General features: G+C 40.3%; 1 protein-coding gene across 9 annotated transcripts; it reads right to left on the minus strand.

Moving 5' to 3' along the window:
- Window positions 1–14,066: 14,066 nt before the first annotated feature.
- PKNOX1 (PBX/knotted 1 homeobox 1) lies at window positions 14,067–54,309 on the minus strand. 9 transcript variants are annotated; one of them, XM_089511950.1, is made up of 13 exons: window positions 54,113–54,309; window positions 47,815–48,041; window positions 39,193–39,295; window positions 31,644–31,771; window positions 30,639–30,810; window positions 28,866–29,036; window positions 28,258–28,335; window positions 25,152–25,251; window positions 24,024–24,121; window positions 22,236–22,364; window positions 17,252–17,328; window positions 16,260–16,432; window positions 14,067–15,352 (listed from the first exon to the last, which is right to left on the minus strand). In XM_089511950.1, the coding sequence occupies exons 3-13, from the start codon at window positions 39,241–39,243 to the stop codon at window positions 15,141–15,143; spliced, it is 1,389 nt and encodes a 462-aa protein (XP_089368076.1). In that variant the 5' UTR covers window positions 39,244–39,295; window positions 47,815–48,041; window positions 54,113–54,309; the 3' UTR covers window positions 14,067–15,140. The 9 variants fall into 9 exon arrangements, with proteins under 9 accessions (XP_089368076.1, XP_089368072.1, XP_089368073.1 ...); XM_089511946.1 differs by having other exon boundaries at window positions 31,644–31,774; window positions 54,113–54,308; XM_089511947.1 differs by lacking the exon at window positions 54,113–54,309 and adding an exon at window positions 50,884–52,475 and having other exon boundaries at window positions 31,644–31,774.
- Between the last annotated feature and the right edge of the window lie 17,780 nt (window positions 54,310–72,089).

Here is a 72,089-nt window from a genome sequence, read left to right on the forward strand (position 1 = left end):
AATTATGGAAAGTAAGGTAAGGCTTTGTTGTTGTTGCATGTCTTCAAATCTTTTCCAGCTTATGGCAATCCTATCATGGGGTTCTCTTGATCAAGCAGTGGGGGGGGGGGGGGTGCCTTTGTCTCCCTTCGAGGCTGAATGTGTGTAATTTGCCCAAGATCATCCAGTGGGTTTCCATGACCAAGTGGAGAACTGAACCCTGGTCATAGTTCATTGTTCACCATACAACTCTGGCTCTCAGGCTAGGCTTGCATCACTAAAATATTAGGAATGCAAAGATTAAAGGAAGATTTCATATGGGAAGGCAGAATTATCTTTCAGGGAGTCACAACTTAAGTTTTACAGACAAATTGTGAATCAGGGATAATAAAGTATTAAAACTAAATGCATTATTTGTCTTTCATAGTTGGTTGCAGTTGTGTTTTTTTACAGAATAAAAATTTATCACTGTCAGGGCTATTTTAATCATTTTTAGATCCAGACTGGAAATGGTAACTTGTTTCTAGTTGAGGTACATTGGGCCCTTGGTATTCGCTGGGGTTTGGTTCCTGGACCCCAGTGGATAACAACATCTGTGGATGCTCAAGTCCCATTAAATACAATGGCAGAGTAAAATGTCATCACTTATATAAAAAGGCAAAATCAAGGTTTGCTTTTTGGAATTTCTGTATTTTTAAAATATTTTCAAGCCATGGATGCTTGAATCTGGGACAAAAAATCCATGGATAAGGAGGGCTGACTGTATCTGTAAACACTTGTAGCTCCACCTATCTACTTAGTTTAGCAGTTTTCCTTCCATTGTGCTGGTATAAATAGAGTACTTTCCAGCTTGAACTGGCACCCAGCTACTCAGGGATAAGCACTGCCTGTGGATCAAACCAACTGCAGCATCTGCACCAGAAATCTATCCAGGTAAATGAAAGTATTTTACTTTTCATATGACAGCTGGGGATTTGGCCAAGTGAACTTTCAAGTGCTATCATGAAATAAGACTAAGAAATTACAACTCTGTATATTTATTTATTTATTTATTTATTTACAAAAGAGCAAGTGACAGAGTTGAGCAAAGAACCAGACTAATGTTTCTGTCATCCTTATTTGTACTGTAATCCTACAATCCTACAAATGTAAACTGAAGAATAGTTTAAAAACATTTTATATAATGAAAAAGAAGTAATGGAGATGTGTCTGCACCTAATGGTGAGCCAAAAAGATAGTGACCTACAAGGAAGTTGGTTATAAATGGGGGAAAGAAACTTCCAGTTGTGCATGAATTGTAAATTTATGCAGAGGTGATGGATTGGGGACTACAAATGAACTTCAGGTCAAATACACCTGTTCTTAGGTGACACAGAAACCACAGAAAGTTTGAAATTGATTGATTTACAATCAGTCATCTTTCTTGGATGGTATCTGGTGTACACACTTTAATTACAATGCTACATAGTAGATTTTAGCCAGAACACTCCAATGCTGTTTTAACTTGTTTTAATGCTGTTTTAATTTCTTTTTAACTTTATAGTTCAGTTGTGCTTTAAGGTTTGTATTAAGTTTTTTTTTAATATGTTGTACATTGCCATCAATCTTGTGTTGGGAAAAGGGCAGGTTATAAATTAAATAATAAACAAACAAACAAAGTGACCAGTAAGCAGCTGCTTGGAATCAATGGGGGTCGTTCCCCTGTCTATTGAAAAGTGGGTGCCTGACATTCCCATCCTTTCCCATGAGTGATCTCCAGTGCAATGGGCAGTCAAAGGCCCTCCATGGTAAATCCTCCTTACACTGGAGATCACTTGCACAAGGAAGGTGGGAACATCAGGCAACCACTTCTCAATTGAGAAGGTTAAGAGGTGACCTGATAGCCATATTTAAATATCTGAAGGTGTGTCATATTGAGGCTTGTTTTCTGCTGCTCCAGAGACTAGGACACAGAACAATGGATGGAAGAGAGATTCCAACTCAACATTAGGAAGAACATCCTGATGGTAACAGCTGTTTAACAATGGAATACAGTATGCTGCTTCAGAGAATGATGGACTCACCTTCTTTAGAGGTTTTAAAACAGAGGCCGGATGACCATTTGTCAGGAGTGCTTTGACTGTGTATTCCTGCATGGCAGGGGGGTTGGACTGGATGACCCTTAGGTATATTTCAGCTCTACGATTCTATGGGAATGGATTTCCACTGATCCCAGTAGTTGCTTACCACTAAGTGGGGGTTTGGGGGACTGGCAGCTATGTAGGGATCATGCACACATAGTGATTATGCATTTGTAACTGCCCAATAGGATTCCAACCATTGTTTATAATACTTCAGGTGATCATAGAATCAGAGAGCTGGAAGAGACCTCAAGGGCTATCCAGTCCAACCCCCTGCCATGATAATATCATAAAAGGCCCCCAACACTTATAAACCCCAATTTGGATCATGTAGTAATATGTTTTTTTTCCTGGTAGTCCAATTGCTCAGCTGGGCTGCTGGAAAAGTGAGCAGGGGCAACTGGAATCCACTGGGAAAAAGCAAATGCATCCCCAATCTAACAGAACTGCCCATTTGTTTCCAGGCTGCAATCCTATAGACACATCCCAGGCAGTAGAAAGTCCTGCTGAGCTAGGCTTGACTTACTTTTGCAAAGATTTCACAGTGAGCAAGCAGGCTTACAGTGTGCCATATCAATAAGCATTTCTGCCTGTGAGGAAATGATATGTAAGAAGATGATGTTCCATCAGGAAAGTGGGTTTTTTATTATTATTATTTTAAAAAAAAGTAAAGTAGGAAATGAGTTTAAAAGATTTTGAAGAAAAACTTATCATGCTATTGATGGACCTCTTTACATTGGATACAGAATGATGAAGCCTGAACACGTCCTTTGCTTGCTGCTGAGCTGCTTCTTCCTACACAATAGTGACTGTAGAAGCCACCTGAATCCAGGCTGTCTCTGTTATGCCAACATGAAGTACGCTTGTCCTGAGGATGGGTACCTTCCCCTGGGAGAGTCTGCGTACATTGACTTTGGCACCCAAAAATGTACTTGCATTTCTCATAACAACATTGAATGTAAGTCCATTTGCCCTGATATTCCTGCAACCTGCAAATACATAGGAGGTCCCATGGATGGCTGTGGCATGTGTGGTTGTTCTGTTGATGGCCATTATTTTATAGAAGCTGGTGAATCCATTGAGAAAGAATGTGAGATTTGTAAGTGTCCTCCAGAAGGTGGAGAGCTTCAGTGCACAAAAAGCTGCTAGGCAATTAGTATAACAGGTATTCTAAGTACTGAATCAAAAAAAAAATATTGAGTAGAAGGAATATATAAATCGTAAACTGTCTTGAATCCTCTGCTGGAGAAAGGATATAAATTAAATAAATATGTTGATTATTAAAGAAGTAATTGTGATTGATCAGATCTCTCCTGTTGGCTCCTCTACCTTTTAGACTATGTACAACACTTTTTTGAAGATGAAATGTTCTTAATACTGATTTTTAATCAATTAAGTGGTAAAGATCTTGAGACCTGGTTCAGTCTTTGTGTGTCTGTTTGTATTGATTAGAAAAGAAATGTGCATTGTTTTAATCTAGATGGACAGAAAAAGATTAAGTATAAATGAGGGTTTTGATTTAAATTGTTTTTTTCTGAAGGAAAAAAATGGCATATTGATATTTAAAAAGGATGCATCTTTATATTGGAAAGTTGAATATTCTCTCTTTAATATTTTACTATGAATCTTTAGAAAACTGAGTGTAGCTGGGGGGGAAATAATAATTTAGGAACAGAGAAAACTATCTCTTGGTCAGTTCTCTTTCAAAACATTGGCCCACTGTTTGCTTAGAAATAATAAAACAGATGTAAATAAACTTCCTTTAGAATGCTATGTATTTTGAGGGGAAGGGTTTCCAGACAATGTTTTTCATTTGTAACTGTTATGTTCTTCTGGCTCCATTCCTTCCTTTTTCACAAAACAAACAAACAAACAAACCTGGGGGAGTGGGGAATTGGAATAAATGCAAACTGACTAGTAGCGTGTTTTGACTAGTAGCTCTGGGAGCAATCCACCATTAAGCACCCACAGCATATTCTGCTTTCTGTACATAAGAAAAATACAACTTTAAAATGTTGTCAAATACAACTTTAAAATGTTGTCAAAACCACAACAAGCCATTGCCGAATAGTCCACTGAGTGATCTTGGGCAAGTCACACTCTCTCAGTCTCACAGGAAGGTGATGGCATATCACCTCTGAAAAAATCTTGTCAAGAAAACAGTTGACTTGTAGGTATATAACACACAACTCTAGTCCATCCGAAAATGGCGGCCTGCCGACAGCCTAATTTCCTCCAGAGGGAAGCCACAGCCGCCAAACCATGTGGCTTCCCTACGGAGGAAAAAGAACCCAGAAAAAACGGGTTCTATTTGAACCACAGGGACGGCGTAACAAGTATGCCATTGGTGCACTCATTACATAAGCACCGCATGGCAACATGCAGACGCCGAGCAGCACTTACATAACAATGGCAGTGCTTGTGTACACAGGGCACCGCCATTGTTACACCACCCGCACGTACTAGGATTAGGGACCATGTGGTTGCCATGGTCCCTAATCCTAGAATCGGTGCCGGTACACCACTTGTTGGCGGTAGGTACCGCGCCACAGTTACCACATTTCTATTCTCCCAGAGAGGCAGTGCTATCTGAAAGCTTACACCTACAATAGTAGAAACTGGTCCTATAGGGAGTCAATATGTTGTAGTGGTTGAAGTTTTGGACTAGGCACAGAAACCCACTGAACAAATCACACTCATTTAGTCTAAGAGGAAGACAATGGCAAACCTCCTATGAATAAATCTTACCAAGAAAGCCCTATGATAGGGTTGCCATTCAGATTCAACTTGCAGTCACATGTAAATAAAAGGCATTGTTTCACAATCTATTCTCTCTACAAATATAAAATATCATACAAAGTATTTGATAGGTAATATTTGGGATTTGAGGGAAGGAACCCTGAGACTTTCTGTGTTCTTTTGCATCATCTGGTCATTTTTAAGTTTTACTTTTTAATGCTTTTATTCATTTTAGGTATTTAGAGTATGCTATTTTACTGCAGTAAGTTGACAGGTAACTTGAAAGCACACATACACACACTTCACTGTAAACTGTCTTATGTCTCATCCATCGGGGGGGGGGGGGAGAAGGGATATAAACAGAACAAATGATTAAATCAAGACAAATTGCTAAATTTGAAGAATTATGTGTGACAAGTAATTTTGAATCCAAGAGTGTAGTCCCAAATATCAAGAACTGGATTGTTGATTTTTCTTATCAACAGGATTAAACATTTCTTAGGGATTAGAACTAGATTCCTGATGCCAAATGGGGAAAACATTTTGGAGTCCCCATGCCTTTAAAATAATCTCTACAAAATATCAAGAAAATGTATCATCCAAAATCCACAAAACAGTAAAGCCTCTATTGGGCCAGCCAAAATGCACATTATATATGTTGCAAGCTTTCAAAGCTCCATTGGCTTCTTCATCAGGCATAGAATCATAGAGTTGGAAGAGACCATAAGGGCCATCCAGTCCAACTCCCTGCCATGCAGGAACTCACAATCAAAGCAAACCTGACAGATGGCCATCCAATCTCTGTTTCAAGACCTCCGAAGGCAAAGGTGTTAAAAAGTTTATTTCCTGGACTGAATCTCCCAGTACCCACATAGCCAGAAAGTGGAGGGGCCCACCTGCATGAATACCCTTCCATACTTTCTGAACTGAAGACAACCACAGCATCTTGACCAAATGGAAGGCTATGACTAACACCAATTTTTCTTTGTCTTTCTCCTGTACAACTTTTAACACCTTTGCCTGATGAAGAAGCCAATGTAACTTTGAAAGGTTGCAAAATAATAAAGTGCATTTTGGTTGGCTCAGTAAAGGTATTTTGTGGGTTTTTGTGGATTTGGGGACTTTGCTATATGGCTAACATGGCTCCTTCAGCTATGTTTTCAAGAAAATGTATATAAAGTGTTCATAAATGACACTGGATACCAATAAAGATTAATAATTAGAAGGGAATGCCACAATCACAAAAAGTCAACATGGGTTTCTCAAAAACAGGTTATGCCAGACTAATCTGATCTTTTCTTTTGATAAAATTGCCATCTTGGTTGATGAAGGGAACCGCTGTAGTTATAGCATATCTTGATTTCAGTAAGGCCTTTGACAAGGTCCTCCATGACATTCTTGCAAACAAGCTTGTAAAATGTGGGTTGGACAATGCAACTGTTAAATGGATTAGCAACGGTTGACTGGCCAAAGCCAAAGGGTGCTCAGCAGAGGCTCCTCCTCATCCTGGAAAGAAGTGAGACTTTTTCTTTTTTCCTTTTTTAAAAAAGTTAAATCAAACTATCCAGAAATGTGGAGCATTGTTGTTGCTTTCCATAGTACCATTACCTCTTTACATTGTAAGGAACTGGCTTAAATTTTAGAATAGTTAGACTGGAAACATCCAGCCATAGGAAAGATGCATAAGATTTAACTCTGAGGACTTGAATATTGTCATTAATGGACAAACTGATGTATAAATGAGATTTCCATATGAAAACAATTGTTATGAGAAATGTTTTGACATACAGTACCTTTGCTGGCTTTGCTGGAAAAAAATATCTCCACATCACCTTCTGCCAGAACTTCTGGAAAAGGCTGTTTTAAGGTTATTTATTGATGGCCTTAGCAATTTATCTGTAAAAAGAAAATTGAACACTGTGTTAAAGTGCCCTTCAAGTGTCTCAGTAGATACGTGTTATTTGAAGTGTCATACCTTTTATGTTATTTGAAATACATTATATAAATAAATGTTTCCTGGTCTTTCAAGATATTGTCATAAGGTACCAAGGACTTTAAAGGTACTTTAAAAGTTCATTATCCTCTCCATCTACTTTGCTCAGGTTTGAAGCACTTCATACATGTATACTAATTAAAAATAAAAATGAAAAAAGCACTATAGTGACATCTAGTGACAAAAAAAAAACCCACCACACACTCAGAAAGAAAAGAAAATTCCCAGAGAGAAAACTACTTTATCACTTGAACAGAAAAACAACTTCCCCCCCAAAAGCAGTTAAGAAAGTACAGAAAAACAATTTCAATACTGATTACATAGGCAGGCACATTTTAAGGCTACTGCTTATGCTTCAAGGTTAATGAGTGGGTTCATACCAACAGTAGAGATGCTCTGTTAGAATTATGAGAGAACAGTTATTAGGCAAGAGCATTTCCCCTTTATTCTTGTTTCCAATATGATTGTGAACAACTGAATTCATCAACTTTATTACAGTATTAACTGTGAAAGTCAGCTATGAAAACGTCAACATGCTGAGTTATAGTTAAACCTACAGATGATGGAGAAATAAAATTGAAAGAACCTAGATACTTATGTGAATCTTAGCAGATTGAAAAGGGGTAAGTGGGGGCAGGAGGCACTCGCCCCGCAGTGATTAACCACAATTTTGGTCTCTAATGTAATGTTGAATGGCAGTTAATTTTTAAAAATGGAACGAAAGCTTCCCAGTTTTCCTGCAGATGAGCTGGATGAAAGGTGAGTCCAAGACTCTGTGCAAGCAATTCCAGACCATTGTAGGTATCTGTGCACCACGTAGAATTAGCAAGTACAATTAAATACAGAATTTCCATTTTTCATGAAGAAGTAAGCAGAGATAGATTTCAAAGACTGTATAGTAATGAGTGAAGGAGGCAATACAATTACCATATTAAAACCATGGCCATTCATAGTCCATAATCTGCTTGAACCAAAATTCACAAATTTTGTCCAATCACCATGATAGGCATTATGACTATGTAACCACTCTCTTTTGTGGCAGAAGAAACAGGTACATCTTCTACCCCAGGGCTGTTCATTTAAATTAAAAGACAAGATGCATAAAAATTGTGACAGCCAAGATTAAGCCACGGAGGAGACCAGAAGTTAAATAGAACAATTTAAGGAACCACCAAGTAGGGAAAGTCTTCAGAGGATAAACAGTTGTTTTTGATCATGTAATATGATACGGAAAGGAGCTAAACAACTGCACAGCTTTAAAAATAAAGCAGTTTGACACCACTTTAAGTGCTGAAGTTGCATCCTATGGAATCATGGGAGTTGTAGTATTATAGTCTTTAGCTTTCTCTGCCAAAGAGTGCTAGTGCCGCACAAAACTACAAATCCCAGGATTCTGTAGAACAGAGCCATGGCAGTTAAGTGATATCAAACTTATTTCCACAGTCAGCACACCCAAGAGAGTTTTGAACTCATTTTTGAGGGAGTCCTCAAATAGTAGTTTCCCATGTCTCGATTTTCTGAAAATGAAAGATCTTTCAAAAGCAGTAGTAGAAGGATGAAAAGATGGTGGTAGTAAACCTACATACAGTATGCCCAGAAGTAGTGTTTTGGATCTTGCTGCTAAAAGCCAAATATTTCTCAAAGCTATTGGAGAAAACATTCTGGAGAACAAACATACTGTACCTAACATGGAAGTTTTCTAATATAAAAGAGGTACTAATTTAAAGTCCAGTTTCTAATCAATTACATATTCTTTCATTATTTCCAGGTCAATAAGAATTTAACATTTATTGTTGTTCAAGAAACATACATAATATTTTCCCATTTTAAAACCTTTTAAAACAAAACTTATTCAGGGTAATCAGGTTATTTAAAATGATATTTACCATATAAAGTGATGAAACAAGGTCAGTGTGACCAATACATGTTATCTTAATTGAAGCAGTCTGAATTCTTCAATTTCAAATACAATGAGGAGAAAAACATGCTTGATTTTGAATTCAGTAATCTCTTGTAAAGCAGAATGCTGAATCATACCATTATGACTTCCAAACTCAACCAAGTACATTGGACCTTGGATTCTGAAGATCATCACTTATAAAGATCAAATATTCCCTGGCACAATGAAAGGCATATTAATTATGTCACTACTAAAATATGAGCTGTAAAAACCTGAACAGGAGACAATATTATGTTTGTTTTTTTAAACAGGGCACCATTGCCTCCTTGCATAGACAAAATCAATAATTTACTCCATAACCTAAGGGTGAGCAAAGACCTGCCTCAGGCTGGATATGGCCCTTCAGTGATATTTTAAAAAGTGACTTGCTGCTTCTGAAACCTCCAGGAGCAGCAATTCATTTTTAAATAGCTTGTAGTCCTTCCCATTTCATATTTTAAAAAATACGCTTCTGCAAACCACAAAGTGGGCCATAGTTACTTCAACCTACCTTTTTCCCATCTGTATTGTCTTCAGATTATCCCAAAACAGGAAACTGGTCCCTGGACTCACTGCAGTTGTCCATCCCTACTGCAGCCTCTGGCTCTGAAGACCCAACACATTTTTTCTCATCTCCTTAATGAACAGTTAATGTGTCATTAAAGTGTACACCAATTTAACATGATGTGCTATTGCAGGCACACACAGGTACAGGATCCTCTTGTAGTAGCAGATGTTCTGGACCTAAAACAAGGCCCACAACTCCAGGAAACATATTCTCATTCTCATTCTCATTCTCTCTCTCTCTCTCTCTCTCTCTCACACACACACAAATGATTCCATCATTTGTGTGTGTGTGTGTGACAGAGAGAGAGAGAAAGAGAGAGAGATGTGTGAGGATGATTTGTTCCAATTTTTTAATAAAGCAACTATCTCATGAAAAAGTGTAAATGAATCTGGAAAAAATATAATATGGATTTAGGAAACAAACATGATTTAGTTTACTGTATATACCCAACTACAAGTCAACCTCATGTACAGGTATAAGTTGAGAGCAATTTTGGGGGCCAAAATTATGGATTTTGATGTGACCCGTGGATACGTCAAAGGTAAAACTTAGGGACCTGTAACAAAGGATCTAAAGGATAAAGCAAAGAAAAACAATGCCAAAGAACATACAAAATTCCAGCAAGCTGCTCACCCTAAAGGTTGGATGGATGATAGAGTGGGGAGCGGGGGCGGGGGGGGGGGGTCAGAGCTTTCATGTCAGATTACACTCTTAACTTTCACCAGAGGATGGTTCCTTTTTAAAAAGAAAATGGTTAAAGTACAGTACTTACCTTAACCCGTGGATAGGTAGACTCTGATTTTTAGGTCAATTTTTGACTAAAGTTTCTAGACTTATATGTGAGTATATACAGTAATTTGTACTGCAGTTCCAATTAATATTTCAGAGAAATTTGCAGTAAGTGCTGCTAACAGATGTAACTGAACATAATTTCCTGGTGTTGTCTGCACTTGCTATGAATTCTGTCTTTGGTTTGTGTTTAACTCCTCTTTTAGAGCCAGTGCATCATTAGGTTTTCTCACAAATGGTTTGGATATCCCACAATGTACTTCATTCTGGCACCTTTCAAGATGTTTCAAGATCATACATGGTTGGATTGTAACAGCAGCCCACAACGATATCACCAGAATCCTGACCCCACCGTTGCCATTTCTGTACACATAAGTAGTAGTAGATGAACAACATAATTTTGCATGTCTCCCATAATCAGCCTTAGCTTTTGTGATTTATTCAGTGGGGTTTGTCATTGCCTTCCTGTGAGGTTGAAAGAATATGACTTGCCCAAAGTCACACAGTGCATTTCCTAAGTAGGGATTTGAATCAGAGTCATAATTCTACATTCATGCTAATACATCACTAAGGAATTTTGTGCTTTTAATCCATTCATATGGATAGATCAAAGGAGATTGGAGGAGAGGATCCATAATTTTAGTTCTGATTTTGAGTTTATGGAATTGCATCTAAGACATCAAATTAAACAAAGCCAAACATAACAGGTTGCATATCTAGCATCTCAATTAGGAATATACAAGCTGAAGCTGCTTTTATAACATCCCAAGGACATGTGCTGGTTTTGCTGAATGGGCTCATCTTTATAAGCAACTGGATCATCTCTAGCCCCATATGACCTATTAAATGCATGACATTATAAAACATTAATTAGCCATACTATCAACACCATGCCATGGCTGGAGTAGAGAATTCCGTGCCAAACTGCATACTTTTAAAAATACTATCAAGGAGATACCATTTCAAACTATTTAGCCCATGTGTGGAGAGAGTGTTTTCCTAAAAATAGGGTTGCCATACGTCCAGACCTCCAAACCGGGAAAAATGTAGGACAAAATTTTCAAATGTAGGACATTTTTGTGTGCCCTACATTTGAATAGGAGCCTCGCTGAGGGAGGCTTTCCCTTGCTGCCTGGGCCCCAGGCCTTGCCGCAATCACGGCGGGGAGCAGAGCCCAAGCAGCGAGGGAATCCTCCTCTCAGAGAGGCTTTCCCTTGCCACCTGGGCCCCGGGCCTCGCTGCGATTGCGGCGGGGAGCGGAGCCCAAGCAGCGAGGGAATCCTCCTCTGAGGGAGGCTTTCCCTCGCCACCTGGGCCCTGGGCCTCGCTGCGATCGCGGCGGGGAGCAGAGCCCAAGCAGCGAGGGAAAGCCTCCCTCAGCTTGCCATATCCCACCCAGGGGCGGGGGCAAACTGGGGCGGGACCGTGCGGACCCACCCCAAACCAGAAAAGTCCCGTCCCCAGGCGGGATATGGTAAGCCTGCCTAAAAACACTGCTGAACTCTAGCCCCATCATCCCCAAACATGTTCAGGGATGACAGATGCTACAGTCTAACAATGAAGGGGGAGCACAGGCTCCCCTAGTCTGAATTAAATTGAAGTTTCACACCACCCAAATTCCTATCTGAGTGCGTTCCAACCACTGCAAAGAAATACCAAAGAAAAACAATAGCAAGGAACAGAAAGGCATTCACAGAGACCATGTGCCACTGCCCTGCTCAATTAATAGCAAGAATGTGCCAGTCATGGCTGCTTGGACTGAAGGGAAGGCAACTGCAGTATGTGATCACAATGTTGTAAACTGCTTTCAATATGAACCCCGTCATATTGTTGAATTGGAAAGGACACTGCAACCATCTTGTTCAATTGTCTACCATCACAAAAATCCATAGCAACAGCATCTTTTGCAGGAAACTTGTTTTAAATACTTTGAATAAAGGAATGGTCCACCATTATCCAAGACAGCCCATTCCACTGGCAAACAGTTCTCACCATCAAGTTTTTCCTAATGATCATTTGGAATCTGTAGCTTGAATTCAGTGGTTCATGTCATCCTCTGGAGCAAAATTGCTAATGTTGGATTGTTTTGTCTTCATCAAATATGCAGAACACTGTCAAGTCTAGTCTTCTTAGCACAATCCAAAATTCTCATTTCTATCTCCTTTGAAGAGCCAGTGTTTATGACAGTGTAATACAAGGGATTTTCTAACCACAGCCGTGAAAACAGACATGTGCAAATGGATTTAACATTAACATACACTTCAAATCTTAAAGAGGTAATCAAAGAACTGTTTCATTTTCATTTTGATAAAGTCATCTTGTGTCTCTGGAAGGCCTGTCTGGAATTCAAGTATCTGGCAGGTTTGTATTTCAGAAGGGTATGCAATGGCCAGTATAAACCCACATGTGGGAAAAGCTCTGTGCAGTAACCTGTTCACAGACAGGTAGTCCTCACAGGGATCCTGTGATTTTAAACCTATGGCTGTAAACAGCAAAAAAGGTTATGTTTGTTCATGAATACTTTGGTGAAAATTCTAAGATCCAGGTTGTGAACTATAATGTAAATAGCTTTGCAATTTTCTTAACAACTGTGATTCAGGATTTCTTCTTCTTTTGCGAGGTTATAGAGATCATGGCAGCATATTTATTTACTATTTTTCCTACATGGCCATCAGACATGTGCCTGAAGATTTATAAGCCAAGGCAAGCACCTTTTTGCATGTGTAAATATTAATAGCAGTATGACTGACTGAAAAATACTTCTAAGTGGTGAGTCCATGTGGCTGCCGTAACACTTCAAAGGTGATTTATTCATTTATTTAATTTGCATCCCATTCTCCCAACAAGGACCCCAAGGTACAGGTTAATGCTGATATTTTTACACCCACACTGGAACTCCTTAGAAGCAAACAATGGTAACGAATAGAATTCATTCTCCTAAGCATCCCATGTTGGAAATTAGTGATGCATCTTTTAAAAACCACAGGGAAACTTTATGATACACAGTTTCTTCAGATATCTTCAGGCACATGTCTGATGGCCATGTAGGAAAAATAGTAATTAAATATGCTGCCATAATCTCTACTGATATACAGAAGAAGAAGAAAAAAGGGGGCTGACTGAGAGATAGCAACCTTCTTTAAATCCTACTGAAAACAACAAGAGGAAACAAAAAGGCACCTTTGAATGCTTTGTTGATTCTGAACTTATATCAAGCTTCTTTAGCACATTCAGATGGAATTAAATGTTAATTTAATTAGTACAGAGAATAGTATTCTATCTCTTCTAGTTGCTAAGTCCGATGTGTTATGAAGCCTTCAAAGCACAATATTTAAAGCAACTAACTTCCAATAGATTCAGCAGCAGCAGTTACTGGGAACCATAAGGAAATTCACAATGCCGAAAGAAGGGGGAAATGTTAATGGCATTCTCAGCTAAAGCTTGTTTAGCTGATGTTTTGAATGTGTTGAATAATATACAGTATGTTGAAATAAAGAAATATTGCTGGGATCATCTGAGTACTGTTGTGTTTGAAAATTCTGATGTGGAAGTGTGGATTAATCCAAACTCAGGAGCTAACTTGCTGTATTGTCAAGTAATTAGAAGTGTGTACTGCTAAAGATAGTCTCTTGATTACAGGAAAGATTTTGATGTTTTACTCATCTGAATAGCTATCCATCAAATCTCTTAAGAAACAAATTTCAAGATAAACTGAAATGTAATATGAATGTTAGTTTACATGAAATACAATCCATGCTTAACAAAACCCAAGTTCTCATTAAGGAGTCAGTCCTTATACAACTATGGGATAGCAGAGATCCACAGAATATAGGATAGGCTTATTTATTCAATTTGGACTGTTTTCATAACCTTCCAAATAGAAGTACTAAACATTTTCCCCCCACATGCGCAATACAGTCATCATCCCAATTCTTTAGAGAATTTATAAAAATATTTTTAATCCAATAATCCTGATAAAGGTAAAAATAAGTGTTTTATAGCAAATGATGAACAGAGTCACTGGTTAGGAGTAGGGCTGCAATCCAGACATGCCCCTGTAATTTTAAATTTACCACTGAACTGGGAGAAGAGACAGTCTTCATTTCTTTTGCCTTTCCCCTTGTCCTCTTGTGCCTGCCCCATTCCCACCCTCTCCAAGTGGAGTCTAAGATGGTTGAAATGACAAGAGGAGCAATACATGAGCTGTGTCAGTGGTAAATTTAAAAGGTGCAAGGAAAATCTGGAGGTTTCCATCTAACAACTCAAATTCATTTTAAATTGCATACATTCGTTACTGAATCACACATTTTCACTTCCTGTTGTGTGTTTTGCTGTCCACTTCAGACTGGCTGGGTTTTGTTTTTAAGGTGCAGAAGCATCTTTCAAATCTACATGGCTAACGTCATAAGCAAATTCCATACACTACTTTGACATGCTTTACATTTTACATTGTTAAACCACCAAGAGTAATCTTAAAACGACAGGACTAGGTGAATGCATAACTCTCAAGGAGACAGAAGTGTTTTCAAATCTTCCACCAGGGCAATTTCATGTGTCACAAGACTGCAATATGTTTAATGTTATAGAGCACATACTGAAATAGCAATGGTGAGGGCATGTTTAAATCTATGCTGATGTGAAACTGACTCCCCCAATAGGCACCCACCATATTTCCCCCTGGCTGCAGTCCATTACCCCATGCCCTTATCAGGTCAATCTGGGATCAACATTGTGAGTGAGAAAGTTACCCTAAGAAAATAACAGGGTGATGTGTTCTTTCTTAAATTACTAGATTTTCCAAATTAAACTCAAAAACAACACGTTTGAAAGAAGTTGCTGCACCTGCAAAGACACTCTTTAAGCTTACTATGAAATACAAAAAGTGCACTCTTCTATATCTACATATAAAACATATTAGAAATAAAACTTGTGTAAAATGTTTGCTGTGCAAACTATAAAAAGTCAGTCAGTCCATAGGTTTTCCTAAGCATTTAGGCCTGATTCTCTTGTTTCCTACTGCAGAGAATCACTGTTATCCAACACCAGCCCACTGATGTTAGTAGTTGAGAGATCTGTTCCATCATCTTCAGTGCTGTCCACAGATTCATCCTCACTTTGCCCTGCCATCATGACTTGTTGGACAGCCAAAGTAGTACCATCAGAGGAAAGAGACTGGAGACTGTCTACATTCATATTGACAGGAGCTGTAATTGTTACAACGGCTCCTGAAAATGGGAAAAAACACAAGTCCAAGTGGAATTATTTCACTAGAAAAACACTACTAATATTTCATAGAAGCTAATTTTTAAATTAACTAAATAAACATTTCAGACTGGGGAAAAAACAATAATCTAAATATTTGTGAAGTGAATCACGTTGTACTGCCCACCTGAGCCCTCTCCTTTTTTTTTTTACAAGAATTGAAAGAGACAGAGAAGGTATGTGTTGTGCTCATTATCTTCTTTGTATTTTGTTTTGTTAACATAGAAAGTGTTGTAAATTTTGGAACATTATCATCTCAATGTGGAATAGATATTCACACATTAAAGTGGGCTGCCAGTGAAATGCCATTTCATAGCTGTTTTCCTGTATCTGTAGTACAGGAATAAATCCCATTTGCGGCACAGTGGTTTGAGTGTTGCACCACATCTCTAGAAACCAGTGTTCTAATCCCTGATCAGCCATGAAACCCACTGGGTGACCTTGGGAAAGTAATACTCTCAGAGCCTCAGGGAAAAGCAATGGCAAACCCTCTCAAAACAAACAAACAAACAAACAAACAAACAAACAAACAAACAAAAAACCTCTATGATAGGGCCACCCTAAGAAGGAAACATCTTGAAGGCACACAACAACAATAAAGCAGAACTCGCCATTGAACCCCAGAAGATACATCTTCTATACATGGTGTGATGCCTAAGGGGATGATGGACAATCTGGCACATACAAACCCTCCTTTGCTGTTGTAAATAACCTATGAAAAACTGTTGCTATGCTGTTCATTAATTCCATTGGGGATGGGAGAGGTATACATACTATTTGCTAAATTGTTTGGCTTAAGAATTTCCCTCAATCAATCAAATAAAAGAGCTTCCTTAAAATATTCATCAGGTTAGTGAGGAAACTACTCACCGTCTGACATAGTAAGTTCATTTGACTGATGCTGAGCTACTCCTGATGCAATGGAGTCTGGCCAGAATCGCTGAACTGGTCGGTTTTGAGCTGTTTTCTTCTTCGTTTTTGGAGTTTCAGAACAACTGGAATCCAACATTGGCTGGAGAATTCGTCTTCTAGCATTAATAAACCTGAATATGACCAAAATTAAATTTTATAAATACATTCACATGGGACAGACTGTTTTTACACTATCTCAATAGAAATATCTTATGCAATCTTAATATGTGAAGGAACTTCTGGCTCTTCCCTTTCTTCTCTCTGCTCCTTTTTCTTCTGCAGTTACTCAGCTAGAAATATGACATTTCACTCTTTCATGCTAAAATAGGCTGTGATCACTACTGTTTATATTCTTGGATTAATGCTAAATATGGCTCCAACATCCTGCCATGTCCATGTATTCAAATTCTTCCTATTTTCAGTTTCACAGCAGTGCTACTGAGGAACAAAAACACCATTAAGACAATAGTCCTACATATGACATCTTGAATTCAGACTTAATTTTAAATAAATAAATTGCCCAGGATTAAGGTCTTTGATAGAAGGGCTCTTCTCCATGTCCCACCAGTCAAGTCAATACATTGTGACAGGATATGGGGGAAGGCCTTCTCAGCTGTGGCACCTCAACTGTAGAATGCCACCCCCAGGAAGCCTGACTGACACCAAAACTAATGTCATTTAGGTGCCAAGTTAAAACTTGGCTGTTCACCAAAGCCTTTGGGTCTCATTCATTCAATTCATTATATATAGTTACAGTATATATCGCTTTAAAAATGTTTACAATTTAAAATCTGTTTTAACTTATTATACTGCTTAGTATGTTTTTTGTTTATTTAATTATCTTACTGTTTTTCAATCTGTTTTAATGCTATTTTAAGTTGTCCTGGGATCTCTTGAAATAGGGCAGTGTATAAATATGTTAATAAATCAATCAATAAATTTTATCTTACCAGTTATTAACCTGGAGCAACGTAAGATTTGTTTGTGCTGCTATTTGTTTTTTCTCATCTTCAGTTGGATATGGATGCTAGAGAGAGGAAGCAAAAATAAAATATGTTACTTTTGCCTTTTACATTTCTCATTCAAATTATATCAGTAAATATAATTAAAATATCTACAGCTACAGTCCCACTAATTAGATAATTTCTGACCAATTAAATTCATTTCTGCTACAATGTATCTAATATATTTGCATGTCCCGAAATATATGTGGTTTGAAACTTCCTTTAGGTATATAAAATATAAAATGTTAATTTTATGACACATATTATAAATTTAATTGGTTAATTTACTTATTAATCTAATGATGAAGCAAGAAAAAACCTCAGATTTCTATATTTATACAATCAAGATTCTCACTGATATGAAAAGCCAACTCATTCTAACTGGTTTAATTGTCCAAAAGCAAGCCCAGTAATCAACAGATCAGTGGGAACCTCATTTGTTTGGTCCTACAGATGTTTTTTTCAGGTCCCAGAATTCTTGACTATAGGCCAAGTGGCTGTCTGGGAGCTGAAGTCCAAAACTCCCAGAGAATCACCAGAGTTTGGGAGTCACTGACAAAAGTAGTAGGCATATTTTTTGTATAATTTATGCTTATATAAATTATGCCTGTCACAAGTGGGGCAATACAGTGGTCCCTGCATTTAGTAGTGATATAGTGCATCGTGCATACATATTAATAAGATTAGTGTGTCATGTGTTTTAACAGCAAATTCAGATAATCAAATGCCTATTGGTTTAAAAGAAAAATGGGGTCATGAATCAGTAAGGTATCAGTTTTTGCAATCATGCTCACATTAAGTTGAAGAAAATGCAAATAAGAAAAATATAGCCTCAGTGTAGATGGTTTATTCTCAGTCATCTCTAGGAATCATGAAATGCTGAGTACTTCTTTGCAAAACAAACAGAAAATGGTGGGGGCAGAAAGGGATTGGCTTGCTTGAGTCCCTTATAACTTACAGTATCTTGCAGGAAGAAATGGCAGGTTGGAACCCTGAACAGGAAGTAGTCTTAGAGGATTCAGATTCCAGTAATGAATACAGTATAGCAGTTTGACATTCAGATAAGCAAACAACACAGAACATTCAAAATAAACTCAATGGAACTTGTTTCTGAGTAGATGGTCCAGCATCCATAGTGTACTTCCACTAGTTTCCAATGGCTGAATTGGATCTTTCTTCACCCTCCCTTCCCCCTGCAGCCTTCTGAAGTAACAAAAACCTTCTGCTTCAGAAGGTTTCCCTGCTTTCCAAAGTTTGGTTTTAGGGTTCATAGGCAACTTAGGGAGGGAGAACACCCCTCCCATTTTGACTGGTGGAAGCTGAAGAATACAGTAGACGTGCACCACTGGGCCCCAGCAATGCATATGACTGCATTATTACTCTTTCATAGTGTTGAAACAGAAAAAAAAAAATCAAATCAACAGCATATTGTTTCAGGCACAGAAGCAGTGCCATTCCCAATAAAATGCCCCAATTAGTAATTAGCAGCTATCTAAAATGAAGTTCATTAAAATCTTTGGTACAGGAGTTGAAGAAAGAGACAATAATCTCTCAAGTGTTTATCCTTCTAATGGCAGTAACACAAAACAACCCATCTGGAAAAAGCAGGCAAGTGACATCTCAAGATTGTTTTAAAACTAATTCTTTGCAGTCACAGATCTGATAAATGAGACTACAGAGAGATCACAGAAATAATATTAATCCATAAAAGGCTTTGAGATGGCAAAATGTTTAGATGATAACCAAGCAGACTGCTAAATGAAGATTTTTTTGTTTTTCACTTTAACACTTTAATAACTTGACTTCTAAAAATAAGTCTCTATCAAACCATGTCCAATTGATACACACACACACACACACACCCTTATAGCTGCCAGAATTCCTACTAGACAGCGTGATTCTTAGTAAGTCCAGCATGTGATAAAACTAGATTCATTATACTGTGTCATATGAGAGGAATAAAATACCTTGCAGTGTTAAATAAAATTGTTAAATATTTTAAGACTACAGAACTATAGGACAAACAGCATAGGAAATACAACTATCTATCATTTGCCCATCATAGTAACATCAGTGTCTTATCATTAATACTTTGAGATGTTGTTTTATATACAGTAAGCAGTGTTATGCTGATTTTAAAAAAATTAGAAATAGAGATGGAAACAACCTCAACTGCTAGAGCATCTGATAGCTCCAATATGAGACAGCGTGCAAACACCGAACAAAGGAAAATACACAAAGCAACTATTTTCCATTGAAAAAAATCCAGTTGTGGATTTCCACAGATGCAACAGAGGCCCCATTCCCACTCAGCTATTTGCCCTGGATGGAGCTGGGCAGATTCGGATCACCCCTCCCGAATCCCTCCAGAAGCAAGTGCTCACTATCATTTACCTTAATCAGGGTTATTTACCCCTGAATGACAATGCAGCTCTTTGCAGAGAGTTCACATTTGCGGTACTAGTTTAAAATGAAAGCTCCTTTGTTATCAATCAAATTTACTTCTGCTTTCGTCAAAGGTGACGTTTCCTACAGCAATTGGCCAACAGAATAGGTGCTTTCCCCCTTCTTTTTTTTAAAAAAAAAACTGGTGGCAGAGTGCACATATTCTATCAAATTTAAAAACCTCCAGGGGTGTGTGTATGTGTGTGTTATGCGTAGCAAAATCATTTATTCTTGTATCAATTTGCCAAATTGAAAGGGAAACATTTGTAACAATTCGCATTGTAGCATTTGTATTTTAAACAAAATAATAATAACAATAACAATAATAATAATAATAATAATAATAAGCCTCTTGCAAAAAGGCTGCCATTCGAAGAGCAAGCAAATGAAAGGGAAAATGTAGCATAAGCAGACACACATTCTATCTATATGTATCACCCAAAAATCATTTGCATAGTCTGTCAAAAAATAAAAAATAAAGAGAGAGAGAGAGAGAGAGAGAGAGAGAGAGAGCTGCCTGGTGCAAGAGGGAGGCTTGTTCTGTTTTCTGCCCTCCCTCTGACCATGCCTCCCCTGAACTTGATCCTTCCTCCGGCTCCATCCTTCTCCTCCTCCATCACCCCAATTGCCCTTGGCACCCTTCCTCCAACTCCATCTCACCCCAGTTGCTCTTGGCACTCTTCCTCTGGCTCCGATTCTCTTGGCATCCTTTCTCAAGGCTCCTTCCTTCTCCTCCTCCTCCATCACCCCGATGAAGGGGAGGCTTGTTCCACCCTCTCTCTGACCTAAATCCCTCTCCTGAACTTGACCCGATCATGACCGGGGACAAGTTCATATTGACAGAACCCTTTCCCCCCAAAAAGATACAGCTTTTACTCCGCTTTCCAAAGATTCGCGCCAAGGGACATTTGCCCTGAACAGGTGTGAAAGCCTCGTTTTCGCTTGTGAAAGGATTGGGGCCAATATGAACTTCCCATGGTTAATCCGAGTTCTGATTTGGGGTAAAAGGTAGTTTGAATGGCCCCAGAGAAATCTAACAGAACCAAAAATGGGGGCCATTCCCCTTCCCCCTGCAGTTCTCCATGTACCCCTACTGTTCTGGAAGTTGGGAAAACACTTTAAATTACAAGAAGCCCACATTTATCCAACACATTAGGGATTACAACAGCATCTGGAACTTGAATTGTTGAAATGCAGAATCCATGTGGGTAACATGAGGGAATTATGGTGACCTGCTTGGGACTGCCCATGCACACTGCTTGCAAAGTTTTTCAGTTGGTTTGCCCCTCCCTTCCTCAGCTTGCTTTGCAAGCAAAGCACATGTGCATGGTTGATCTCAAGCAAACCTCTCTAGGCAAGAACTGACAAAAGAGCAGACTCCTTGTCCGAGTAATGGAACTTGTCCTTAATTGGAAAGTGTCGAAAGACTGAGTAATCAGATAACAGGGTGTTGAAAGGTGGGGACTCCCTGAAGTATTTGGGTGGTACAGAGGGTGTAGGAGGGAGAACAGAAGAAAAGCTGAATTGTAATCACTAGCACAGCATTAGTCCTACGTTGTGTCAATGAGACAGTTCTACCTACTTTAATTTTGTTATATGACATCACCAGTACTGAAAACATCATATTTATATTGCTCAGTCCCTGTGAAACTGAAGAATCCAACACTGAATTATGCATCTTCCCAGGCAGTACAATACTGTTTCCATAATAAATTTCATTATGAATAATAATAACTCTGGATATAACAAAGAGTTAAGTACTCCTCCAGCAACAAGAGCAAACAACCCGTGTGTGTGTGTGTGTGTTTGTATGAAACAGAAAACCAGTGACAATATTTGACTGACCTTTCAAGTCATAATAAACTGATTTTCATATAGCCATCAAAGACTGCATGTAATAACCTAACCCAGTGGTTTCCAACTTGGCTCCCCAGATTTGTCATCTTCAACTCTCAGCAGCTCCAGCCGACATAGCCAATGTGGGGTCCAAGTTTGGGAACCAACCCCTCTAACCTAACAAATGCTCTAACATAATGGAACTGGGTGTGGAACTGGATACAAGGCAATTAGCACCAAAAATCCAGTGTCTACACAAAACATCACTCTCCAGTTTTTTACAGTCAATATCTTCTACCCTCTAGGAATTATTCTGTTGACAGAGACTTAAATACAGCTACTCAAAAGGCTATCGATCAAGAGAGCCCATAGTTTTTAAAAAATTTCTTCATACAGCAAAATAAATGAATAAAAAATTAAGCTAGTACTTAAGAAATTCATGAGGATATATAACAAACACCTACTGAATATGGGCTTGATTCAGTACTGACTTTAGAGATTTTGAATATGTTTACAAAAAGCATTTTTCTAAAAAAAATTAAAAACTCTTCATGTTATGGTCAAAACATTTTAATTTATTGTGCAGCAAATAAAAATACAAAAACACTCAGAACATAAATTATTTGCAAATACTATAATCAAGCCTTACCCCTATGTGCTGGAAAAGCCAAGACCTCATCACATTTGTAGCATGCTTTGGAAGAACTCCCCTTTTATTTTTTGATGACCCATCATCTTGATGCAAGATGCTTAAATCTTGATTTAATTGTAACTGGAGCTGCACATAAATTGAGAAGTAGCACAGTTACTAAAACAACTTAATTCCAGGTTTCTTAATATTCCACAGAAATAATTTTATGTGGAAAAATCTAAATGATTGCACGGAGAGAACAAGTTTCGTGTTGCAAGCAGCAATGCTGCCATGTTTACTATTATAAACTGCATATAGTAAACAGCATGTTTAAATGTACACTTATGTCAAAATACAACTTGTTGTCCACAGATAATTAGCATGCCAATTCTAAGTTAGCTTTCCCACTAATAGTTTTCTATGTGTAGAGGTCTTTATACACAGGGGAGCATTCAAGCATACTATCAATAAAGCACTAACTGACATGTTGCTCCTCCTTTACAACACTGAAGCTGTGTTCAGGATAGCAAGGAGATGAATCCTCACCCTAGTGCAGTCCCTGTTGGTGATGGTCATGCTGCACAACAGTCTGGTGGGAACTTTCCCCCCACACTGCAATGCTGTCCCATAACTCAACATTTGGTTTTCACCTGTGAGAATGAACAATAGCCCTTCACTTCTATGAGGAAAAGTAAAAGCATGTAGTCAGGGAAAATATTAGCAGAGGGCTAAGATGATCCCAGGATTTGTAACAATAAGCACACTTTCCCTTTCTAACTGCATCTATTGAGTATAACACCAGCCACAAAGAATCAGGGCATCAGATTACCAGATATAAGGAACAGCATGCAGATTTTGCTTCCATCAAACCAGCACAACATAGCATTTTAGCTTTCTCTTTAGGAACATATAGCCACTAATTGCTCCTCCAAGCCAATCAAACAAAAGGAAGTCAAGTTTCCCTCTATCATGACTGATTTCAGTTACCTGGGGCAAGTGTTACCATTTGCATCTCAATGATATCTAGATGATAGTCCTTTTATTTTTCTGTATAGTCAAGGTTCTCAACCTTGGTCACTTGAGATGGAATATCAGGAAATGATATGTAGATCAAAGATATAGGTCCTCCCACCACTGTTTTATTCCCTGATGTCTAACCACTTGCTTTCTACTACTGCCTCAGATCCCCTGAGAACTCCTGCAGATTTCGCGATTGTCTGGAATGGAGTGCAGGAGACTGCTGAAAGGAAAACTGGACAAGACTGGATGATAGCACCTTACACAAGCACTTCTTTGCTTACACAAAGTGCCTCCACTTCATTTTAGTTAATTCTGGCTGCCTTCCAACAGCCACCAGGACCCCCCATCCCACATCATTTTGGGGAGGGGCCTCAAGGTACACTGCTAGGGGGTGGGAGTGGCAGTGGTGAGGATCATAGAAAGCTGCCTAATCAGATCACTGGTCCAACTAGCCCTGTACTGGCAACTTTGACTGCCAATCTCCAGGCTTTTAGGCAGGATACTTTTCTAGCCCTACTGGGAGTTTCCTGGTAGTACTTATTGGTCTCAGTTTCAGGTGACAACCAAACCCAACCCTGCTTAGCTTCCAAAATGAGACAAGATCTGATATATGGGGAGAACATTTTTCCTAAGAGACTCTGTCTTGTGCTTCTCAGGATCCAAACTGTATTTACCAGTTTAAATAATTTGCTATGCAGGTCTTAATATCAGTGCATCATTTTTATATCTTGCTATTAACACACTGTTTCCCAAATTAAACCGTTCTATAAAGTGTTTAGAACAAACCTGGGAATTCTGGATCCTGATTGTTCCAGGTGACAATGCTTGTGTTACTACTTGACCTTGAGGTGTGACCACAGCCACTGGCTGATAAACTGCCCCACCTTAAAGAATACCACAGAGAGTCAATAAGAGATCCAGGGGCAGCATGGCAACAGTATTTTTATAGTAATTTTATAAAATCACTTAATAAACAAGACGGTGGTGACATCATTTTTAAAATACTGAAAATAGTATACAAATATTTTGAACATTTTTACTTCACTAGACCTTTATACTGATCATGAGAAATAAAAAATCCAGCTGAGAACATTTTTACCATAAAGTATTTTAGATTAGTATCACAAAAAATAAAATATATTGCATTGTCAATGGTTCTTAGAATTTTTGCACAATTGTACTTGATTTACCTTGATTTCCACTAGATCACATAATCCTATATTGTATAATATAGCATAATGAAGAACAACATTTTTTTTAAAAAAAAACAACCCTGATGGCTATACATTTCCTTAAAGCAAACAGTTTTTCACAAAAGAATCTTGTTTCCTGACAGAAGAGATCTAGCTAGTTTCCAGGATTATGACGAAGACTTCTAAATTTTTAGTAATAGTGCAAGTATTTTATTCTTCCAGAATAAATACACACATTACCTAAATAAATACATACATTAGTTGACCCAATAAGCCATTATTATATAGATGCCTTGATACCTTCATTGCATAACATCTGGGAATTACTAAGCTAAATCATATTTTAAATAATTTCAAATAACATTTCCATGAGCAGCCACTCTGCCAGTAACTGTGGGAGATGAGACAGCAAGGCCCATTTTATCAGTTCATCTGGAACCAACTACCATTTAGCTCCTTTCCCTCCCAAGACCTGTCTACCAAGTGTATCAAACTTGCTTCCCCCCATCAACCCAGCCCCCCTGCTTTTGCCATGTCTATTTGCTCATTTGCTATTGTTTTAAATTTAAAATTATTGTGACTACATTGACGGAACATCGGAGTATGTCCATCGAACAAATCCATGTCTATAATTCATATCCTCAATAACTTTCTTAACAGCCACAAAATGCTTCTATAATGAAATACAACAAGGTTTGGATTTTTGTTTGGTACATCCTACCTGCAACAGTTGCCATAGTAACATTTCCCTGCTGCAATGCTGATGCAGGTACCATAATCCCCTGGGGACTTAGTGTACCTGTGATGGCACTTTGAATTGGCTAGAAACAATAAAAAATGACAAGAATTACCCATCATTTTAGTTCCAACAGTTTTTTTTAAAAAAAGAGATTATAATAAATAAACTGCACACCAATGATGAAGATGGAGATGAGGAAATAATCACTACAATCAAAATGATCCAAAACTGTAATGAAGTTCACATGAAAATGAAATCCAATGCAAGAACTGAATAGGCTAGAAATTTTGGTTTAACAATATGTTGTATTTATATGTTGCTTTTCAAATGCTGGCTCTCTTTCAGATACTGAACCATTCTAAAGAAATACAGGAGAGATGTGTAAATTCTGGATCAAAATTAATTCAAGCAACAGGGCTTGTGCTAGTTAATTCTGGGCTAGTCATCCTATCAGAATCAAAGGGACAGTATTTAGTGTGAAAGGTTGCCAATGAATTCAGTATTTAGGACTGGTTCTCTTAGGGCACTTCTACACTGACCAAAAAAAAAAAAAATCGGCCTCACCTTGCATTTTTCTGGTCTGCAGGGACCACACAGCAAACCCGTTAAGTCGACACTCACAAAGCACTTAGAAGAGATATTGGCACAACCAGCTGCACATTTTCCTGTGACAAACTTGCTATTTTCCTCCTTCAGCATGCATCGCCCTAGCAGCCAATCTCCCTTAGCGTTCATCTGTCAATCTAATGACCACCTTGCACTGTGAATGGATGCCTCTCAATCCAACCCCCTTCCCCTCCTTTGCCACCCCAGTAAGGGAGAGAAAGAACTGTAAGTGTGTGTGTGTATACACACACACACAGTGGAGAAAGGAAAAATAAATGTGTATTCTATTTCTCTGTTATTTATGAACATGTGCAACCATGAGGCCAGCAGTGAGGGGTTTCACTGGGCCACCCCCTCCCTCCCCCCCATTGATTAGGGAAAGTGATCAGAGAAAAGGGGGTGAAGAGGTACAATTATCAGTATCCACAAGTGTGTGTGGATACAATAATCAGAAGAAAGGGGTGGGTGGATACAACAGGAAATGGGGTGAAGGGGAGAATGCAAATGTAGATATGCAGATCTCTGGACAAGTTAGCGATCAAATAATAGCAGCGGGGGGGGGGGGATTGCTTCTTCATTCACTTGCTCACTTATTTGAAGATTCACTCCCATCCGCACTCCCTTTCCCCTGGTTGCTGTATCCATGCCCCTTTCGTCTGACCACTGTATCCACACACCTCTTTCATCTTATCCCTTTACTCCCATTTCTCTGATTGCAGTGTCCACACATCTCTTTCATCTGGTCGTTGTATCCACACACACACACACTTTCATCTTGATTGTCCTGCCTCATCACTCCCTTCCATCTGATCGTCTTCCCTACTCAGTCAGGGAGGGGAAGAGGGAGTGGGCAGCCCGATCTACCCCCTCATCAGTGATCTCATGACTGAACATAAAACATGGTAACACACACACACACCAGGCTTGCCAGAAACAACCAGTCCAACCAATCTAGTACTCCTCCCGCCCCCAGCCCCACATTGACATCACTATGGAGTCCACACACACACATACACAAATATTTGGGTTTTCCGTGGAAACCTGGAGTAAATTGCCACTTTTATTTCTCCAGATTTAAAGCCCTGAGGCACTGAAAAGGCCCAGATTTGGCCTGACTTGTGTGGACAGCTCTCAGTGAAAATGAGGTGAGACCATTTTTTTTGGCCTGTGCAGACAAATCCTTGAGAGTAACTCAGCAATATCTACAGTTTTTTTAAAAATGGGATAATTAAGAAAGATCAAGGCTAAATCTATATATACTTATTTGAAAGTAAGTCTCATTGAACTCAATGGGGCTTAGTTCAGAGTAGACACATATAGCATTGCACTGTAAATAAGACATTAGGAAACCACAAAATTTTATATTGTTAAGAGAGAAACACTAGCCTATCTTTAATCCTAAGGTTAATAGCATTAATCATCAATCAAATGTGGTTTATATTTCAAAAGCATCTCTAATTTGAAATTTAAAGATGATTTCATACCTTCTTTAAAACATTTACTGAATTACTGAGGCTTCATCAAAACACTCTGATAAATCAAATAGAGGATGACAGCAATGCAATTTACAATTAGTACACTGACATGGGGCTGGCATGAAGGGTGTAATGAAACAGACTGAACAAATCTTCTATTATGTTGCTAAAAACACATGCCATTATTTTAATATTCACTGTTAACTTTGTTTATACTATGCAACTGGCAGGCATTTTACTTAACTGGATTCTATGAGCGCTCTCAAAGTATGAGGGTGGTAAAGATCGCCATATTCTCAAGTATTGAAAGCATGTGCTCTGACATTATATCTATACCTATATCAAACAAGAAAACAGTCAACCAACCAATGCATCTGTTGGTTGGGACACATTTTTCAAGTATTACAAATAGCACATACAGAAAGAGGGCCCACAGTTCAATGGAAGAGCACATACTTTCTATAATATTTTAAGTTTAATTTCCAGCATATCCCATTAAAAGATCTCAGGAAGCAGTGCCTGTGACCTTTAATAGCCTTTGCCATCTAGACCAGTGTCTGATATTTTAATAGCCTTTGCCCTATAGACCAATCACATTGAGCAAGATGGAACAATGGCCACAGTACCTACAGCACAGCTTTGTATGTTCTTAAATATCCTTTTTTTTTTCTCAACAAGGTGGCCAGGAGAGGAGACATTCTATAAGTGAGCAGCAGACACATAGGCCATTATTTTCATGTGGATCTTTGATCCTGATCTTTCTTATCTGTGCCTTGATGAAACTCAAGTTCAGAATACTGGAAAAAAGGGGCTTCATAGCCTGGAATTTTGTGTATGTGACAGGGAGCAATCACAGAATCCTATTTATTTCTGCATATAGATCAGCCTTTGCTTTGATGGGGCCATTTATCTATAATGAGATGAACAAAACCAACCCCAAAATAGGCTAAGGAGATAGTGCCAAAGAGGTGCAATGATAATTGTGTCAATTTTGCTCTACTGCTCACATTTTCTGTTGACTCTTTCCATGAAGACAGCTGCTCCAGCAAATCCAAGCTATCTTTATCATGTTTAAAGTTGCTGGACTGCAGACAAAGAGTTGACAAATTATGGTCATTCTTTAAGAAATTACATTTTCATGTTCCTGATCAATAAGAAACTTCACAAGGGAGAGCTGGTAACCTTAACAAAATCACAAAGCCTTAAAAACTGCTAGTTTGCCAGTCACAGATCATCTATTTGTAAATTGCATGGTTTACAAATTTAACCAAGATATTTAACACTGTACTTTGTGACATAGTGGTTTGAGTACTGGACTACAACTCTGGAGACCAGGGCTCGATTCCCACCCAGCCATGAAACCCACTGGGGGACCTTGGACAAGTCACATGCTCTCAACTTCAGGGGAAGGCAATAGCAAACCTCCTCTGAACAAATTTTGCCCAGAAAATGATAGGGTCGCCACAGGGTCACCATAAATCGGAAATTACTTGAAAGCACATAACAACAATGAACTTCATATTGCTAAAATTTTTACTCTTACTTATCCTGAGTCTTTGGGGAGGTAGGTATAAAAGAAATAAAGAAAATACAATTCAGTCAAAGTGAAAGATACCTGGGGCTGTACAGGTGAATATGGACTGCCGGATTCTCCACTAAGCAGAGTTTCACTGTTCATTTTAGTTTTCAGACATGCAATATAGCGACTACAGAAATCCTTACAGAGCTCATTAACTTTTTCTAACTCAAGCAGATGAATTCGTAGAACCTGAATTGCCTTTACCATCTAAGAAAGGGAACACAGAAAAAATTCTGAAACAAAGCTTTTTAAAAATGATGACAAGCACCTACACATGTTATTTTCAGGGTGTTAAGTACAAATAGTTGCTTTTATAAATATTTGAGCTGCTGTTTTTCAAATTATTGTTTTAAAAATGCACTGAAAAAACACTCTATACCCTATAGGAGTAGTTGAGGATAACTGCAAAATCTTCTTGGCCTGTTTTAGGTCTAGGGGAGACCTGTTTCCCAACCAGGAAGGTGACATGCAATCTGCAGGTGAGATGTTACCCACCTTTGACTTAAAAGGCAGAGACACCCTAAGAAAGTCTCTGATTATCTAAACACCCCATAACTCAAACAACTACATCTATGTAGACCTCTTAAGAAAATTTTAAAATATGTATATTGATTTTTGACCTTTGGCAGATGCTTATGTCCTAATTTCAATATTATGTGAATACAGTTGATTCCTGATACTTGACTTTCTATTAAAGCAGCAGTGGGGGGAAATAAGGCTCCTAAGCTACATGATTTGCCAAACCTCGGTGGCTTTTGTAACAGTTAGCCAAAGCCCCCAACACTTTTTTTTAAAGGCACAATTTTTGGGCACTCCAGAAACCCATTTTTCACAGATATACACAACCCACAGACTCTTCTGTAAATCATACTGAAAGATGGCATAATGTTTGAAAGACTTTCAACGAATGAGGGATTTGCAACATCGATTATTCTTAAAAAATACAAACAAACAAACACTGGAACAAAGAGTAATTACAGATAAAGGAACGGCGAGAGAAATGCTTCTTCACACAGTGCAAAATTATATGGAATTTGCTACCACAAGATTTACTGGGGGTTGGGGGTTTTTAAATTGTAATTTTTAACTGTTTGATGTTTTAATTATACTGTTGGAATCCGCTTTGATTCTTTTGTGAAAAAGCGGAATACACATAATAATAATAATAATAATAATAATAATAATAATAATTACTGATAGCCTCAAAATTGGTAGAGCTTTAAAGGAAGTTTAAACAAGTTTATAGAAAAGAGGCGAATGGCGACAAATAGCAATGGCAAATGTCTCCTCTAGAGGTACTGTCCCTTTTAATGCCACCTCTAGGGAATGTGAACAGAGCATTCTTGCACTCATATCCTGCTTGTGGGCTTCCCACAAATACCTGACGGGCCACTGCGAAAACAGAATGCTGGACTAGATAGGAGTTTCTTTGATCCGACACAGCTCTTATGCTGTTACTTGGTCATCTTTTGGAAGTGATCTCCTGAGTATTTTCAAAGAAATATTTAAAAGGAAAAAATCAGGCTCTGCAATAACACCAGCTGATTACTGGACAGCATACTTGGAGTCTTAAATAATCCCTCATTTCCAAGCAATATTTCTTCATCTGAAGTTCTGCTCTTCAGGTTTAGTAATCTGAATATACATATATTTTTTCTAAATTAGACAGATTTAATTAATTCCCCAAAGAAACAAAAATCAATATGTACCTTATTTTTCCCTGAATCACTCAAGAAATTTAGTATTCCTTTAGGAATACTGTATTACTACAGTAATTTTATACTATTAAAACTTTAGTAGTTAACTTACTAAATTGTCTGTTTCGGGATCTTCACAAAAAAAGGGTTTTCCTTCCTTCTCCTGCTTCCTAACAAAGTTTTCAATATCTACATCAAAACTTGCAGATGTTGTGCCTTCTGATCCCTGTGTAGATTGTTCACATTTTTCAAATAACAGGGCTAATAAGGGGAAAAGTGGATGTCTGGAAATAAAAACAGAAAAGACAAGCAAACTTTAAGACTGTAGAAATTTCTGTACGTAAGTGCATATGATGGAAACAATAAACATTTCATACACACATAAAATAAAATAAACAAAAGTTAGCAACAAGTTCACTAAGGATTAATAATAAACGAGATGTTAAGCACTACTGTTTTCAATACGGATAACTGACTTGTAACTCTGAAGAATTTTGCATTCTTATGCATGTAAAGAAAATTCTGAATATAATCTTAGCCACCGCAGAAGAAACAGAGAACTGCAAGATTCTTAAAGTTCCTGATAAGATACTAGATATTAATTACTTGCTTTTACTCTACTTCAGGGTTTCACAGACTTTTGATAGGCCATCCTGGTTTATCTTTTGGGTGTCCCTGCCCCAGCACTAACCATCTGCCTTGCAAAATAAAGTGCAGACACCCTCAGACACTGCTGCATCTGTTTGTGACAAACTGGACTAGGAACAAATTCAGTGAAAAAGCTCTCATGAAAACCCATTAGAACAAAACAGGTTATTTCCAAGTCAGGCTAGGATGACAGTCAAATAGCATTTCTACCCCTAAATCTAATGGGAATCAGTGAAGATCTTCTAGATGACATTGATCTCACCATGCTCTGCCTGATAATGGGGAAAAGGCTCCATCAATTTCAGGATCTTATCCTCCCCAAAACTCTATATGTCCATTTTTTCCAGGTGTTGCCTGTGTGTCCCTACCACCATCAGAGCAGCCCCTCAGTTTGAGAATATCCATTCTGGTGTCTAAAGAGAACAACACTTTTTAATACTTTGATAATTCATTCTGTCAACACTGCTACCTGTAAATGGCCTGCTTGTCCGCATCCATCGGTGTCTGAGACTCAACTGGAGAAGGACTCAATCCTCCTGCATCTGTTTCCAAACAGTTTGGATCTTGCTCAGTTTTTAACTCTGTTACTACTTGCATCTGCTAGAAAAAGAAAGATGCTTTATATTGCCAACTGCTCAGATTCACCACTAAAGGCTCTGTTTTCTAAGCAAAGAGAAAGGCAAAGGCCTACAAAGTTGCCAGAAAGCTGGTATGACTTGGCAACTATACAAAAAGTACAAGCAGTTAACAAAAAACTCATTTAATCTTTGCAACATTTGGAGGCAGGGCGACAGTGTAAAGGTCACTATAAGTTTGACTCTTATTAGTAGATTTCTTTTAGTATATTGATAATTATAGAATGTTGTATTTCAGAACCAGCTATTTTTGGATAAAGCTATGCACACATTGCTCCAAAAATCAATCTGAGAAAGCAAAGCTTGAAAACATCTGCTGCCTGCCTTGCTTTTCCTTCTTTTTCCTTGCATATTATGCAGTTTTAAGGAAAACACTCTGGAAATTATTTCCAATAATTTATTTTAAAATCATACATAAAAGAAAGGAATTCTGTCATATCTTCCATTATTGGTATTTTAAAACCTTTGCCTAACTCTTGCCTATGCCTCCACTTACGAAAGACAATATACAATTTAGGATTAATTATCTAGGTAGCATTAGAAATAGAAACCACTCCTGCATTTGGGATAAAAATGTTTCAGATTGGAATTTCAAAACATCGCCATTTCATTTAAACTATCTTTTCTTTTACATACATACACACACACACAGAGGAAACCGTCCATGCACCTGAGGAAATAGGCCAAGTTTACAGCAGCTTATGCTACAATGTCTTTTGCTCAGTTAGTCTCAAAGGTGCTACAAGATTCCTTTGTATACTAATATTCCAGATTAACAAGACTATGGGGCTATAAAGATTGCCCCTAAGGGGTGGTGAGAGGCCGCCCCTTTCCTGACTGGATTGGGGCTGTGGCAACCTCACGTCATGGCCCCAATCCAGCCTCTGGAGGGTACAAAAAGGAGCCGCAAAAAGCGGCTCCTTTTTGCACCCTCCAAGGGGTTACATAGCCACTGCAGCGCAGTTCTATGGCACGCCTTCGGTGCTGTGTCATTTGGATGCAGCACCAGAGGTGCATCATGACATCGCACACCATCTGGGGAGGCATGCGCCATTATGGTGCCATGGGGCAGAGTTAGGGCAAGCGTTGTCAGGACGCTGATCCCTGACTCTGCCTACAGGCCGGCACAAAGTGCCAGTCTGTACAGGCCCTATGTCTCTGAATTCTGAGGCATGATGTTAGGGTCTGCTCAGTAAGGCAAAAAGTGGGCAGGACTGGATGAAAATATGGTGTGATAATATGTACTGCTCCACAAATGATAGTTGGGTAGAAAACCATGGCAGATACAGAATGGAGGAATGGTTTTGGTGGATTTTGGGAATCCTAGAATCATAGAGTTGGAATAGACCACATGGGCCATCCAGTCCAACATGCTCACAATCCAAGCACCCCCAAAAGATGGCCATCCAGTGTGTCATCCTTGCACCTGTTCCAATTTTAGTATATGTGCTGCTGAAGGTATGGGTGGCAGGCGTACCTATGGTATGATAAAATTAAAGTACACCATGATTTCCATCTCCATATTTTGAGGAGATCCCTCCTGAAAGTCTGGGTTAAAATAAAAGCAATCTTTTATCGATGGATACCTGGATGGATGTCCCCACATGAAGCTTTATGAAGCATATTTAACCCAAGTAGTAAATATGTTACATACGAAGTATTGTGTAGTGTATTGACAGTTCCTTTATTTGGTTTCATTACTATCAATTACAGGAGATATTTAAGACAGGCCAGAAAGAGTATGGGTTGTATTTCCTTAAAAATGAAATGGATAATCTGTTGTTAACTATCAAACCTAAACAAATAGCGATGTTGTATAAAGTCTTACTAGGAAGGAAATTAGAGGAGGAGATAGTGAAAGACCATATGTTGGCTTGGTCAAGAAACTTGGGTAAAGAAATCCAAGCACCCCCAAATAATAATTAAAAAAAAAAAAAAAGATGGCCATCCAGCCTCTGTTTAAAGCTCTCCAAAGAAGGAGACTCCACCACACTCTGAGGGAGTGTGTTTAACTGTCAAACAGCTCTTACTGTCAGGAAGTTCCTCTTGATGTTGAGGTGGAATCTCTTTTCCTGTAGCTTGCATTCATTATTCTATGTCTTATCCTATGGAGCAGTAGAAAACAAGCTTGTTCCAGCCTCATACGACATCCCTTCAAAAATTTAAACAAGGCTATCATATCACCTCTTAACCTTCTCTTCTCCAGGATAAACATACCCAGATCCCTAAGTCTTTGCACATAAGGCATGGTTTCCATACCCTACACCATTTTGGTCGCCCTCCTCTGGACAGGCTCCTGCTTGTCAACATCCTTTTTGAATGGCGGTGCCCAAAACTGGTACTGTAAAAGCACAGTCTTAACAATAAATAAAGGCATTTCAAGTCCCAAACCCCTGGTGCTGTGACAAAGAATTGTCACAGCACGAGTAACAACGCTGTGTCAAAATCCTAACTGTTCAACAGATAAGCACACACTTCCATTGATCCCTTCCTACCAACATTCTCAGACCTGTGCATCACAAAAAGCAGCAAGTAAGGAGAAATTGACAAATGATTAGAGATGACAGTGAATGAGGTGCCAGGTCACACATTTAAAATATAGATTAATTATTTCAGACCACATCTACTTAACCCTTCTAGTATTTTTCAAAATTCATTAATTAACTACCTCATAAAATCAGAGTTCAAAAAGCCGTCATTTTGGTGCAATAACAGCATTCTATAGGTACAGCAGACGATAATATTAGTGGTGTTTAATCTTATGGAATCTTCAGTTTAAAAAAACACTCCTGGTTTACTGAATTCTGTTCAAGGTTGGTGCAAAGCAAGTGATAGATGCAACATTACATGAAGAAAAACATCTATATGATGATCAAAAATTACAAATAATTTGTTTTAAAACTACTAATGAATAAAAGGCCTGCAATGTTTTAAAGTTTTTCCCCAATAACTGGTTTGTCTAATGTTAAGAATAGGACTTGCACATTATAACATGCTACATTTTAAGCTATAATTTTTATATACAATTGGCATGTCTGTTTTTATGTTAAGACATGGAATTAAATTAAGCAGGACATGTTCAGATGGGAGAAACTGAATTTGTCATTGTTGGGGAGAATTTCTCTGGCAAAAATGAATGGGTTGCATAAAACGATGTTTCTAATTCAGACAAAACCTGTAGAATTTAAAGACCACGTAAAAACAAACAAATGAACTATAAAAACAAAACAAAAACACCTTTCTCCAAATAAATTTCTTGGAATTTATATAGAGAGGCATAATATTGATCAAATGCCTTTTGTATATTTACCGTATCTGTTATTAGTGTTTCTTTCTTGTAACTTTAATATCACTTCCTCTTCTTTTCTCAATTTGTATACCAACCATTTTCCTGATTTATTTGCAAATCCAATTTCATTGTCAGATTTTATTTTAGTAGTGTTAGCTTCTCGATAAAGGACTATTATTATTCTCTCCCCTCCTTTTTTTTTAGTATTCTTCATGAACTTTTTTTTCTAATTATCTGTAGGTATTCCACCAATTCAGATTCCCTCCCACCACCATCTATATAATTTAGAATCATTAGAGTCTCTTTAAATTTAGGGTTCATCATATATTTGGGGAAGCAAATTATTGAAAACAATACATTTTACTTTCAATAAATGCACATTATATCACAACACACTGCTACCTGCCAACTTTCATATCCAGCTTTCCTTGGTATATTTGTACAAAAAGCACAACTATTTCACTCCACTTCATAACAACTATTCTTAAATGGCAGAGATCAGAATCAAACTGCAAAAAACAGCCATTCAGGTTGCAATCCTAAGGCCCACTGAAAAGCAATGGCTGCTGTCATACAATATTGGTTTGTTCTGTGTGCTCCTCAAGATGTTCTTGGAATGAAACTCCCAGCATTATTGCCACTAGCTATGTTAGTTGGAATTGCTTGGAACTGTACTCCAACATCTAAAAGATCACACAGTTTCCACCCTGATTTATACTGTGGGGTGAACTTCTGGCAGGATCCTCTCTTGTTTGTTTCATTTCCAACAAACCAGAGATGAAATCCACAAAGAAACTTAAACTAAGACATGGATTCAAAGTAAAACAGATTGTTGAGCTTTGTATTAAGAGAAAGCTATCAAGTGATGTGAGCTAGCACATTGCTTGTTAACAATGAACAGTTTCTGCTTTTTCCTGACTTGTTATGTCATGTGAATTGGACCAACAGGACTCATGTTCAAACATACATGCTAGGATTGTACTGTCATTAAAAAAAAATTAACCCCAAAACCCCTAAGTCAACTTATCCACAGGTCAATATAAGTACTGTACTTTGACTCATAAAAAAAGGAACCATCCCCTCCTGCAGGGCAAGAGTGTAATCATGGAACTATGGACTCCCTTCTGCTCGATCATCTATCCAGCCTTTAGTGTGAGTGCAACCAGTTATGCCTGCTGGAATTTTGGAATTCCTTTGGCCTTGTTTTCCTTTGTTTCAGCATTTAGATACTTTGTTACATGCCCCTAAATTTTAATCTTGATTTATCCACAGGTCATATCAAAGTTCATAATTTTGGTCCCAAAACTTGCCCTCGATATATACATGAGGTCGAGTTACAGTCCAGTATATACAGTAAATGTTTTTAAAGCTCAGCAGTAAACAGTTGGTTGTTCTTGGTATTTTAAAAATGCCAAGGTTAGGTCCAAAACGCACTGTAGAAATAATCCAATTTGAAACCACTTTAACTGCCCTGGTTCAATGCTAGGAAATTCTGGGAACTGTAGTTTTGTGGGACATTTAGCCTCCTCTATCAGAGAACTCAGGTGCCACAATAAACTGCAGCCCCCAAAATTTCCTAGCATTGAGTCAGGGCAGTTAAACTGGTCTCTAACTGGATTATTTCTGCAGTGTGGTTTGGACCTTACTTTCAAGAAGCAGTATCATAAACCCAAATTTAAATAGCACAAAGACAACAGAAACAATTATCACTACATACCACTCTGTATGCTACATATTTACCTAAATGTTAAAAGGAGCTTTCTAAGAATGGGCTATAAAGATCAAATTTAAAATGAAAACTGAAGAATATACACAATTCTTCAAAAACAGTGTGAAAAGAGGCAGTTTAACAGTTTTCTTACAGAATACACACAGCTTCATTTTTAGATGTTTAAATATTGAATCCCTTTTTTTTCACTTCACTTGTTTTGTACTGAATATAAATGATGACTCTCTTATATATGATAAAGAGCTTTTTATAAGACATGTCTGAGCAAATACAGTATAATCACAGTTTAGTTGTAGGATTATTCTCATGTGATATCTTTTTCCCTTTCTGCTGCCTGGGGATACACTAGTACAGGATTCCTAATATAGATCCATACGAGTTTTTGCTTGCTCTGAAAGAACATGTATAGTTTGAAGGACTACTGCCTTCTCCCTTTTTCACTCACAATTTTTCAAAAGGATTACATCCACTATTATATTTTGAAAGAATAACAGCTAAAATGATAGCTATAGCTTGAAACCCAGTATAAATTAATTTCATGAATTTCATGAAAGGAAAGTTTAATATGCTCTCCTTTCCTGATTGCTTCCTGTCCATTTCCATTAAGACTATTTGAAAGGGTAGCAGTCCTAAGCAATGTGGGATGGGACACAGGGTGTTTGCTGAGGCAGGGTGTGGGGAGAAACAGAAATACCAGTACTGTGAAGTTGTTTAAATTAACTTCTCTTAGGATTCTAGCCAATACAATTAGTGAAAGCATTGAAGACAACAGCAAATAAATGGGCAGAGTTAGCCATTTATATGCATGTCTTTTGTAGAATTTCTGAATAACCCAAGCATAAATAAACTAAACTAAAGTTGCAATCCTATAGAACTCATTTAGGAGCAAGTCCCAACCTAGTAGAACTTGAGTAGCTATGCACAAGATGGCACAGCAAATAGCTTCAAGAGATCAAGGAAAATTACAAAAATTACAAAATTACAAAAGCCAGCTACTAAAAAATCAGTAGACCCACATCAGTTTTAGGTATATACCCAAAATAACTAGCACATTACACCAGCATATTTTCAACAGATCCAAATACAAGCCATCTGCTAAAGTTCACTAATGGGCACATGTATTCCTGCATTTTATATAGTGACGGGGCAAAGTAGATGGACAGGAAGGAGCGGCTATAAGCCGCTCCCAGCCCAATCGCCCCAGCACCATGGTGAACATATGCCATTGCCCCGAGGGCGCCTCCTCCCACAGCCTCAAACAGAAGCGGAAAGGATCATCTCCTTCTGGGGCTGGTTTTGGACTGCCTTACATGATACACGCCCCCAGAGCGCCCTGAAGCCACCCCCAACTGCAAGTCTGTTTCGGGCCTATCACACCTTGGAATTAACTTATTTAGTTTTAGATAACCTTCTAGATTCCCAAATTGACATCAAAGTTTAAAAAGGTATGGTTTAGTGGATTAAGATGATAGAATTTCTTAGAGTTCATTAAGTGGGTGCCTCTCCTTCTGTCACATTCAGTAAAACAGGAAGGACTGCCGTTTCAGGAGAATAAATCCTAAAATTGGAAGAATTACCCCTTTCGCCATTCTTGAGTGCTTCAATTGTGCAGAATAATGTTCTGCATATGCTTAGATACCCTTTAAATATTCAGATTAAGAATGCTCCAGTCTTGATCCAGTGATCTTGGTAGCTATCCATTTATTGCTGTATTTCAGATGGATCAGTGCCCCCCAAACTGAAAGAAATCACTCCTTTTTAACCTTTAAAAATCAAGGCATTTTAAGAGTGAATGATGTGTATGTGCTATTGATGGAAATGGGATGGAAAGAAAAGAAGATGCAGATGAAGGACAAACTATACTGGGGAAGTTGTAAGATAATATTCTTTGCTTTGAGTCAGCTTTTCCCCAACCTGACAGTTCCCAGACATGCTGGACACTCACCTTTTCCAAACAATAACCCTATTATTGGCCTCATAGTCCAAATAGTGAAAAAATCCAGGTTAGAAAAAGGTAACTTTAAAAGGACAAAAGAATGGTGCATCTATTCACAGTACACACTGTTGGGACAAATTGTCCCACTTGGCATAAGATAACTTTCTCTGTTTTAAACTAATCTGCTTCCAAAGGTTCTTTACTGCTTTAGACTAAATTACTCTAGCTTTCTACAAACAGCACTAGAAAAGGAAGTGGTAATGTGCAACCTATTGGCATAGCTTGTGTACCATAATCAAAATAACAGCTACCAACAGGCTCTATAAATTAGATATAAGTGGTTTGAAGTATTGTGTATCCTAATTTTAAAAAATATTTTAGGCTACTAAAAACCAGCATTTTTTTTTAAAAAAAAACAAGAGTTCTTACTTGCTGCCCATCTTGATAGTTGTCTATACTTAATGTCTGCGTTGCCATCATGGTTACAGAGAAGTCTTACAAAGTTAAATAATCACATCTTAGTTCAGATTTTCTAAAGAAAAAAAAACCTGAAAGGTTAATAAGACATTATAGACTAAGAAACTGAGCTTTGTTTTTGCAGCAGCAAATAAGATTTTTGAAAAATATAGTTACATTTACATGTATTTTCTGTATCGCCTGTACAAGTTCAATAAACTTCCCTTCCAAAACATTTTGACAAATACTGATGATAGCTAGGGTTTACATTCTCATAATCAAAATCTGAAGAAATTACCAAAACAATGCACTACTGAAATACACAGGTAATTGCCACAAAATATTGATGAAATAATTGTATGTAGTTTCACTTGCTAAAATAAAATGACCATCATCATCAAAAATAACAAAAGCCAAAATTACCCAGGACATTGAGTATTAAGACAATTCTTTCTCTGATCAGAACACAATTTTGTTTTGTTTTTTTTAACAATGTACATGCTGAGGAGTAGCTTGTATTACTCACATAGTACACAAGGGTATTTTGAATGCACCAAGAGGGAAAATAACCTTTTTTACATGTGGAGGTCATAAAGCAAAATTGTCCAATGGCTACTCATTGAATGACAATAAATTAACTAAACATCCCTCATGTGCATATTATCACATTTATAGCCTTACAAACAGAGCTTTCTACACTTTGCCTTTCATAAGCATGCATAATCTCTCTGACTACATAAAGGATTGATTAACCCAAGATCCAGCTTGTCTCATATATTTGCAGAGCAAACATCCTCAGTGTGATAGGCATTAGTAATTTCTGCTTTCATAGGGTCATTACTTCACCCACTATAGACTGTTTCTGTGTACATCTAAGGCCATACAAAGGGTAGATGAAAAAGGCAGTTAGTTTATGTGCAAGTCAGTCTGCCGATGCAAGCACACATAGCTTCTGAAGATACATAAAGAAAATGTGTACTTCAAACAAGAAAATCACTTCAGACAATACAGAAATTATGCAGGACTTTCATGGAGAATCTCCAGATATGAAAAACATAAATTGATCACAATCCCAACTTATAAGATGGTACTACTGCTAAGAAAAGTTCCACCTAATGAACAGATGTTTGGGTTGTTTTTCTTTGTAATCACAAGCGTTTTCAGATACAAGCATAGAAATCTCCACTTTACTTGCCTGCACAATCAAAATTACATAGGAATAACTCACACACTTCTTTGGAAATTCCTTTCTTGAAACATCCAACACAGATGAGAATGGGCAAAAACCCAGAATGTTTTTAGAGGTAGCACACTGAAGTGACATTTAATGGTCATCAGGGGCCTTTTGTACATACCTACCCACAAACAATAAAGTCCAAGTCTGTTTATAGTGTATTCCAATTTTCAAAGCTGCTGATTGAAAGTGGTATATGTGCTTCCATGTGTGTCCTCCCTGTACTCAACCAAGATAGTGTCTGACCACCTTTGTTTTCAAACACTTTGCTCAAGGAGCAATTTCTCACCAAAGGGGATGTGTGCACACACAAACCTAATGATCTGACATTTTTGTTGCGAAAAGGTACTAAAATCAAACCTCTTTCCATGGGTACAGTGCTGTTAAAAAACTAACAACAATAATAATAATAATAATAATAATAATAATTTATATTCCGCTTAATCACTTGGAATCCAAGCGGATTACAATAATAAAAGAGGATACAATTAAAATTCTAAAAGCCCTATCCCTCCCCCCCCAGTATAAAAACATAGTAATACTAAAAAGAGATTAAACCAGACAGATATTAAAACAAAAGTATAAAATCCCAGTAAAAATGTATAGCGGGGACCAGATAGGATGGAAAAAGGGATGGAGAAAAGGGGAGAGAAGTGGAGGGGGGGCAGGAAAACAGAGGTGGACCTAGTCTGGAAAGGCCTGCCAGAAGAGATCCATCTTAATAGCCTTCTTAAAGGTTTCCAAGGTGGTAATCTGACGGATCTCATCCGGTAGGTCATTCCAGAGTCTAGGAGCAACTGCTGAAAAGGAACACTGGGTCACTGCCGAAAGACTAGTCCTCTTTGGTTGAAGCAGATTCTTCCCAACAGAATGAAGAGTGCAGGGAGGATGATATGAGAGAAGGCGTTCCAGCAAGAAGTCAGGACCCAAGCCATGTAGGGCTTTAAATGAGACCATGTAATAGAGATAAATAGAAGACCATAGGAGAGCAGGTTTCCAAAGGAATGTTATCCTATTATTATTAGGAGCTCTCTACTTTCACTGTTCGTTTCCAAAAACATAAGTGGGAGAAATGTTCAAGATCACAGAACACTCCTTAGTGCTCCTATTTGCAAATCATGAAAAGGAACATTGGCCTTATCTGTGAGATTTTCATCGTCAGCAGTGGATGGGGAAAACTCCCGCAGTACGTTCTTCCATTTGCTCTGATAGACAGGATGAAGTTTGTAGCAGCATCTGGCAGGGTGAGCAACCCATGAATAACTCAGCTGAAGTAACAGCTGTTGAGAACAAAAACAGACATAACACAAAAGAAAAAGGAAGGCATTGAGGAAAAGGGGGGAGGGGGAACCTGCAATCAACAATACCATGCCTCCACACCCCAGTACCAAGACAGTATCTCAGACCTGGATGGGGAGGAGGTTCACCGCTCCACTGCTGAAAATGAACATCTCACAGGTAATGCCAATGTTCCTTTTTACAGCAACGGAGGGGAAATTCCTACAGTGGGAAAAATAGAATCTCCCAATCATTGGAAGGGTAAAACCAAAAATCCCCAAGTAGATGCTACCTGCTGGAGAACGTAGCTGTCAAATTAAGCCTAGGTGGAGGCAAAAAGCATCCAAATGGTAGTAATGCACAAATGTGGATGGTGAAGACAATGGGGCAGCCCTGCAAATTTCTATCAGGGGAGCATCTGTAGCCAGAGTAGCAGATGTAGCAGCACTATGAGTAGAATGACTGATCACCACACTAGGCAAGCCAACCCCTGTGATTGAACAGCATGTAGTGATACAGAACTTAATCCACCTAGCCAAGGTAGAATATGACACCTTTCCCATAGAAGGTTGAAAAAAATAGAGTTCGAGATTCTGAAATGACAGGTACATTTTGAGATAAATTCTGAGGGCGTTATGTACATCCAAAGTATGCCAGAGGTTGAGGACAGAAAGAAGGAAGAATGACTTCCTGCAAGCTGTGAGAAACAAGTGTTAACTTCGGGCATAAAGGAAAAATCCAATCTTAAGAATTGAATCCAGATAGAATATTCACAGTTCCTTCCACAATGCTCTGATCTCTAAAACCCTTCTTGCAGAGATAACGGCTTTAAAAAAAACCACCTTCCGTGTCAGAAACCTGAAAGTCATTTGTCTCAAATGCTCCAAAGGAGGTTTAGTCAATGCAGAAAGAATCTTGTAATGACTGGTAATCTGTCTCTTTATCCATAACTGGTATTGGTAGACCTTCCTTCCCACTCAATCTCCATTCACAAAGTTATTGGTCAGCGGGAAGAACAAAAGATATTGCAGAAATCTGTCTCTTTATCCATAACTGGTATTGGTAGACCTTCCTTCCCACTCAATCTCCATTCACAAAGGTTGAGCCAAGAGGCACCCCTGGAAGAATAGCTCTGTAAGTACAAGTAGACACAGGTGACCCAGTGTGATCAACTGCAAGGACCATGCTCTGTGAGACCAGTGAGGAGCTTGAGTATAACCTGAGCCCTTTCTGACCTTACTTTTCTTACCACTCTTGACAGAAGAGGTGTTGGTGTAAATGTGTAGAGTACATCTGGAGGCCACAGAGATATTAGGGCATTGATCCTTTCTGCTCCCTGGGTCTGAAACCTTGAGTTGAACCTGTTCACCTGATTGTTAATTGGGAAGGCAAATAGGTCTGCCTCCAGGAGACCAAAGTGGCTTCCTATCAACTGTAAGGACAGTGGATGAAGATGCCATTATGTTGTACTGGCGTTGGTTATACTTATCCAGTCCCTTCACATGTTTAATTCCCCTTTGACGCATTCTACCACCAAGGAGAGAAGGTGACATTCAGACCACGCAAGTAAGATTGTTATCTTCACCATGACAGATTGAGAATGGGTTACATTTTGGCTGTCCTGTCATCCGTTCTGATTAGTACCATCCTGTGGTGCACTAAGTGCTGGAAATGCAGAAGAGCCAATCCGATTGCCTTCAGCTCCAGGCAGTTTACACTGTGTTTATCTTCTGGACACCATTTTTCTGGAGCATAATTTGAGTTGCAAACAGCCCTCCAACCTCTGAGGCTAGCATCTGTGGTGATCTGTACCTGTGGAGGACCCCAAATCAGGTTCCCCCTGGAGACTGTTGGAGAGATTTACCAGCTAAGCAATGCTATGCCTCAAAACATATAGAGACAAGTGTCTCAACTGGGTAGTCTATTTCTGGTAAGGCAGGAAAAACCATTAGAGTTATTGAGCATGGAAATGAGCCCATGGCACATAGCTGACTGAGGGATCATGAATTCCTGAAGATGATCCAAAAGGATGAAGTATAGGCAAGACACACTTGGGAGATGATGGCCTGAAGGGCCTGCACCTTTTCTGGAGAAAGAGAGATTACCCCTTGCAAATGTCCAGGATTCCCCTAAAATGCTGGATCTGCTACGATGGACAGAGGAGGATCTTCCCATAATTGACTAGAAAACTGAGTCTGATAGGGAAGAAAGAATGAAGCAAACATCCCAAACTGTCTAATGGAAGATCTGATTAGTAAATCATCTATACAAGGGTAGACATGAATAATTTACTGTTTCCAATAGGCGACAATCACTTTGGAGAAAACCCTTGGAGACGACGGCAGCCCAAACGGAAGGGATATGTACTGAAAGTATTGTCTCTGGTAGGCAAAATGTAGAATTTCCTGTGCCAGTGTTGGTTGGATGGACCAGAATGTGTGGCTTGGATGGATCAGAATGTAAAGATAACGCTTCCAAAAGAACGAGAGATGCATGAAAATCCCAAGGTCTGAGGACCTCCAGAATTGTACTGAGAATCTCCATCCTGAATGTGTGTTTCCTCACACATTGGCTGACCCATTTCAGGTCCAAAATCACCATCTCCTCGTTTTTGTTTGTTTGTTTTTTTGAGAGAGAACAATTAAAAAATGGAGTAGCAGTCCTTCAATTTTCGAGACAATGGAACTGTCTCGATGGCTCCAATGTCAATCTGGTGCTGAATGGCCTCTAAAACTAGCTGATGCTTTTCTTCATTACTTGACTTTGGAAAGGGAATAAAGAAATCATGAGGATAACAATGAAAATCTACTAAATATCTCTCCCTTAACATCTTTAGAATCTACTGGTCTGATGTGGTTTCTTCCCATACTTGGACAAACAACTGGAGTCTTCCACCCATATATTGGGATGAAGAATCAGGACTGAGGAGGCTTGTGTGCCTATTTGCTTCCTGAAGTGATGGAACTATTTTGCTATTGTATCTGTGCTGCCTTGATTGGTATCCATGCTCAGACCTCCATGGTCTGCCAAATCTGTTACTTCTAGAATAAAAGGAGCTATAAAGGTTCCTGTAGGGATGAAAGGAGGAGTAACCTGGGCAGAAAGTTCTCTTGTCATCTTTTTTGTGAGAGGACACTAATGCCTTCGACTTATCTTTAGTCTCTACCAATGCAGACTCAAGAGCCTCCTCGAATAGCTTAGTGTCCCTGAAAGTAGAGAAAGTAAGGGTCTGCCTGGGAAGGACACCGACATGCACTAAACTGAATAATGTTATGGTTCACATCAGCTGAGAAGACTGCCATTTCCAGAAATTTGTCAGTTCCCTGATGTAGTTTAATATTGCCCTGAGGGACTTTGCTGAGGAGCTCCCTAGCCCATAAAAAGGCAGATCTGGAAAAACAGATATCAGAGAAGTGGCTCTAATGGCCAGTGGGGTAGCCTGGGCAGAACTGATCTAGGTAAATAATAAACCTTCTAACTGCCACATTATTAGGATGGACTGCAGTGGGTTTAGACCACTCTTTCCTTACTATCTTAATAATGTCTGCAGGAAAGGGTGTTAAAACACTTTTGATGTTGTGCAGCGTGTGAGGCAACACGTCAACGTTTGGCACCAGATTTTCCACCTTCGTGACTGTAGTCAGCAGCTTGTGAGCTGTAGAAACACCTCTCCCTTTCTGAATGAGCAAAGAGACACTGTAAACTTCTCTCAGAGGAGGCTTTTATTCTTAGAAGTTCCACTGTGTGCAGCAATATATACATCGACACCATCCACCATCCAGACTAGTAACAACCATCTCTGAGGTGAAATGCTCGCCACTACTCTAGCAAAGGCTCCGTGAGGCCTACTAGCATTTGATGAACATGGCAAGTTGAGGACCTTTACAGCATGGCAGAACAAGAGTGCAAACTGCTTAGTCTGAAAAGTATAACTGAGGCAGGTGCCTCAAAGGCCTGATCCTCATCCCTGAAAGCTTCCTTTCCCCATACTCAGAAACCAAAGTAGGAATAGAAGTAGAAGAGAAGGTTAAGAGGTGATATGATAGCCCTGTTTAAATATTTGAAGGGACATCATATTGAAGAAGGATTTTCTGCTGCTCCAGAGAACAGGACCCAGAACAATATTCCACCTCAACATTAGGAGGAACTTCCTGACAGTAAGGGCTGTTCAACAGTGAAACGCACTCCCTCAGAGTGGTGGAGTCTCCTTTCTTGGAGGTCTTTAAACAGAGGCATGACAGCCATCTGTTGGATCTGCACTGATTGATTGTTCCTGCATGGCAGGGGGTTGGACTGGAGAGCCCTTGTGGTCTCTTCCAACTCTATGATTCTATGAAATTGAGTCAGCTGGACCCTTCTCCTCCTCTGTGTAGTCAGCAGACAATGTGGACTTTATTGAAGTATTTGTCTTTTTTGGCTGGGAAACATGCCTAGAAACTGTTTAAGTGTCGCTGCATTTGGCAGCAGGCACAATTCTGTGATCCCAAATGGCCACCATCAAAGAAAAGGTTTTCTCATTTTTTTCAAAATGGCAGGTAACATTGCTTCAGCCTGAATGTTTTTCACTCTGATCAAGCAATGGCCAATTTGATTAGAGAAGGCGAGGAAGGTGGGAAAGAAGAGGATTCCTGGTGAATGTGATCCCTGTTATATCTCGGGGGGGGGGGGGGGTTAAGGGTGAGCTAAGCCGCCGAATGGGGCTGCCAGCTCCTGAGTGATGACCATCTGGACCCAGTTACAAAAATCCAGATGGAAGGTGTGTCCCTCCACCACCAGTAAGGAAATTGATGACTGAGTCATGCCACTGAGACAAAGTTTGTGGCTGCGTCCCATGGCCCATTCTGAGCCTGGTGCTCATGGTGTGAGACATCTTGATTCTGTATGGCGAGATTTCCCCATTCCAACAGTACCATTACTCTTGCTGGGCCCATGTGGATCTCTACAGTGGAATCGGCAGACTGAAATTGAGATGTGGGGGGAAGAACCCCCAGACATCCCTGGGCTATCCTCTCTATGAGGAGAATTAGTTGCCACAAAGCCAAAATAGTCAAAAGGAAGAAAGAGAACTAAAATTGCTAACAGAGACTAACCTATATCAAATTATTTTTGAATATATTTGTTTTAGATGCTAGAAAGAGAGGAAAAGAAGATCAATCCAGAATAAGACAGGGGCAAGACAAAATTAATCAGAGCTAATCCCATGCTGAATGCTACAGCGAACTTTGTCCTATCAGAGCAAATGAGAATGACAGCCCACTGTAGGAGCTTTCCTCTCTACTGCTGCAAAATGGTAGACAGTGTTGCAGCCAGCTACTGTGTGAACCTTCAGAAGACTCTTGGTTCTCCTGAACAGGCAAATTTCCTCAAGGAATGTTTCTGACTTCTAAAACTAAGCACTGAAAAACAGCCCTTTCAACTAATTTTGCGTTTACCAATTATTTTTCTTTCCGTCTTCTAAAGGTATAGATGTTCGCTACTTTGACACACAGTCTTCACAATATTCCAGCTAACTATTATTAAAAGCTACAATTTAGATATTTTTTCTAGAGTTAGGAGAGTTAAACTATCATTTAATCTGTTTACAAGTGGAGAAAGCAATGGGGTGGTGTTCTTCCTAACACTGATGGCTGTGGTATCAACACCTAGATTGTTAGCAAGCAGGAAACGCAGTCCACTAGATAAGACTCAATTGTGAGAGTGGGAAAAAGATCCAAGAGCCAGTGTGGTGTAGTAGTTTTAGGTACTGGACTAGGACTCTAGAGAACATGGAAACCCACTGGGTGACTTTGGGCAAGTCACACTCTCTCAGCCTCAGATGAAGGCAAAGGTATATACCCTCTGAATAAATCTTGCCAAGAAAACCCTGTGATAGGGTCGCCTTAAGATCACCGTAAGTGGGAAACAACTTGAAGGCACACAACAACAAGAACAACAAAAGATCCAACAGCATATTGTTGCTTCCTTCATCTTTAAACTGCAGAAAGATTTCAGGAGGTTACTTTAGTTAAATCCAAACACAATTACTGCACAACATGGCAAATAGGAATGCAAGTATACTATTTATTATGAGAATATATTTATACCTTTATACTTTTCCATCTTTAAAAGCTGCTTTTCTTCCAAAATTATAGTAGATTTTGACGATCTGAAACTCTAAATCAACTGATCAAAGGTCAGCATCAGAGAATAAAGTGTCTTGTCTTCAGGTGGCCAATCCACGGCTTCCAGGTCTTCAGGGTGATTCTAAATTTCAGTTTCTTCAGCTCCACTGGAATATCTGAGAATCTTGCTATTCTCATGAATTGCAATTCTAAGATTGAAAGCAAATTATGCAATTTACAGTAATTCATAATTTGCAACCCTAACTTCTAGGTAATGCAGATAACTTCAGTGACATATAAATTGAAGCCTGGTGCTTGAGCTAAAACTTTTAAACTAGTTGCATAATTATAATCTGTCACAAGTTCAATTAACTTTCTGATTATAGCATATAGATATTTTCATGTAATGAATACGCATACAGAAACAAGGAAAATATACAGAAAAATTACACTCCCAGTGATTTCTTACTAATAAGAAGCCATACTCATCATTAACAACCCTTTATTTGTGATGGGTTTCTCTTTCAGACTTTTAGCCTCAAGAATTATCCTAAGGTAATTAGTGTAAAATAATACAACTTAGGAAAATGATGTTTATGCTTAAGATTATTTTATCCCTATTATATTATGTATAAATTATTCAGTACTGTTTTTTAAAATCTCAAGAGTTATTGCTGTGAATAAACATATTCTTTATATCACACACAGCTTTAACCACCAATTTTTTCACAAAACAATGATTGGCACTGCTAGCACTCCATATCATTGGTTTTTTCCATGTTGTGAAGAAGCACGTTTTCCTCATAGGCTGAACCCTAAAACCCACATTTCATGCACAAATTTGTTTCTCCATTTAGTTATTATTTATGGGAGTAAATGTATTTTAGTAAAACTATTTAACAGTTTATAACAAAACAAAAACAAACAGCTTCATTTATATACTGCTTCATACTGAACTAACAGTGTCTAAGTGGTTTACAACTGTAAGCTAATTGCCCCCAACAATCTGGGTACTTATTTTAGGGACCTTGGAAGGATGCAAGCCTGAGTCAAGCTTGAGCCCTTTTGCTGGTATTGAACTCGCAACCTTATGGTTTTGAGTGAGTGGCTGCAGTACAGACATTTAATCACTGCGCCACCAGGGCTCCTTCATATTACATTTGCTCAAATATAATATGAAAGTTTTACTGAAGATTCACCCTAGAATTAATATATTATATCAGACAATTTTTATTACTACAATAATTTTATGGTTATTTATAAAATATAAATCGCACTTTAATATTTAAGCACCTTTCAGCTTCTGCAACATTCCAGCTTTATATTATGCTTGTACTGTGACATAATGAGCAATTTTGAAAAAAGAAATACACTCTTAATAGAAAATCAAGATGAACAAAAGACAAACACAAGTTGGCATGCATCTGTTGGTTAGGATCAACTAGAGCAGACCCATTCAATCAATTGATGGGTGGTGAGTCAAAATATAGATAAATGTAATGCATTCAACTGGTCAACTCTAGCCAGTACTAAAGTAATTTAGGCCTGTGTTTCCTAAAACTATGACAAATAAGAGTTTGAATGGATATTTGTACCGTCCTAGTAATGTAATGTACTGCCCTAATAATGTACTGCCCTAGTAGTATCCACAGCATGAGGTTGTCCAACTCAGTCTTTGACACTCTTTAATCCATATTTTTAGTCATCTGTTTAGAGTGCATCCTAACCTTATATTGTTCATAAAATGGCTGCAGTAGTCCAGAATTTACACCAGCATAAGGTCAACCGTGAAAGCACAGTATTCACATATCACTTTCATACTGACTAAACGGATGTAGGAAACAAACATAGTCCCTATCTTGGTCGCACTGCAAACTAGGGGCCCGAACAGACAGGCCAAAATAAAGCTGTTTTGGGTCACTTTGAAGATATGCTGTTTAAATGACACAAGGATCTTAAGAGGCCAGAGGCTGCAGTTTGGCTTGGCTTCCGGAATCTTAGGATGCATCTGTCATTTAAACAGCATACCTCCAAAGTAACCCAAAGCAGCTTTATTTTGCCCTGTCCAGGAGTGTCAGTGAGCTACAGAAAGACTTTTGTAGCCCCTTAATGCATCTGACAAACTGAGAAAAACAAGGGCAAGCCAAATTAGGGATTATTTTACTGTATGAAAATGGCTGGGCTCCAAACACCAGTGAGATGGGTTCCAATTTATCTGCAATTTGATAAACATGTTTTGAAAAAACTGAGAACAAATCCTGATTAAAGGATGATAAACAGGATACTAGGACAGAAGCATGGAGATAGAAATCAGCCTACATATGCATGACGCTAGAATCATTTCAGAATAAATTAGTAACAGAATCAGCCATTTTAATAATTATTTAAAATGGCCATCATCTTGTGGACTAGTCCCTTGAGCAAAGTTTTCATTTGTCTTCTTTTTAGGATTTAATCTTGCAAATGTGCATTTGTTTGAAGTAAAAGGTACAGTTATAAACTCAGCTGCTTACTAATGTCCAGACAACCACTAATGTTTCTAATAAATTCTGCTCTGCTGACCTTAAGATGAAAAAAAAAAAAAAGCATGTGGCATTATTTTCCTCTTGTGAAAGACAAATATAGTGGTACCTCTGGTGTCATTAAACCTACATGGACACCTGCAACAGTACTGTACTATGATACGCATTCCCAGGTATGGGAACAGAGAGGAGTACCTCTTCCTGCTCAATTTATCTGCCAGGCTGACTTGACCTAGATTTGCAAACCAATCCTTTAGGCCAGTGGGTCTCAAATGCTGGGCTCCACATATTTTGGACTTCAACTTCCAGAATCCCTGATCACTGGCCAGGCTTCTTGGGGCCTTTGAGAGTTGAAGTCCAAAACACCTGGAGGACCAGCTTTAGACTCCATTTATCACGAATTGTTACCAAATTTCAGCGCTTAGTAAACCTATAGTCAGGGCCTAATATATTTCCTGTTACACCTTGTAAATTTCCTGTTACACCTTGTAAATAAAGGATTTATTATTTTAATGAATCTATACCCCACCTTTCTCCCCGGATGGGATCCAAGGTGCCATTCTGGGAGTCTTAAATTTCCTTTAAAATGACACAGTTCTTGTTTTTAGGTTTAATTCTTTGAGATTTCAGGAGATATAGGAGAACAGCTGAACAAGATTTCTAGAGGGGCTTGGATTCAGAGTCCCTTGTCTCTGCCTAGGCAAAAATAATAATACAAAACTAGCAAGTCCATGAAAGTTTGTTACATTTCTGTGATTAATACATGTGGAAGTTCTACCGTTTTAGTCTCCTGCTCCCAAATTAAGTTGGTTTGATACACTGCTGTATTCGGATTACCATGGAACAACTGTAGCTCCAATACGATACAAAAAAGGCTTCTGTTCAGCTCAGTGAGGAAGATCCTCTGTAATCTTTTTGATTCCAGTTCTTGTACTGTTTACATTTGTGCTTTTCTTGAAAGCCTGACACTGCAGGGTTTTATACTGCGGTGCTTTCACTCAGTTTTTAAAAAAAACACAAGTGAACAAGGTGACTTTAAAGATTCTGCATCTGTTTTTCAAACATAATAACCTAAAAGTTTTCCAAATGAGAAATTCAATTTTCTCTGCCTAAGAAGGGGGCGGGTAGCCTTGCACAGGACAAGGGCAGCCTGGCTCTCAAGGGAAGTTTCTTTTTATGTTGCTAATGGAGTTTAAATTTTATTTCCTGGACTTTACAACTCTTTGTCTTCCAAAGCCCACATGGGGAAAAGAGGAGTGGCCTCTGCCAACACCAATCTCTCTCTCTCTGTACCATCCTAATTGACAACATTTTGACAATATGTAAGCCTGTGACTCCAACATTTCTTTTTCTCTCGTCTGATTTTTTGAACACCTTGCCTGAAGAAGAAGCCAGTGGAGCTTCAAAAGCTTGCTTCATGTATTATATGAATTCCGGTTGGTCCAGTAAAGATACTGCTGTTTCGTGCATTTTGGATGTTAGTGTACTTTACTGTATGGCCAGCATGGCTACCCCTGGATACGTCTAATTTTAGTGTAATTTAAAAATATAATTGTATTTTATAATGCATTTTTGTTTTTATTCCTTGGTGTTTTTTAAAACTAAATTTGAACACTAGAATTTGGGAAAGGATGCAGAACTACATTTTCTGCCTAGAAAGTTGTCTGTATATTAAGGAATATGCCTTTCCTTCCTAGCTGTTAGAGACTGACAGTACAAATATATGGTGTGTGTGTGTGTGTGTGTTGTCTGCCTTCAAGTTGTTTCCTACTTAAGGCAATCTTATCATAGGGTTTTCTTGGCAAGTTTCTTCAGAGGAGGTTTGCCATTCCCTTCCTCTGAAGCTGAGAGGGCGTGACTTGCCCAAGGTTACCAAATATACATATATACAAATGTATGCCCCCAAATACACTTTCATACAAAACTAATGAGGGGGGAGATATAATAGCAGGTGGCTTATCTCCAGAATCCTTCAAAGTTTAATCATATTATGTCATACACTTTTGGAGGTTTTCATGCAATACACACATCAGTTATGTCTGAAAGGAGGTAAGCAAATGTCTGAAAATGAAAGGAGGCGAAACACATCACACTGATTGTTAACAAATCAAATCATGCATGACTTCTTATGGGTTCACCCCCCAATGCTTCAGAATCCCAACACTGCACTCCCCAGCATCAGTTTATTGTGAAAAGGGCAGGGTCACCAAAGGCCTTCCTTTTCCAGGACATACGCTACATTTCAGACTTCTGCCCAGGAGGAACTCTCAAAGGTCCTCCTTTATATATACTGACATGAGTGTTGTTAGCTTTTATTTGGGCATGTCCTCCATTTTTCTGGAATGCCCTCCATTTTGCAGTCCCTTGTCCTCCTTTACAATGAGGACATCTGGTCACTCTGGTATGGTAGAGAACAGATCAGTCTAAGCAGCCGGGGGACCAGGCGTCCTCCTTTGCGGACTTCTCCAAAACATCCTCCGTTTTGAGCAAAACTGAGAAACATGAAGTTATATTTCTATGGGGAATTTTAGCTTTTATTGCATTTTATTTGTTTTCGTTTTAAGCATGGCTAATTGTGGATTTATATTTCTATGAGTGGCATGGCTAAGAACCATAAATTTGTATTTCTAGCTCTTACTGTATTTTATTTGTCTTCCGTTTTAAGCATGGCTAAGAACCATGAATTTATATATTTCTATGAGTGTTTTTAGCTTCTATTGTTATTTGGCTCGTCCTCCGCTTCGAGCGCCACTAAGAAGCACATTTCTATGAGTGTTTTTAGCTTCTGTTCTTTTATTCGTCATCCGTTTTGAACATCAGAAGCGTGCCATTTCTCTCTCTATCGCCGTTTTCGGCTTCTATTGTTCGTCCTCCGTTTCGACGGCGACCGAGAAGCGTGGGCTGACATTCCTGTCAGTGTTTTGAGCTTTCTCAACTGGGTCACGTCCATTTGTGTTTCCCCCCCTACAACTCATCATCCTTGAACGCTTTTAAGGCAAGCAAGCGGAGGAGGGAGCTTTATTTTTATTAGCTTATTTATTTATTTGTTTACTGTTGCATTTCCCCTCCCCTCAGGGCCCTGCTTCTCTTCCCCGGTGGCCGCTGAAGGGCGAAGGCGCCCCAGAACTAGGCGCACTGGATGGAGGAAGAAGAGGAGCAGGGCTCGGGGCGTGTGTGTTTGAGAGGGCAGTCAACGTTCTCCTCCTTCGTCATCGTCGCCGCCTCGGGTCTATCGGAATGTCCCTGGAAAAAACGGCCCCTTTAAATAACGCCCTCCCCGCCCCACCCCGCCCCGCCCCTCCCCCTCCGCGCGCGCGCCGCCTCGCGCCACAAACAGCTGTTGCCCTTCCTTCCTTCCTTCCTTCCTCGCTCCTCCAACTCCCCCTCCCCCCTCAGCGCGCGCGCCGCCGACGCTGCCAACCGCTCCCCCTCCCCTCCCCTCCCCTCCCCCTCCCCCTCCCCCTCCGACAAAAAGCAACGGCCACTCGGCGGCTGTTCCAGAAACTTCCTCACTCCCCCTCCCTCCCTCCCTCGCGCCTGACTGCCGACGCCCCTAACAGTCCCCCTCCTTCTTCGGCTGGGTTACGGATTCCCCCTCCCGCTGTTCCGTATGGCGGACTCCCCCCCACACACACACATCCCTGGCTCTGTTTGCGCGGCTGAGCCAAAACGGCCGACACTAGCGGCAGCGGCGGCGGCGGGCGCGCCTTGATGGATGGCTGGCTAGGCTAGGAGCAGGTTTGAGTGACAGCGCTTACCTTGGGTGCCAATCTTCGTCACACTGACAAGCGGCTGCAGCAATCGGGACCCGCACCGCCGCGGCCCGCGTCACCGCGCACACACGGCCTCCTCCAATCAGGAGGCGCGCCGCCCTCCGACGACACCACGCTCGGCCCTGACGCCTTATCAATATTCAGCGAGGGAGCGGGGCCTTTCGTGGTGTTAGGGAGGGGGCGCGAGCCTGGGTGAAAAGGGGGCGGGCGGCGGGGAAGGCGCCGCCTCTCACATCGGAGCCCTGGGCGCGTGCCCGTGCGGGGCTCATGAATTAGTCATGAAGTGGGCGGGGCAAACCACGTTCTTCTCTCTCGGGCGGCCTTAGTTGAATAGGCAGGGAGGCGGAGGTGAGGATTTAAAGAGGGGGCGGAGCTGAAGAACGCTCCTCCTCCTCCCTCTTCCCTCGGCCGGACTGGGGCCGCACGTGACGTCATGTGGCCTCGCGGGCAGCTGGATTTCGTTGCGCGCGAGACGCTCCCTCTGAGGCCTCACAAATACACTGTGTTTCATTTAATCTCCTCATTCTGTTTCAAGGAACGGTTGCCTGCTAAGACTTCTTATATATATATATATTATATAATATATAACGCTATATCTATAATTTTATTTTCTTATATCCCAATATAGGAATTCAAGGCAGCGAACAAGTATAAAACAATACAATTTAAAAAACAATACAAAATATTAAAATACATAAATATATATATATTTTTAAAAAGCAAACAATTTAAAGGATTAAAACAGTTATAAATTAAAATGTAATATATTAAAATACAGACACAAACACAGAGACAGACACGTTTCTATAGATATAGATACGGGCAAGCCTTAGTAGCTATCAGTCCTTTCTTCCCCCTTCACTTTCAAGTAATAGAGTTGGAAGAGACCCCAAGGGCCCTGATCCAGTCCAACCCCATTCTGCCATGCAGGAAATCCAAAACAAAGCATCCCTGACAGATGGCCATCCAGCTAAACTCTGAGGGACTCCACTAAACTGAGGGAGTTTGTTCCACTGTCGAACAGCCCTTACTGTCAGGAAGTTCCTCCTAATGTTGAGGTGGAATCTCTTTTCCTGGAGCTTGCATCCATTGCTTCATGTTCTTGTCTCTGGGTCAAAATTCAGAATGACTGTCATAGATTAGAAGGCAGGGCCAAAGCTAACAAAATTAACTTCAACACAGAGAAATGTAAGGTACTGCAATTAGGCAGAAAATAATGAAATGTCTAGATATAGGATGGGTGACACCTGGCTGAATGAGACTACATGTGAAAGGGATCTAGGAGTCCAAGTAGACCACAAGTTGAACATGAGTCAACAGTGCGATGCCACAGCTAAAAAGGCCAATGATATTCTAGGCTGCATCAAAAGAAATATACTGTAGTATCTAGATCAAGAGAAGTCATAGTGCCACTGTACTCTGCTTTGGTCAGGCCTCACCTGGAATATTGTGTCCAGTTCTGGGCACTACAATTAAAAAAGGACGTTGAGAAACTGGATTGTGTCGAAAGGAGGGCAACTAAAATGGTGAAGGGTCTGGAAACCATGCCCTATGAGGAACAACCTAGGGAGCTGGGGATGTTTAGCCTGGAGAAGAGAAGGTTAAGAGGTGATATGACATCCCTGTTTAAATACTTGAAGGGATGTCATATTAAGTAGGGAGCAAGCTTGTTTTCTGGTGTTCCAGAGACTAGGACCCGGAGCAATGGATGCAAGCTACAGGAAAAGAGATTCCACCTCAACATTAGGAGGAACTTCCTGACAGTAAGGGCTGTTTGACAGTGGAACACACTCCCTCAGATTGTAATGGAGCTTCTCTGAGAGCCTTTGTGACTGAAAAGTGGGGTATAAATACTCTAAATGGTTAAATAAATAAGAGAGAGAGAGAGAGAGAGAGAGATGTTTTTCATAGACAACTGGCTTATATAGGAGCATTCAGAGACAGATCACACACACACACACATACACATACTGTCTCTGGACCCTCTGAGGGCCAGTGTGATATAATGGCTGAATGTTGGACTAGGACACTAGGAGACCAGGGTTTGAGTCCTAGCTCTGCCTTGGAAACCCACTGGGCGACCTGGCCAAGAAAACCCCATGATAGGTTCACATTGGGGTTGCCATAAGTTGGAAACAACTTGAAGTCACACAACAACAGTCATTATGGACCCTCCTCTCTGCCTCATGGATCTAAGGCAGTAGGCTAAAGTCTATGAAAATTCATGTTTCCCAGCTCCTTACTTTCAGTTATTCTCTAAAGTGTGCTACTAGGTCCCTTTGCATACTGATTTTCCAGACTAACAAAGCTAGGTCTTTGAATATGTTTCTATAGATATATATATAATATAACTGGGGAGGTCTTGGAGCCTATCCATTCCTTGTTCCCTCTTTCTTTTGATGCCTAAATTAACATCCTTAAAATAAAAAGAGATCTGTAACAACATGTTTCAGAGGAAAAAAGAGAAAATCAGCAGGCATCTGAAACCTTTCCTTGCTGTTTTAAAATTTAGAATAAAAGTATTGAGAGGGGGGAAAAGCTGGATGCCTTCTCAGTTATTACTATGCTTATTCAAAATTCGGGTCAGAAAATTTCATAGGAGGCTTCCATGAAGAATTCTACCTCTATGTCTATTAAACTGTTCTCTTTAAATGGGGGGTGGCTCCCTAGCTGGAAGTGAGTAACCACAAAAATGTTATGTTTGTTTAAAAAATATGGTGTGTTAGTCATCATGGGGAAACCTTGGAGCTGTTTTAATGTACTCAGAATCCACTTTGACAAATGTGTGAATGGAACAATAGTAGTAGATGCCCATTGTAGTGCATAATTTTATGGGCCTTCTGTGGCTTTCCTGGTGGAGGGCACTGTAAGAAAATGCAAAAGAAAAGAAAAGAAAATCCAAAACAGAAATTTCCAGTATAAATAACTATTAGTATAGTTTAATGCCGTTAAAAAAAAAAGCCATGTGGTCGTCAGTCACTTTAATGGCTTTGCACTTGTTGACCAGCCAAATGGATGCTCACTTCCAAGGAAATGGGTAAATAAAGAACTGCCATGGAGGGATAGAAACTTTTAAAATAAAAACTGAAAAATCAACAGAGAAGTGGAACATCAGGTTTTTTAGCTGTCAGATCCTTTGAGGAATAAAACCTCGTGTGCCAACATTTCTAGGATCCTCTCTACTACATACTCTGGCTGTGAAATACAAAAAGAGATGAGACGTGAGAGAATTCAGGTTGCTTATATCAGTCTGTGTTTTCTGTTCTTGTTTTGGGTCTAATTACTGTTTTATTTTCCAGTACACTAGAATCCTGTGAATAATTCCCTAATCTTCTGAAGTCTGTAAAAACCCATTCATAGTAAACTGGTTCATGTCCTAAATATTGCAATAACTTCCATGTGCTTCACAGACATGTGTAAACTATGAAGAACTGGAAAAAGTGAACCCAGCGCCAACATCCAACGACAAAAAAAATTAAACCTGTAGCTGCTACATTACAGTACTGCGCCATGTTGTTCTTGATGATGTTTGTTTTCCTTCACTAGAGTTAATGGTTGATATACATTGAGCCTTCAGGGATTAGTATATTAATTGTATAACATTAGTTATTACCACCACCATTTTGGCATCAGGATGCATGTCTTTCACAATGGCTGAAATTCTTAGAACAATGGGATAATATTAATACTGGAATGCCATCTGCAGTACATATTCCTATTAGCAGCAATGGTATTAAGACAGTTGTGGCCTAAAAATCAGACAATACTAAATCACAAATCTTACCTGTCGTGCGTTAAGAAATTTAAAGATTTGTAAAAGTGGAATATTGTAGCGCCTCCGTTATGAAACAGCCTCTTGTATTATAAACAGCTGTTATTAACATAACATTATTGATTTCATCAAATAACACAAGTTATTTGTGTTATACTGGAGTTAGTATATGACATTGCGAAATTGTATTAAGCTAAAGAAACTAAACACTGTCTTAGAATGAGTGAAGCACCAGACCAAATGAGTCTGCTTGCTTGGTTCACGTCTAAGCAAATGTGAAAAGCCACTTTCCATCTTAGAATAGGCAGATTGATTATATTTTTATGCAAGTTTTGTGAGTGGGATTTACTCCCAGAAAAGGATGCACCCCAAAAGCGTATAAGAGCATATAAGCAAGTGTTACCCATGTTTCTGTATTCAGGCAAACAGTTTCCATCATTCGATGTTCTTTGGATTCTGTGGAAGAAATTCAATATGGTAGCAAGCAAGCAGCCAGATAAAATTTGACATCTGAGTTCATTCTGATGTTCCCTTTCTGATTTTTGTGATGACATGTGTTTAGGATAAATAAACAATTCTTCTGTATTTGATTCTTCTAGGTTTCTTACCCAGCCCCAAAGTAGCAAGTTTACAACAAAGATTGAAAAAAAAATAAGGGCATAAAGGAAAGGCATAGCCAATTTTAAAATAGCTCCCTATTGGCTTAGCTCCTAGTGATCAAATGCCAGTCCAAATGAAAAAGGGCTGGCATTGCCTTTGGAAAATGCTTAGGCTTTGGCGAAACTCCAGAGGAAAGGAGATCAGAGCCAGTTGCTGTGATTAACTCTCCAAGAGCCCTTGACCTTCATAGGTTTCGTAGAGCTGCTGTTGCACTAAGACTGCCCTAGTAAATCCTAATAGTCAAAATGAGGAAAGGAGGAAATAAAAAAGGCAGTACACTTTCCATTTGTGTAGTAATTGCAACATTTCCCATGATTAAAATAAGTGCTAAGCATAGTTTTAAAATTCTTATAAGCCTTCCTGAGCCCAGAGTTTGGGATGGGACATAAATAAGGAAGCAGCTTGAAATCACACATTCCCTCTTTATTTCAGTCTCCTTTAACCACAGAATGTTTAGTTTTAATCAAAAACTATAAGCTCCAGTGTTTGTAAAGTTTTATAGCACTGCTTAACAGATGGTCCTACCAGCTGTAGTTCACTAATGCCAGCTTGATCATAATGTGCATGTTTTCAGTGATGGGCTGCATTCAAGGGTGCCCCCTTCTATATGCAAAAAGATACCACTAACAGGAAAATGCCACTAGTTAGATTATTTTATTTGCACAACCTCGTGTATTAGTAGAATCACATGAGTTACTTTGGAAATTTTTGCAGTGTTGGCTGAATGCTTGTTTGCACAAGGATCTGCCACTTTTTTGGTATCTGCTCAAAATGCAACAAAGAGATTACTTTATTAAGTGATGATCTTGAAAAGTGTGAGGCACTGTTCCTCAGTTTTGTCCCCTTCCATCTCCCTACTCTGGGTTTCAATAGGATGTAAAAACAGAGTGTCAACCATTATATGATCATTCTGTCAATGCAACATATAGAGCTACAAGGTTTATTTCTTAAACTGGGCCAGATTGAGGCTGGTTTGGGAGCCAGCGTGGTGTAGCTGATGTTGGTCAAGGTTTGAATCCTCACCCACTGGGTCACCCACACTGTAAGCCTCAGAGGAAGCCAATGGCAAACCTGAGCTAACCTTGCCAAAAAACTTCATGATAGGGTCACTTTAGGATCAGCATAAGTTGGAAATAACTTGAAGGCGCACAACCACAACAGAGGCTGGAGTCCTGGAAGTCCTCTCAGCATACAGTATTCAACTTCTTCTTTTGAGATAGATAACAGTAGTGAAACAGAGAATCAACATGAAGGAGCTTTATTCCTCCTTGCTCTGCACTACTGCTATAGCGTCTCGTTTAGCAGCTGTTATGATAGCACTCCTTTAAAACACATCAGCTCACTAAAAAAAATGCTCAAGTGAGATGAAATACATTTTATGCTTAGTGCTTTTAACTCTTGAAAGGGCTATATTCATAATACTTATAACTGCCAAAAGGTATCCTTTTCATAAAGGAGCTCCCTCGTTTGTCGAAAGTCAGAAGAAAGTGAGCCCTTGTGCAGTTGCCATGGTTTGCAGTGCGGAGCACTTAAATTGTCTTAGGCTGCATCCGCATTGCAGAAATAGTCTAGTTTGACACCACTTAACTGCCATGACTCAGTGCTATGGAATTCTGGGAAATGTAGTTTGCTGTGGCACGAGAGCAAAGCTTTCCTTGTCTTTTAAAGACAGGTGCAAGAATGAGGAACAAGCAACTACCTTCTAAATCCTGAACAATTGTGCTTTCTGACTGAGGGAAGCTGTAGTGTAATGGTGAAAAAAAGTCTCCCAAAAGCAGGCAGGGGCTCAGTGGATGTCAACTTTGCCTGATTTGGGGAAATGTCCCATCCCTATCCCACAGTCAGTGCAGTTCCCCTGACCCTCTGTAACATTTTCAGGGAGGATGAGGGAGCTATTTGTAGAGGGGTGGGAGAAGGAAAGTGTGCCTTAACTAGTCCTGTCACACATAGTCTAGGTCCAGTCTTATGAAATGAATTATGTGTTTTTGGGCTCCAGTCAAAAAACTGAATACAAGTCTAGCAAATCAAGGAAAAGTTTAATTTCAAGGAATGTCTTATGTGGGGCAGTGATACTTGTGGCTGCTTGGGTTGGTAACTTGTTGAATTTTAATTGAAAATCTTGTGAATAAACAGCAAAAGATACTTTAGTATCTAAAGCTAGATTAAAGTATATAGCATATATTGCTTATATTAAAAAAAGTTAACATATTAAGCACTTATGTACAACTTGGAAGTGAAGAAAATACTGCTATTACAATTACTGGTAAAATGCCAGAAAGCTGTATCTATTCATAGGATTTTGTAAAGGTTGCAAAGGTATCTGAACAGCTGTAAACTGGGTTCATTTTATCAACTGTAACCAATACATTCCATAAATATTCCAAAATATCTAGAGTTGTAGTAATAAAATACACACTCTGCATGTTCTGTCTTGTGCTGTGCACAGTAGAGAATTTGGAGGTCTATTATACTGCTTCTGTCTCTAGGGTTTATTTCACATTATCCAGCTTTATGAGCAATGTAAGTGAAAACAGTCAAACTCTTTTTTCTGTGTTGCTCCTTGTAACAGGAATGTCTCTGCTCATAAAAATAAATGTGTTTCTGCTTCCTGATGTATTTTATACATGAGAAGATTGAAACAAGCCCACTCACAGTGCCAAATATTTAATATTAAATTGTTCTCACAGAAAACTTTCCCTACTTCTTTGTTTAGGCAGGTTTTTTAAAGGTTAAAAGCAACACACACACTACTACTACTACGATACTAGGGGTGGTGGGTGATTTTCAAGCCTGTTAAATCTAGAAACTCAGTACTATTTACAGCTGTTTAACCTGATATTCCTTTGGAAGACAAGTATCCAATAAATGGTAGTTTGGCTATTTTTCATGCCGACATAAGCATTTGAGCCCAGCACCAGGAAACCTTTAACCAGCAACTGTCACATATCTATCTGTTGTAATTTTTCTAGCAAACACATTAAATTAGCTTTGCATACTGTAACAAAGCAAACATCAAGTGAGAGATCAAGTTATAGCTGCAATCGTATATTAACAGGATTAGAAGTAAAAGCTAAAAATATTATATGGGCCATTGTGTGCTTCTATATGTGTGTCCCTCAAACACAGATGGCAATAAAATCTTACTGAGTTCTTCCTCCCTGCCCCCATTTTTAAAATTTAAGTTGCTTTCATGAGACTGGAGTCAAGCTTTCTTGCTTATCATATCTTGCTCTAGTTTCTCATCATCTGCTCCTTGTGCTTGTCTATGGTTCCCTCCTTGGGAATATCAAAACACATTACGCTGCCAGAATTCATTGGCACTAAATGACTGAGTCAGAGCCTAATGCTATTACAAGGCCTGCAACAGCTGCAACAGTAATACATCTGCAAGTCATTTGGAAATGGGCTAGAAACTATCCATTACACTGGATTCTACCTTATATATTAGTATATGACCGCTAGTGCTATTTCAGTGAAAGTACAAATACATACTTCTTCCTTTCTAACCTATTTACATGTAGTTGAATAAGTTCCTGCAGTGTCCAATTGTTAGTATATCATCACATATTTTCAGCTTGTGATTGCCTTTAGTGATAATATTTTAGGTATATTCCAGACATTTGGGAACATTGAGCTAAATTGGCATAAAAAGCCCCCAAACGTCTATAAAGGGCCTCAGCAACAGATGGATCTTTTCCTGCAGGATTATCAGCCAGTTCCATTTCCTTGGCTGACAAGGAACAATAAACAATGCCTTCCCACTTCCTCAGTTTAGTCCCTCTTTGTGCCATTTTCAATCTCATCCCCAAAGAAGATAGTAAAACTATGTAGGTTTAAATCAGTGTACAGTAGTTTCACAAAAGACAAATCAGACTAGGGAAAACAAGTTACTCTAGAGCAGTGGTTCCCAAATTTTGGTCCAGATGTTTTGAACTTTAGTTCCCTGAAGTCCCAGCCATCTTGGCCAACAGTTAGGAATTCTGGGAGCTGAAGTCCAAAACATCTGGAAGAATAAAGTCTGGAAACCATGGCTCTAGAGCAGGGGTAGGCAACCTTTTTGAGCCGGGGGCCGGGTTGCTGTCCCTCAGACAACTGGGGGACCGAAGCCAAAAAATAAATAATTAAATATTTTTTAAAAAATAAAAATAAATAAAAATAAATAAAAAATAATTCCTACATACATCGCACATATAATATTTTGAAGTAAAAAACAAAATGGACACATATACAATATTTAAATTGAAGAACAATTTCCCGGCCTCTGTGGAGGCTTCAGCCTTCAGAGGCCGGGAAGGAGGGAGGAGGCCACCCAAGATCACGGCAATCGCCGCGATTGCGGGCAGCCCCCCCGTCCTTTCCCATCCTCTGTGGAGGCTTCGGCCTTCACAGAGGCCGGGAAGGAGGGAGGAGGCCGCCCATGATCGCGGCAATTGCCGCGATCGCGGACGTCCCCGCGCCCTTTCCCGGCCTCTGTGGAGGCTTCGGCCTTCACAGAGGCCAGGAAGAAGGGAGGAGGCTGCCCAAGATCGTGGCGATTGCCGCGATCGCGGGCGGCCCCGCACCTTTTCCTGGCCTCTGTGGAGGCTTCGGCCTTCACAGAGGCCGGGATTGAGGGAGGAGGCTGCCTTTCGGGGACGGCAATCAGCGGCAGGACCAGGCTGGGGCCAGTCCCAAGGCCTCGCCGGGCTGTAGGTTGCCGACCCCTGCTCTAGAGTTTCTGGTGCTCTAGATGTTTTGGACCTCACCTACCAGAATTCCCAGCCAGTATGTCCAATGCTCAGAGATTATGGGAGCTGAAGTCCCAAACACTTTGATAACTACTGTTTTAGCACATAAAGTTCCTCACTGGTGGTTTGAGAAGGTCCATCTTTTTCAAATGGTCCCAGTGGTGAGGAAGCTACAGTGCCAAGACCTGTTATAAGCAATGCAGTGAACTCCTATGCACCTCCATTCCTTAGTACAGTGGTTCCCAAACTTTGGTTCTCCAGGAGTTTTGGACTTCAGCTCCCAGAAACCTCGGCCTGCTTGGCCAACTGTCAGGAATTCTGGGAGCTAAAGTCCAAAACATCTGGAGGAATAAAGGTTTGGGAATCACTGCCGTAGTGTATGCCATGTTTCTTTTCCAGCTTGATGGATACATTAGTGGTAAGCAAGATCCATGTATTACAAAGAGTTTGTGTCATTTCTCATTCAAGTGGAGTGGGAGTTGTGAATGATAGAATCATTGAGTTGGAAGAAATCTCAAGGACCATCAAGACCAAACCTCTGCCATTGAAGAATCTGTCAGGGGTGCACAGTCAAAGCACTCCTGACAGATTTCTACGTAGCCTGTTTAAAAACCTCCAAAGAAGGATACTCTACCACACTCAAAGGGAGTGTGTTCCTCTGTTGAACAGCTATTACTGTCAGGAAGTTCCTCCTAATGTGGTGGTGGAATCTCTTTTTATGTACAGCGCGCCCGCGCCATACGCGGGCGCGCCATACGCGGCCTTGAGCATACGTGCTAAAGCTGCAGGGCGCGCGCAAGGCGGAAGGGGCGGCACGTCCCATTCAAATGAATGGGCACGCACGCCCGTTGCGCCCCACGCGCTCCCACGCCGCCGCGCACGAGCCCCATTGTTTCCAATGGGGCTCAAGCATAGGCGGAATTTGCCTTACGCGGCGGGATCCGGAACGGATCCCCCGCGTAAGGCAAGGACGGACTGTAGTTTAAATCCATTGCTTCATGTCCTAGTCTCTGGAGCAGCAGAAAACAAGCTTTCTCCATCCTCAGTATGACATCCCTTCAAATATGGTTGTGTGGGTGCATTCAAAATCACAAGGGAGGCCCTTGTGGGGATGAGACCCATGCATTATCTCTTCAAACTGCCAACACCAGCTGTAGCCCTACACACACACACATTCAAAACCCCAAAAGAGATGATTGTGAAGAGACAATTCATTGGAAAGCTTTGCCACCCTCTCCTTCCTAGTAAGCTATGTTCCAAATACCTGCCCTCTACCAGTGTTGGTATCCTGATTTCTAGGAAAGCAATTGAACCCACACTCTGTCATACAGTACTATACTACCTTTTTCAGCCCAGACCATACTTAACCTAACCTTGGAAAAACCTCCTTGAAGAGGCAGTCAGTGTGGGGAGTTCCACAAGCTCCATTTCTTTCCATATATTGTTTGGTTTGCTCTTTCAATCACTGTGTTTATCCATTATAGCCTGCTTCTCTGCATATATGTGTCTTAACCTTAACCTGATATATATATATCAGGTTAAGACACAATTCAGACATACTGATAACATAAAACAGCACTCTTCAATTAAACTTGATCTTAAATGACAGAGACCGGTTGGCATAAAAAGCTGTTTACTGCCTGTGGAGAGAAGAGGGGGCTAAATTTGTAGCTTCTAACAGCAAAGAGTGCTACAACTTCACATTCAGGTAGTCTGCTCTGAGGTTTGAGAGTACCCACTGAGAAATACCTTTCTTGCACCTCCCTCAAATGTGTCTACAAAGATGGTGAGACAAAGGTCTAATCTGCACTGCAAAAATAAAAGAGTTTGACACCACTTTAACTGCCATGGCTCTATCCTCCGAAATTGGGATTTTTAATTTTTTATTTGTGGCACCAAAGCTCTCTGACAGAGGCTAAATATCTAACAAAACTGCAAATCCCCGAATTCCATAGCATTTGACCATGGCAGTTAAAGCAGTGTCAAACTCCATTATTTCCACAGTGCATTTTCAACCTAAGAGAAATTCCTCAACCCTGAAAAATACTAGGTTTGTAACTGAGCATATACGTGGGACAATACCAAACTACAGCACTGTTATTCCACTTTTACTGCTGTTGCTGCCTCCTGTGGCATTCCTATGGTTTAGTGAGGCCTACGAGTTTCTCTGGCTGCGAATTCTAAGTGCCCCCCCCTAAACTGCATATCCCAGGATTCCACAGGAGGCAGCCGTAAAAGTGGATTAGTGCTATAACAGTTTGCTTGTGTTGTCTACCATTGAGACAGCTGTTGGGTTATGGAGATCTAACAGGTGAATATATTTCAAACACTATATTTGCACAAAAATTGGCAAATGTAGCTTGGTATATAGTAGTTATCAAAGGATTCTGTGCTAGGCAGCATTAAAACTGGCCTGCTTGCCCACTCCAGAAGCTTTTTGTGTGTGTGTAGTTTGGGATAAAATGATTACTAAATTGGTTTAGATTATCACACGGTTCTTCAACAGTGGGATAGAAGCAGTAACAACACTGTAATCCATGGATCTTATTGCACCACATTGTGGTCAGACAGTAAGTATCCTATAGTTAATCCGTGCTTCTGCCGCTTTTTTTAATGGACAGGAAAATCCCATGAATAGCTGTCAATCCCACAGTTATCCCATTATTGCAGGAATATACAATCAAAGCACTCCTAACAGATGGCCGTCCAGCCTGTTTAAAAATGCCTCAGTTTCATTATATTTCATTAATTTTAGTGTTCCCAGTGATATGTGTCACTGTGCATAAATTACTGTATCATACAAAACTGCAACTTCCAGGATTCCATATGATGGAGGCTCAACTGGTATGAAACTGATCTAATAATGGGATGTCGTGTGATGTAGACACAGCGTTAAGGAGTGCTCTGCTTTAAAGTCTGGAAAACGATGCTTTTGCTCATTCCGCAAATCCCAATAAATGGCAAGGGGCTCCCATCTTGTGACCTGATGGACACAAAGAAAGAGAGTTTCCCATGTTCTATGCCTCAGATCAGCCCCTCCTAACCAAATAGCCTGGCCCAGGAGGAAAGCAGGCTAGATATACCGTAAACACATAAAAATAAAAATAAGTTGGTTTGTTTTGGAGAATCCATGGAGAAGGAGGGGGAACTGATTTTATCAGTACAATAAAACATATGTTACGGTCTTATGCTATAAGACCAGATATCCACATCGTGGTCATAGTGGCCTCATGCAATTGGACTTTAGGAAATCTCCTCCTGCCAAATTATCTCTTTCAGTCTCAAAGGTGCTGCGAGACACTGATTTTACAGAGTAACAAGGCCATATATCTCTGAGTCAACCACGACAGCTCAGCAGAACCCTGAGGTCTTATGAAGTCACAATGGGAGATCAGCTACATGGCTCAAAAGGTTCCAGAATGCATCCACTTGGGCAGATGGGCTTTCAGAGCCCAACATGGCTGGATCCAGTCTGCTTCCTCTACTGGTTCTGCCATTGTTGTTCTTCAGCCTGAGAGGTCAAGAAGACCCCACTGTAGAAGAAGAATCTTTCCGTCTTATGATCTGCCATGGGGCCCTCGAGTCTCTTTGTGGATGTGGATTTTGGTGTTCATGGATGTGGGTGACTATGCAATGGAGGAGCAGAAGGCAGCAGAGGGCAGGCAGCAGCAGAAGGGCATGGCAGGAGCGGTGATATTAAAAGCCACTCCCACAGCCCTCAGGAAAACCAGCAGCCAAGCCAGAAGCAAGCCTTCCCTCTTCTCCCAACTTCACCAGGGGCACAGATGGCAGCAGAGGCCAGGCAGCAACAGGAGGGCATGGCAGGAGTGGTAAGCTTCAAAAGCCACTCCTCCAGCCCTCAGGCAGACCAGCAGCCAAGCTACAAGCAAGCATTCCCTCTTCCCCCAACTCCACAAAGGGCACAGAAGGCAGCAGAGGCCAGGCAGCAGCAGGAGGGCATGGCAGGATTGGTGATATTCAAAGCCACTCCTGCAGCCCTCACGAAGACCAGCAGCCAAGCCAGAAGCAAGCCTTCTCTCTTCCCCCAACTCCACTAGGGGCATAGAAGGCAGAAGAGGCCAGGCAGCAGCAGGAGGGCATGGCAGGAGTGGTGAGTTTAAAAGTCACTCCTGCAGCCCTCAGGAAGACCAGCAGCCAAGCCAGAAGCAAGCCTTCCCTCTTCCCCCAACTCCACTAGGGGCATAGAAGGCAGAAGAGGCCAGGCAGCAGCAGGAGGGCATGGCAGGAGTGGTAAGCTTCAAAAGCCACTCCTGCAGCCCTCAGGAAGACCAGCAGCCAAGCCAGAAGCAAGCCTTCCCTCTTCCCCCAACTCCACTAGGGGCATAGAAGGCAGAAGAGGCCAGGCAGCAGCAGGAGGGCATGGCAAGAGTGGTAAGCTTCAAAAGCCAGTCCTCCAGCCCTCAGGAAGACCAGCAGCCAAGCTACAAGCAAGCATTCCCTCTTCCCCCAACTCCACCAGGGGCACAGAAGGCAGCAGAGGCCAGGCAGCAGCAGGAGGGCATGGCAGGAGTGGTGAGTTTAAGAGCCACTCCTGCAGCCCTCAGGAAAACCAGCAGCCAAGCCAGAAGCAAGCCTTCCCTCTTCCCCCAACTCCACCAAGGGAACAGAAGGCAGCAGAGGCCAGGCAGCAGCAGGAGGGCATGGTAGGAGTGGGAAGCTTCAAAAGCCACTCCTCCAGCCCTCAGGAAGACCAGCAGCCAAGCCAGAAGCAAGCCTTCTCTCTTCCCCCAACTCCACCAGGGGCACAGAAGGCAGCAAAGGCTGGACAGCAGTAGGAGGGCATGGAAGGAGTGGTAAGCTTCAAAAGTCACTCCTGCAGCCCTCAGGAAGACCAGCAGCCAAGCCAGAAGCAAGCCTTCCCTCTTCCCTCACGGGTACAGAAGGCAGCAGAGGCCAGGCAGCAGCAGGAGGGCATGGCAGGAGTGCTGATATTAAACGTCACTCCTGCAGCCCTCAGGAAGACCAGCAACCAAGCCAGAAGCAAGCCTTCCCTCTTCCCTCAACTCCATCAGAGGTACAGGAGACAGCAGAGGCCAGGCAGGAGCAGGAGGGCATGGCAGGAGTGGTAAGCTTCAAAGGCCACACATCCAGCCCTCAGGAAGACCGGCGGCCAAGCCAGAAGCAAGCCTTCCCTCTTCCTCCAACTCCACCAGGGGCACAGAAGACAGCCAGGCAGAAGCAGGAGGGCATCGCAGGAGTGGTAAGCTTTAAACAGCCATTCCTCCAGCCCTCAGGAACACCAGCAGCCAAGCCAGAAGCAAGCCTTCCCTCTTCCCCCAACTCCACCAGGGGCACGGATGGCAGCAGAGGGCAGGCAGCAGCAGGAGGGCATGGCAGGAGTGGTGAGTTTAAAAGCCACTCCTCCAGCCCTGAGAAAGACCAGCAGCCAAGCCAGAAGCAAGCCTTCCCTCTTCCCCCAACTCCACCAGGGGCTCAGAAGGCAGCAGAGGGCAGGCAGTAGCAGGAGGGCATGGCACGAGTGGTAAGCTTCAAAAGCCACTCCTCCAGCCCTGAGGAAGACCAGCAGCCAAGCCAGAAGCAAGCCTTCCCTCTTCCCCCAACTGCATCAGGGGCACAGAAGGCAGCAGAGGCCAGGCAGCAGCAGGAGGGTGTGGCAGGAGAAGGATGCCATAATGCCTTTCCAAGCTGTGCCACTCGGACGTTGGGTGTGGATATTTCCCCATTTGGGGCAGGACAATCCCACCAGTTCCACCAAGGCTTAACATGTGCCATCCAGGTCGAGGTGCCTTTGCCGGGTTCAAGTCACCGGACACAGCTCTGCACCAATGGGGAAGACGAGGGGAGCACTAGCACCCAAACCCGGGTCTGGATTGAACTCTGGGGCTTCAACTCTCAGAGTCCAGCCAGGTGCTTTGAGCGCTGGCTGGATTCAAACCTCGGCTTAACCAAAGAAGCAAGGAACCAAACAGGAGGAAGGGGTGGAAGGAAGGAATGAAGAGAGAACTATATCTCCCAGCAGCCCCTGCCCACTATGCCCTTCCACCATGCCACTGCTGGTCAATTGGCTGGCACTTAGTGGAGCCCAGCCAACTGACCAGCAGTGGCAGGATGGAAGGGCATGGTGGGCAGGGGCTGCTGGGAGATATAGTTCTCTCTTCTTTCCTTCCTTCCTTCCACCCCTTCCTCCTCTTTCCTTTCCCTCTTTCCTCTCCCTCTTTCCTCTACCTCTTTCCTCTCCCTCTTTCCTCTACCTCTTTCCTCTCCCTCTTTCCTTCCCTTCATCTCCTTCCTCCTCTTTCCTCTTTTTTCTCCTCTTTTCTCTACTTCCTCCTCCTTCATCTTCTTCCCCCTCTTGCTTTTCTTCCTCCTCTTTCCTCTTTTTTCTCTCCTTCCTCCTCCTTCATCCTCCTCTTGCTTTCCTTCCTCCTCTTTCCTCTTCTCCTTCATCATCTTCTTCCTTTCTTTCTTTTTTAAAAATATATTAGTTATTAAATTTTTAAAATGAAATAATATATAAAATTTAAACACACACATACAATTCATTTTCTTTCATAACAAACCATAGAGAAATCTAATTATATGTCTAAACCATATCAACTCTTCCTTCTTTTTACTTGAGATCTCCTGCCTTCTAGTATTAAATGAGGTCTCCAGACATTATTAACAGTCAAATATATTTCTTACAATCTAAAAGTAAACCTACTCCATTTTCAAGAAGTATCTACAATCGCATACATGATTGTAAAGTCCATCTATTTGGAGTTGCTTTAAAGTACAGTAACTATTTCACAAATATTTTTATCACTCCTTTCCAAAAGTAAAGTCTTTTCCTCATTCTGTTTTTTAAATTTTTATCAAAGGCTCCCATTGCTTTTCAGACGTATTCATTGAATTCTTCTTTAATAAATGTCTTAATTCATCAGTTTCTATAACATCATACAATTTTATCAACCGGTCCTTTACATTAGGTATTGTCTTCATTTTCCATTTCTGAGTGTAAACCATTCTGCCAGCTGAAATCATATAAAATAGTAGTTTCCCATATTTTTGTTCTAATTTATCATCTGAGATAATATTAAGTAAATACATTTTGGGGTCTTTTTCTATCTTTTCTTCTAATATAATTTGTATTGACTTATGTATTTCATTCCAGTATTTTTTAGTTTCAGCACATTCCCAGAACATATGAAATAGTGTACCGTGTTTTCTCCTCACATTTCCAACAAATTTTCTTTGTGTTTTTCAACATTTTTGCCTTTTTAAAGGTGCTATACCAACGTAAATATATCTTACAATAATTGTCTTTGTCATTAACACTTAAAGTATACTTTAATCTCTTCACTCCTGGTTTCTCCCACTGATCAAAATCGATATTTTGTCCCAAATGTTGCGCCCATTTCACCATCTGGGTTTTGACTCATCCATTCTCTAATTCATTATCTTCTTATTGAACATTTTTTTCCTATTCCATATCCGCTTCGCCAATTGCTAAAGTCTTAACACCCATTATAAACCTTTCCCTAATCTGTCTAAAGTAAACCAGGTACAGCTAATACCTTCTGATATCAATTGCTTTGTGACTTTATTTGTATGCCTTTTGGCTTTTTGATCAATCAGATCTTCATACTTTACCCATTTTTCTTGGCTTAGCTGGACCCAGTAACAAAACGCTTCCTTTTGCTTATTAGAATCTAATAGTATAAAACAGATATCCATACCATCCAAAAAGAAGTTCTAGTCCCTTCCTTCCTTCCTTCCTTCCTTCCTTCCTTCCTTCCTTCCTTCCTCCCTCCCTCCCTCCCTCCCTGTGTCCTTTCTTTTCTCTTTCTTTACTCCCTTCCTTCCCCCTTTCCTTCCTTCCTTCCTTCTTTCTCTTTGTTCTTTCCTTCCTTTCCTACCTCCCTTTCCCTTCCTTCCTTCCCTCCCTCCGTCCCACTTCCCCTCCTTCCTTCACTCCTTCCCCTTCCCCAATTCCCTTCATTTCTTCCCCTTCACCTCCTTCCTTCCCTTCTTCCCCTTCCCCTCTCCCTACCTCCCTTCCCATGAAAGAGGAGGACTCCCAATAATCCATAAGGCAGCAGAGGCCACGCAGCAGCAGGAGGACATGGCCAGAATTGTAAGCTTCAAAAGCCACTCCTCCAGCCCTCAGGAAGACCAGCAGCCAAGCCAGCAGCAGCCCTTCCCTCTTCCCCCAACTCCACCAAGGGAAGAGAAGGCAGCAGAGGCCAGACAGCAGCAGGAGGGCATGGCAGGAGTGGTAAGCTTTAAAAGCCACTCCTCCAGCCCTCACGAAAACAAGCAGTCAAGCCAGCAGGAGCCCTTTCCGCTTCCCCCAACTCCACCAAGGGAACAGAAGGCAGCAGAGGCCAGGCAGCAGCAAGAGGACATGGCAGGAGTGGGAAACTTTAAAAGCCACTCCTCCAGCCCTCAGGAAGACCAGCAGCCAAGCCAGCAGCAGCCCTTCCCTCTTCCCCCAACTCCACCAAGGGAACAGAAGGCAGCAGAGACCAGGCAGCAGCAGGAGGACATGGCAGGAGTGGTAAGCCTTAAAAGCCACTCCTCCAGCCCTGAGGAAGACCAGCAGCCAAGCCAGAAGCAAGCCTTCCCTCTTCCCCCAACTCCACCAAAGCCACAGAAGGCAGCAGAGGCCAGGTAGCAGCAGGAGGGCGTGGCAAGAGAAGGATGCCATCATGCCTTTCCAAGCTATGCCACTCGGACGTTGGGTGTGGACATTTCCCCATTTCGGGCGGGACAATCTCACCGGTTCCACCCAGGCTTAAATTGTCTCATCCAGATCGGGCTGCCTTTGCCGGGTTCAAGT

This window comes from Sceloporus occidentalis, unplaced genomic scaffold (genome assembly GCF_023333645.1).
Source record: "Sceloporus occidentalis isolate IW3139 unplaced genomic scaffold, rSceOcc1.0.p SCAF_2, whole genome shotgun sequence".
Taxonomy (NCBI): Eukaryota; Metazoa; Chordata; class Lepidosauria; order Squamata; family Phrynosomatidae; genus Sceloporus; species Sceloporus occidentalis.

Coding starts and splice junctions, on each gene's coding strand:
- PKNOX1 (XM_089511946.1), bottom strand. CDS start 39,243: ATGATGGCAACGCAGACATTAAGTATAGACAACTATCAAGATGGGCAG. Junction 30,811..31,643: donor GACAAGCAGGCCATTTACAG/GTAGCAGTGTTG, acceptor TTTTATTTCCAG/ACATCCACTTTTCCCCTTAT. Junction 24,122..25,151: donor TACTATGGCAACTGTTGCAG/GTAGGATGTACC, acceptor GTATTCTTTAAG/GTGGGGCAGTTTATCAGCCA.